Source organism: Nyctereutes procyonoides, unplaced genomic scaffold (genome assembly GCF_905146905.1).
Source record: "Nyctereutes procyonoides isolate TBG_1078 unplaced genomic scaffold, NYPRO_anot_genome, whole genome shotgun sequence".
Lineage (NCBI taxonomy): Eukaryota > Metazoa > Chordata > Mammalia > Carnivora > Canidae > Nyctereutes > Nyctereutes procyonoides.
Genome location: NW_026575139.1, coordinates 672,168 through 736,382, shown reverse-complemented (window position 1 = coordinate 736,382; position 64,215 = coordinate 672,168). Strand labels below are relative to the sequence as shown.

The 64,215-nt window shown below is 67.3% G+C and overlaps 1 protein-coding gene across 2 annotated transcripts; it reads left to right on the top strand.

Annotated features, from left to right (window-relative positions):
- The first annotated feature begins 14,461 nt into the window (after positions 1 to 14,461).
- KIF26A (kinesin family member 26A) lies at positions 14,462 to 54,441 on the top strand. Of its 2 annotated transcripts, none has more exons than XM_055303966.1 (16): positions 14,462 to 14,600; positions 16,727 to 16,972; positions 28,086 to 28,517; positions 35,426 to 35,616; positions 41,842 to 42,031; positions 45,851 to 46,063; positions 46,552 to 46,645; positions 46,894 to 47,156; positions 47,290 to 47,449; positions 47,544 to 47,706; positions 48,047 to 48,209; positions 48,840 to 51,696; positions 52,116 to 52,321; positions 52,455 to 52,475; positions 52,845 to 52,995; positions 53,220 to 54,441. In XM_055303966.1, exons 1-16 carry the CDS (start codon positions 14,463 to 14,465, stop codon positions 53,399 to 53,401), a joined length of 5,670 nt encoding a protein of 1,889 aa, XP_055159941.1. In that variant the 5' UTR covers position 14,462; the 3' UTR covers positions 53,402 to 54,441. The 2 variants fall into 2 exon arrangements, with proteins under 2 accessions (XP_055159941.1, XP_055159942.1); XM_055303967.1 differs by lacking the exon at positions 14,462 to 14,600 and adding an exon at positions 16,267 to 16,464.
- The last annotated feature ends 9,774 nt before the right edge of the window (positions 54,442 to 64,215 follow it).

The following is a 64,215-nucleotide window of genomic DNA, read 5'->3' as shown; positions in this document are numbered from 1 at the left end:
TGAGCCCCCGGGGGCCTCGGAGGTGGGGCCCTCACCTCTCCAGGTGACTAAGTGGGCAGGCCCGGCGCACGCGGGAGGGGGCGAGGCGGGGGCGGGGCGCGGGGGCTCCGGGCACCCTCGTACCCTCGGAGGAGAGCGCAGCGGGGGCTGAGAGCCAGACACCGGCCAGGCGCGTCGTGTCGCTCCCCGCGGCCCTCGCCTAGTTTCACTTTCTCTTTGTTCCCCTCCCACGGGGATCTCTTTGAAGTGAGAGGGGCGGGGGGCGTGTCCGAGCCCGCGGCCGGCGCCCCCTCCCCCCCTGCGCGGGGCGGCCCCGGGCTGGGGGGGGGCGGCCCCGGGGGGGGGGGGCGGCGGCTCGGGGGGGGGGGCGGCGGCTCCGGGCTGGGGGGGACTCCGGGGGGGGCGGCCCCTGGCTGGGGGGGCGGCTCCGGGCTGGGGGGGACTCCGGGGGGGGCGGTCCCAGGTTGGGGGGGCGGCCCCGGGCTGGGGGGGCGGCCCCGGGGGGCGGGGGCGGCGGCTCCGGGGGGGCGGCGGCTCCGGGCCGCACCTGTCTGTCGGCCGCCCGCGGGGCCAGCTCGGCGGCGTCACCGCCCCCCCCCCCCAGCCCCGCGGCGAGGCCGGGTCGCGGGCCCCACGGAGCGCGCGCGGTGGCCGGGCCTGGAGCGCGGGGCGGGGACGCCAGGTGCGCGGGGCGGGCGCCGGGGGCGGGGCCGCGGGCCGGTGAGTCAGGGCCGCCCCCGCGCGGGCGCGCCGAGCAGGTCCCGGGGCCGCGGACGCCCCGCCGCGCGACCCGCCGGCCCGGGAGCCGCCCCGCCCGGAAAAACCGGTCGGGCCGGCGCGGCGCGGTCGCATTCCGGCGGCGGGGGAGGGCGCCCGCCTGGCTTAAAAGGCGCCGCGGCCGCTGGGACGCAGCCGCTGGGCCACGCGGGGCGCGGGCGGAGGGGACGCGCGGCGGGACGCCCGGGCTCGCGGGGCTCGGCGGGCGGGCGGGTGCGGCGGGGCCGGCGGCGGCGCTCGGGCGCTCGGGCGCTCGGGGCGCGCCCGCGGACTTCCCGGCGCGCTGGGTCCAGTGGTTCTTAACAGTTCAACAGTTCTGTAGCGCAATTGTGAAATGTTTAGGACCACTAGACCCGGCGGGCCCGGCGGCGGCGGCGGCCACACGCCCACGCGCCCCTGCGAGCAGCGAGCCGGCCCGAGCGCGGGGTCCCGGGGCGGGCGCGGGGCGGCCCCCCTTCCCCCCCCCCCCCCCCCCCCGAGTGCGCCGGATCCCACCGCGACCTGCCGGCGGCCCGCGCTTCCCGGGCTTCCCGGGCTTCCCCGGCGGCGGCGGGGCGGTGAGCGGGGTGAGCCGGGCGGGGGCGCGGGGGCGCGGGGCACGCGGTTGAGAGGCGACGCCCCAGGCGGTGGGGGCGCCCCAGCCCCGGCGGGAGGGCACGTCGGGCGCAGCCGGGGGAGCGCTGGGAAGGGCTCCGCGCCCACCTCCCGCTGGGAGACGAGGCTGACCCCCCGGAGGGACTCCCGCAGCCTCTGGGGGAGCAGCGGCGGGTGGGGCGCCCCTCAATCCCTGCCTCCTCCGCCCAGTGTTTAGAGGAAATACAGGGCAGCCTGGACGGCAGGTCACACGGGTCTGGGTTCGAGGTCCGCCGGGCCCTGCCGCGCCGGGTGCCCTTGGGCCAGTCACCTGCTGTCCCTGAGCCCCACCTGCTCATGGGTGGGCGGGAGGGGTTGCCCCTGCCCCTGCCCCTGCCCCTGCCCCCGGGGTGGAGGTGAGGCCCAGCCTGCAGGACCCCTGGCTGCCGGGAGGAGGACGATGTGTTCCCGGGAGGAGGGTCCCCCCTCCAGCCAGCACCTTCTGCCTTCGCCCAGCCAACTGCTCGCCACCGCTCCGTGGGAGCGCCCAGGAGCCCCGCGCGGCGCCGGGCTGGGGCCACCCTGCTCTCAGGAGTCCAGAGGCTCTTGGCAGTGATGCCGCCCCCTGACCGCACAGCCGGTTGGCCGCGATTTAATTCGACCGCGCTCTCCGCCATCCGCTCTGCCCAAGTGAGACCAGGGGGTGAGGGTGGGGGGTGGGGGGCTCTTCTGGGGTGTCTCCTGTTCTGTAGCTCAGAGTCGTGTTGTACAGTGTGGGTACAGGACTGATGAAAATAAACGTGTGTTCAAAGCTTCACCGCGTCCCCGGGCTGTCTGTCCGTCCTTTCCTCCCCAGACCTCACCGTGGCCCCTCCCTCTTCCTTCCAATCCCAGAGGAAGGGATCGTGGGTGGGGGCGGCCAGGTCCCCACCCTGGGCCTGGCCCTGTGGTCTCCCAGCAAGCCCCGCTGCCCGCATCAGCCCCTCTGATGGGGGGGGGGGAAGACCCCTGTAGGGCCCTTGAACCCTCTCCCACCTCCCTGAGCCAGGCCTCTGGGCCACACACCGTGTTCTCTGCCCTGAGCTGCGGCCTCCTGGAGCCAGGTGGAGGAGAGGAGGCCGCTCGCAGCGTCACCCTGTCCTGGCACCCCGGCCAGCTGCCACCCCGGGCCGGTGGGAGGCTCTGGCTGTGGGCAGGGGCAAGGTTGGAGGGCTGAGGGGTTGGGGTGATGGAGGACCCTCCTCTGCTCCCCAATCCTGACACACACGGAGAGTCCCCGGGTCTGTGGCTTCCAATCCCAGCTCTGCCGCCCACCAGCAGGTGACCTTGGCCAGTGCCCCTGCCTCTCAGAGCGCTCATCCCTTCCTCCTTCTAAGAGGGGTGTTGGGACCCACCTCAGAGGACTTGCTGGAAAGCCCAGGAGCCACTGCGGCCAGAGCATGATGTGGAACAGAGTGAGGGTTCACCCCAGAGATGGCATTACCTCATGGGCGGGTTGGTTTGGGAGTCCCACAGGTGGCAGTGGGCCGGGGGCTCGCAATCGGCCCCCTCGATCCCTGGGACCTCCAAGGCGACAGGCAGCTCCTACTTTGGGTCCCAGGAGTCATTCTCTTTAGTGACAGAAGCCCCTGGGCTGTCAACAGGAGGCTCTGCGCAGAGGGAGGTGACAGGAGAGGCATCTGGCCTCCGGGGGACACTCACCCCCCCTTCCTCCCTGCCCTGTCCCCCCAGAACCCGGCCTGCGGTGCTGAGCCTGCTCTAGCTGTGCAGACGGAGGGCCTCCCCGGACATGGTCGCAGGAATCATCCTGGCTTGCCGGGGACTTTCTGGTTGTAGCGCCCAAAGTCTCATGGCCTAGGAGACCCCCCTCCGTCTGGGCAACCTGACACAGTTGGTGGCTCTGCCTGGGACCGGCTCGGCAGACACAGCCCCCGGCTCCTGGGACGACTGACGGCCCGTCTTCCACAGAGAAATAAACTTGTGTCTCGTTAAAGCCGCGGTTATTTCCGTCTCTATCAAAGTAGCTAAACCAGTATTCCGAGTCAGGGGTGTTCAAGCTTCGCCATGTGGCTGAATCACTGGGCGGGGGTGGGGGGTGCTAGTGAAGAGCCCCCAGGCCTGGGCTCAGCCCGTAGGATGGGCCAGGAGTCGGCCTCCCTACCGCGTTCCCTGCGGATTCTGAGAGGCCTGAGGCTGAGCACAGCCGCCCTAAGTAGGAGATCCCCTAAGTAGGAGATCGTCCGTCACGAGGAACGGGCGGAGGAAGGGGAGACAGACCGGGAACCTGCGGCTCTTGGGGCTGTCCCGGGCCACGGCAGCCCTGGGGAGCAGGAGCCCCCAAACAGAACCTGCCTGTGAGCCCTGACCCCCCGCAACCCGCTGGGGGCCTACGCCAGGCAGGGAAGGGGGGGCCAGATGATGGCTTCTTGCCTCCGCCACACCCTCAGGGACTCAGCGAGCCCCTGGGGACACAGCTGCCCACGCCGCCAGGACTCTGGGGCCACAGCCTCGGGCCCCTGAGCTTCCCCTGTGGGGATGGAGGGCACACGGCCAGTCCCTGGGGGGGGCATCCTTCTCCTCATTTCCCCCCATTTATAGAGGTATGATTGACGTCTGCCTCCTGCGTTTACTACCTGATGACTTCGGTCGTGTGCATGACCCACCAAACCATCACCCCGTGGAGGCGGTGGAGGCGGTGGGCACATCGGCCGCTCGTCAGGGCCAGGATTCATCTGGCTCCCTGTGGCCCCCTCCTCCCTTCCCCACTCCCCTGTCCCCGGAGTTTGCCTTGTTGGGGGGATTTTCAGCTGCAAGTTCAATGTCTTTAATAGAAATCCCACCATTCAGGTCATCTGTTCCTGCTCAGGCGAGTTCCACCGTCCGTCTCCCCAGGAAGAGGGGAGAGCCGGGCTCCTCTCTTGTTTACTAAAACTGTCAGATTATGAACGTAAGCATGATACCCTGTTATCATCCTTTTAATACCTGTAGGGTCTCTGGCATTACCTCCTCTCCCATTCCTAATATTGTGCCTTGTGTTTTCTCACTCCTTGTCCTGATCAGCTTGGCTAGAGGTTTGTTTGTTCATTTATTTATTTTACTGATCTTCTGGAAAAACCAGGTGTTGCCTTGATTGATTTTCTGTATTATTGTTTTGTGTTTTATTTAATTGATTTCCACTCTGATCTCTGTTTTTTTCCTCTCTCCTCACTTTGGGTTTATTTGCTCTGCTTTTCTAGCTTTTTTTTTTCTTTTAAAGATTTAATTTATTTATTCATGAGAGACAGAGACAGAGAGGCAGAGACACAGGCAGAGGGAGAAGCAGGCTCCATGCAGGGAGCCTGATGTGGGACTTGATCCTAGTACTCCAGACCAAGGCCCTGAGCCAAAGGCTGACCCCAACCCCTGAGCCAGCCCCCAGGCATCCCTGCTTTTCTAGCTTCTTAAGGTGGTGTGCGTTAGGTCACTCGAGCTGTGTCTGTCATTTATAGTATTTTGTTTCCTCTGTGTTTCATCTTGGATAGTTTCTGTTTCTACCTAGATGCTCGCTGCTTCTGCAGCGGACAATTTGCAATGAACTCCACGAGTGTAATTTCCATCCCGGCCACCAGATTTTCCGTCTATGGAGGTTTGATTGGGTCTGTTTCAGGGTTTCATGGCTCTACCGAATGTATTCGAGCGTTCCTGGGTCTTCCCGAACATACTGGAATATAAATACAAAATAGTTTTAGTGTTCCCGTTGCTGCCTTTGTCATTTCTGGATCTGTTTCTATTGCTTGGTTTTTCTCCCCATTGTGTGGTTTTCTGCTTCTTTGTATGCCTGGTAATCTTGGATCGGTTGGCACACGTTGCGAGTTTTACATCGTTGGGCACTGTATACTTCTGTATCCTGTAAGTATTTGTGAGCTTTGCTCTGGGACACAGCTAAGTTGATTGTGTTTGATCCCCTTGAAGATCTCATAAACGTTCTGAGGACTGGTTCCACCTTTCTTCTTGGGAAAAGTTTTCCCCAACAAGGAGTATCTGTACTCTGTGTCCTGTGAATGGTGAGGCTAATTCCTTCTGGTGGATGGGAACACACACCATTTCTGGCATGTATTTTTTAAAAGAAATTCTGGGAAAATATGCATCACGTAAAACTCACCATTTTAACCGTTTTTAAGTGTCCTGTTCAGTGGTGCTAAGTACAGTCACAGTGTTGTGCCACCAGCAGCACCACCTGTCTCCAGAACTTTTTTCATCTTCCCAACCTGAAGCTCTGCCCCGATAGACACAAACCCCTCTTCCCCCTCCCCGGTCCCTTCCCCTTCTACTTCCTATCTCTATCCATGTGATGCCCCTCAGTACCTCATACAGATGGAACCATACAATATCTGTCTTTTTGCAACTCGCTCACTTCATTGAGTCCAATGTCCTTAAGGTTCATGCATGTTGTAATAGGTGTCAGAATTTTCTGCTTTTTTAAAAAATGACGATGATGATGATGATGATGTCTGAAAAATGTTGCATTGTACTGGCGGACCACAGTTCGTTTGTCTCTTCACCCAACGATGCACACTGGGGCTGCTTCCACCTTTTGGCTGCTGTGAGCGACACTGCTGAGGACATGGGTGTGCATGTGTCTGTCCCAGGAAGGTCCCCAGAGCCACGCTCTCTTCGCTCTCTTCGTGACTCAGCTTCTGCAGACCCGCAGCCACAGCCACACCTTTGTCTGGCAGTGCCTGCGCCCTTCGGGACGCACCCTCTCCACGCTGGGCCCCTCGGCTCTCCGCAGGCCGCAGGCTGGGGCGACTGCAGGGCTCGCCTCATTTGTTGCCTGGCTCCTGCCTGGTATCCCGTGGCCATGAACTGATGTTTCGTATATTTGGTGCATTTAAAAAAAAAAACAAAACATTTTATTTATTTATTCATGAGAGGCATAGAGAGAGAGAGAGACAGAGACACAGGCAGAGGGAGAAGCAGGCTCCACGCAGGGAGCCCGATGTGGGACTCGATCTAGGGTCTCCAGGATCCCACCTAGGGCTGAAGGCGGCGCTAAACCGCTGAGCCACCGGGGCTGCCCTATTTGGTGCATTTTTAAGTTGTTTCTGGTGGGATTGTGAATCTGGTCCCTGTCACTCTGCCTTGGCCCAAAGTGAAATCTTCCCCTTCTCCTTGTGACCCCAAGGAAGGTCGCTGAAGCATCCAGCTGCGGAAGTATCCTCCTGCTGCATTCCTTTCCTGGGGACGGCTCTGGCTGTCCCCGCCGGCCATCTGCGCATGGCCTCATTTGTGGTTAGGCCTTTGCTGGGCTCTTCAGGGCCACCGTCTGACACCGGACTGTCCTGGGGGCTCAGATGTACCCTCAGCTCAAGGTGGGGCGTGGGGCTGTCCGTCACAGCTCACCCACGTCCAGGTGTAGCACTTCACATTGCACACAACTTCCCTGACAGCCTGGGGGCGGCGTGAGTGCTGCCCCGAGGGCCCGTCCCCAGGAGTGGCTACTTGGTGGGTCTCAGCGGCAGAGCCAGCGCAGTCCTTCAGGGGGACCCTCTGGGTACCTTCTCTCCTGCCCTGAGACTCGCGGACCAGCCTTCCTGTAACTGCAGGCAGAAAGTCACTCGAATGCCCCTCAGGCCAGAACGGGGGTCTTGGGAAGACACCCTGATGCTCGGGCCAAGGACACAGCCATGGCCCAGGCAATGCTTGGTTGTACATTTTGCTAAGTCAGCCTTATTTAGTGTTTATGCCTTGTTTTTTAATTATTTTTCAAAGATTATATGTATTTATTCATGAGAGACAGAGGCAGAGGCAGAGGCAGAGGCAGAGGCAGAGGGAGAGGCAGGCTCCCTGCAGGGGGCCCGATGCCGGACTCGATGCTGGACCCCAGGATCACGCCCTGGGCCGAAGGCAGACACTAAACTGCTGAGCCACCCGGGCGTCCCTCCTTCTTGGTTTATACTGCATCCGTGTAAGGTTTTAATTTTCTTTAGGAGTCACTGCGGCTCAGACCGTGAGAGGTGACGTATAGCATGCAGTTGCTTTCCTTGTAATTCCCATTGGGAATTTTCTCTGTGATTATTCAGAAGCATATTTTTCCTTTTATCTACATTTCTAAATTAAACAAATCATTTTTTGAAAAATTAAATTTAAACACGTGTATAATTTTACAAAGTCAGATAGTAATTATAAAGCTCGTTGAGAAACACCGGCGCCTCCTGCCCTGTTTTCCCGCTCCAAGTGAGCATCCTCTGCGCACTGTGATCATACAGCGATGTTTCCTGGTTCAGCTTTTGAATTTTTTTTTTTAATAATTACCTCATTTAAAAAATTTGCAGTTTTCTTATGTAATTGTGAGGAACTCCGTGCTCTTTGATGTTCAAACCTTTGAAGTTTAAGTCTTTCCTAATGTGTTCAAATATATGAAATCATTTCTTTTCTTCTTTCCTCCCCCCTGCCTCCTCCCTGCTCTGTCCTGAGGGCGTCCCCATGGAGTGCTGAGCACCCACTCCCCTCTGCACCCCTGGGGAGTCCAGCCAAGCCGTGTCCTCCATTCACCACCACCCCAGATGCCCTGCATGTCCTTCTGGGTTGGGGTACCGTTTCCTTCCTTGGTTCAGGTCCTTATCTCGGGGGAACCTATCTGCAGGAACTTTGAGAAAGGGAAGAAGTCAAAGGTCAGATGCTTGTCTTTATGGCCTTTCTGTGCTCATAGCAGGGCCGAGTGCAGAGTTCCCTGTAGGGAGTCATTTCCCTCAGAGATTTGCAGACTTTGCTCGGTCTCCCAGCTTCCCGGGGTTTCTGCTGCAAGCTGGACACCGGCTTCCGGCCTGGCCTGGCCGAGGCTTGAATCCTGCCCCCCACCCCCACCCCAATGTGAATGAAGGTGAACTGTGCCGGGCCGTGACCCCTGGTGCTCCGTCGTGGCCTGGCGCTGTATTATTTCCTCACTGCGAGAGTGTCGCTCTCGTGTCCTGGAACTCCTAGTATCCAGACACTGGACTTGCTGCCCTAATCCTGCCCCCCCTGTGTCCCTCCTCCCCGTTGCCTTCCTCTGCCCTCCGTGAGATCTCGACTTTGGTTTCCAACCCTTTTCTTGAGTTTTATTGCTGTTCCCATATTTTTATTTCCCCAGTGCTTTCCTCCTGCTCCTCTGGATTGCGTCTGTACTCAGTTCTCCTCCGCCCCTGAGCAGCCCCCCAGCCCCCACCCCCAGTCTAGCCCAGTGGTGCTGCAGCCCAGGGCCTGGAGGGAGGGAGTGGCTCCCTCAGCGCCCCCTCCTTGTTTACCTAGCTCCCACTGTTCTCACCAATGCTGTGCACACTTACGTAAGGCCTATTGCACGTGCACCTGTGCACGCCCAGAGCTTATGTTCATGAGGCCACCTTCACGCCCAGCCTGGTCCCCGGGGGTTTGGAGTTGTGAGGGACCCTGTCCCGACCCTGAAGGGGTGTTGGGGATGAGCTCCCTGGGGGGCGGTTCTGGCACAGCGGCAGGCTTGCACTGAGGAGTTCTCCACATTTTCCAGGCCCCCCCCCATGTGTCCCTCTGGCCCAGTCACTGCCTGTTCCCGGAGGGAGAGGGGAGGAGGTCAGCCATGTGGGGCAGGTGCCCTGAGGCCTGCGGGACGGAGGAGGGGGGTTGGGGGGGGTGGGGACACAGGAGGGCCTCTTGGTGCACCCTGCACCCTCAGGGGTCTAGAGCGAACCCCTGCCCCTCTCAGGCCTCAGTTTCCCTATCTGCATGAGTATCTACTGTTGGTTCCTGGTGCTGTTTTGAAATTACAAAACCGGTGATCCAAATACTTTTGCTTCCACCGAGACTGTGGCCAACATGCGCCACCTGTTGGCTGTAGGTGGCAGTGCCCGTTCAAGAGGTGCCTGCGTGAACACTGGGCACTGGCTCCCCAGGGTCCTGCCTCTTCTGTGACCCCCAAGGAGCCAGGGAGTCGGGGGTCTGCTTCTGCTCCCTGTCAGCCTTACCGACTGGCTGCCTGTCTTCCCTAAACCTTCACCGACACCTGGGAATGCCTGGCCTGAGCAGGGCTCTGGGCGCCCAGACAGGAATCTGATTTCTGCACAGCCAGGTGCAGCGGGGGTACCGGGGAGCTTTCCTGGCACAGGGGGCATCTGAGTGTGACCTGGAGGTGGAGTTGGCCAGCTCTGAGGGGGAAGTCCAGGGGAAGGGGGCAGACCTGCAGGACTGGACTCCTGCAGGCACGAGAGTAGGAGGAAGAGGTGAGCTGAGCCCAGAGAGGACGAGATCCAGGCTGGCTGAGGGACTGCCACTTGTGGCTCAGATTTCTACCAGGGCAGGGAGCCCTGGCAGGCTGGGCAGAAGGGCCTGAGTGCTCCGCTGTCACAGTGAAGGCACTGGTTGAGGGGCTTTGGGGGCCCTTTGGTGTTACGTGCATTTCATTGTAGGATCGGGGAAGGCTCAGGCCAGTAATGCTTCCATTTGGACCTGAATGTGTCAAGGCTGTCAACCTGGCTGACCTGGGGGGTGGGCCGGGGGAGCCTGGTCGAGTTACCACAGAAGCAGGGGCTGGCACTGCAGCCTTGCTGTGGGTGGGGTGGGGGGAGGAGTCAGCTAGGGGCAGCCAGGAGGCCAGGGCCGGGATGGGGCTGGGGGCCAGGAGGGCTGGGCCAGGGTGAGGGATGGAGAGACAGGAGCCCCTCTGCAATGGGAATTCATACGGGAACTGGCAATAAAAACCCTGCCCGGGATTCACTCATGCCTTTATTTCTTCAACAAATATCAGGGGGTCTCTACTCTGTGCCAGGGGCCAGGGAGGCAGTGATATTCTAATGACGGACAACGGGCCAAACAGGAAACGTGTACAGTGGTTCACGATAGGACATAAGGAGCAAAATGAAAGCACCGGAGGTCTGGGAAATGTCGGGAGGGGCTGGAGTTGTAGGAACCCTGCGTGGGGAAGGTTTTGCTGAGGTGACCTACTGGAAGATGCCTGGAGAGGGAGAGAGAGAGCCCTGTGGGTGTCTGGGGATCAGCACCCCCTGCAGTCACCCCAGGGTCAGGGGGCCTGTGTTCGGGAACAGCGAGGAAGCCTGTGGGTCTGGGGTGGACGGAGAGGGTCGGTGAGGCCTTGCAGGGCACCGGGGCTCCCCGGGCTCACTGGGAAAGAGATGGGAAGTGGGGGTTTTGGCCTCACCTGTCTTCTTTTTTTAAAATTTTTTTAAATTTTTATTTTTCTCACCCGTTTTTTTTTAATAAAGATTTTATTTATTTATTCATGATAGACAGAGAGAGAGAGAGAGGCAGACACAGGCAGAGGGAGAAGCAGGGTCCATGCCGGGAGCCTGACGCGGGACTTGATCCCGGGACCCCAGGATCGTGCCCTGGGCCAAAGGCAGGCGCCAAACTGCTGAGCCACCCAGGGATCCCTCTCACCAGTCTTCTTAAAAGCACCTGGGGCTGCTGTGTGGAGAGCCGACCCCAGGGAGCGGCAGGGGGTGCAGAGCCGTGGAAAGTGGGTTTTGACTCTGGACCTGGTGCCAGGGTAACGGGGACAGGAGGTCCTGGTGGAGAGCACATGGGGGTGGTGAGAGCAAGCAGGAGTCGAGGCTGACTCTAGGCTGACGGAGCTGAGTGAACGGATGAGCAGAGGAATGATGGGGAACCTGACACCCCGCCACCCAGCCCCCTCCTGGAGCCCCTCCCCACCGCGGGGACCGATGGGCCGAGGCGGAGGGAGGGCCCGGGAGCAGCCCTGCCGGGCCGCGGGCGCTGGCCGAGGTGCTGAAGCCAGGCGCCTGCCGCGGAGGGAGCGCGGGCGCCCCGGGGTGCCAGGCAGCGGTGGGCACCCAGCAGCAGGGCAGCGGGGGTGTCACAGTGAGCGTCCCCGTTCTGCGGGGAGCCGGCCGGTCTCCCTCTCTTAGACAGGCCCTGATCCCTCAGCCCACTGGGGGGCTGACCGCCTTGGGCTCCTGCTCCGTCCCCAGGCTGGGAGCTCCCGGGCGAGGGCCCCGGCCATCCTGCACCTCCCCAGCGGCACTCCTGAGGCCCTGGGGGCAGCGGGGGAGAAGATGCAGCAGGACACAGGGGTTCTTGATTGTAGGGACAGCGCCTGGATGCACGCTGGCAAGTTCCTTTGCCGCTCCGTGCCTATTTCCTTGCTTTAAGACGGGGATCATGAGAATGTTGTCATTGGGTAAGAGTGTGGTCCACAGTTGATGCTAGTGTCTGCTCACCCCGCAGAGAGGACTGCCTTCCCGCCGGCACTCAGGCGCCCCTGAAGGGGGGCACGGCTGGGCTGTCATCCCCGCTGCTGTCCTGAGGTATCCTTCCCCCATCGCAGCCCACCCTCTGCAGGGGTCCCGAGGGGAGCCTGGTGAGCTGACCAGGCCTGCAGAAGCATGGGAGGGTCCCAAGGCCCCTTTGAGATGAGGGGGAAGGTTCTTTCTCTCCCTATTTTTAAAAAAGAATTTATTTGTTTATTTGAGAGAGAGACAGCATGAAGGGGGGGTGGAGGGGCAGAGGGAGGGGGAGAAGCAGGCTTCCCGCTGAGCAGGGCGCCTGATATGGGGCTCCATCCCAGGACTCCGGGATCATGACCTGAGCCAAAGGCAGATGCTTCACCCACGAGCCACCCGGGCGCCCCTCTCTCCCCACTCTTGGAGGGGATGAGTGTCTGTCCCCGCCGAGGTGGTTCTAGCCCATGCGCCTCCGGTCATCTGACCTCAGGCACTGACACATCCGTATGTCTTTATTAGATACTAACAGCCGGGGCTAAAATCCCACAGGGGTTAGTACCACGCTGAGGGATATAAAGTGGAAGTGAAGGCCCCCCCCCCCCCGGTGATGACTCTTACCTGTGTCCTGTGTCTCTCCCACCAAGGGTCCAAGCCTTTATGGGCAGAAATCTCTAGAGAGGCAAACCTGACCATGCCCTACCCTGCCTCTGGGGCTTCTTCCCAACAGCTCCCGGGGGTTGACCTGTGTCCACAGTCACAGACGATCAAATGCTAGAATTCGTTGTCCATTTTCCTACCGATCCCGTTTTCCAGCACCACGGAGACTGCTGCCCCGTGCAGTCTTCCAGAGGGCGCCGTGGGGGCGTCAGGGGGCCAGGGGGCTTCCCAGCCCTCTGACTGCTGGACGAAAGGACTGGCCCTTCTCGTAAAGGCTGGCGTGGGGCTGAGCTGGAGGCCACCCCCAGGGTGCTGGGCCCAGGAGGGGCTGGTTTGTGTGTAAAGCGGGGGCAGGAGGGCTCCCACCGTCCCCGGCAACCTTGGACAGATGGTGCTATGCTGGGCTCAGGCCTCCCACACCTGACGCAGGAGCCTGACCACTCCAGCCCGCTGTCCTCCTGCCTCCCTGAAATATTGCCACGTGGGGTCTGATTGGAAGCTGAGTCCAGCAATTAATCCCGTCAGAACTCCGCTCAATTGCAGGGGGTTTCTGTTTTGCTCCCTTGGCCTAGATTTCCCTGGGGACAGCTCTGACCGGCACCGCGTGCCTGGTAAATTAAACGTTAAAGAAATCTCCACGATGACTTTAATCAATCCACTGAGATGGCGGGCAGCCTCCTCCCAGAGGAGCGGGGTCCACTGGAGGGAGCCCCCCTCTAGGCTCAGGGTTTTGGAAGGGGGGTAGGACAGTTCTCCCCAGTGCCTGCCTGTGGGGGAGGGGAAAGGTGGGGGTCGTGGGGGGTCTGCTGGAGCCCACAGGAGGGGCTGGTGGGGGCGGGGGCAGTGGGGGGGCACTCGGGCTGCTCTTACAGCTCAGGTTGGCCACGGGGGCAGGAAGGGGGCAGGCAGCTCCACCCAGGGTCTCTCTCCTGACCGGAAGTGTGGGTGGGGCCAGGGTGCTGGCAATCGGTGGCCCACAGATAAGGTGTTTGCCATATGTCTGTTGGGTGCAGTTGGGGGGAACAAGGTCCTTCAGGTGCCATCTGTGGGACTCAGGGGAGGAACCTGGGGAGCGGGAGGGTCTCCTGGCTCACAAGAGGCCTGGGGGGTGGGAAGACTCTGTGGTCCTTCCATGGGGCAGAGGGGATGGCCCGGCTGGTCCAGTGGTAGCGCCCCAGCCACAGGGTGTGTGGTGCCATCTGCACAGCAGGGCTTCTGCGAGGGCTCCGACCTGCAGGTCTCCGCCCGCTCTCCAATCTCCTTTCCAGGTCCTCCAGGTAAGGCCCTCCCCGCAGCACCTTCCCTGACACCTTAACTCTCAAAGACCTTCTCCAGGGGCCCAAGTTATTTAGGGAACCTTGCCCCCCCCACACACACACACCCTGCAGATGTCCCTCTGACCTTCTGCGACCCCAGGGGCCACGCACAATCTGGCTTCCAATTGCTACCTGGGCAGGTCTACCCCTGACCCTTCGGAAACTCCGACCATAATTTGTTCTCGCCGGAAATCCTCCAGCCTGGGGGCACTTACTGGAGCGGCTGGGGCAGGGGGGTCGAGTCAGGGGCAGAGACGCTACCGGTGGCGGCAGAATCGGGGCTCTGGGGGGCTGCGCTGGGGGATCCACAGGCCAAGTCGGGGCATGGGATGGGGGTTTCCGAGCAGCCGCCTTGGGGGCCTTCTGGATCACGGGGAGCGCAGGCCCCCTGGGCTCCTTACGCGTCTTCGGGGCCTGGGACCCCCCCCCGGAGTCCCGCACCCCGGGACGGATTGGGGAGGGGAGGGCTGAGATGTGTCCCCTGTCCGCAGAGGTTCCGGGGAGCCCTGCTCAGCGCTGTCGCCCCCCGCCCTGGGCTCCCGGGCCAGGGCATCTGCCAGGGGCCCCCAAGGCAGGGAGTGCGGCCTCAGGCCGGGACCTGGCGGCCCCATCCCCGTCCTCCGCCCCGCGCCCCTCCTCCTGGGTCCGCACGCCCGGGTGTCTGGCTCGCCCGCCCGGCGGAGGGGGCGCTGTCGGCGCGCGCGGGGCGGGCGGGGCCGGAGCGCGGGGGCGCGCGGCGCGAGCGCAGGGCGGCGGAGGACGGGCCCGGCGGTGCGCGGGGCGCGGGGCGCGGGGCGCGGGGCGCGGTGCGGGGCGCGGCGGCGGCGGGGGCGGGGGCGGGGGCGCGCGGCCAGTGAGCGCGCGCGGGAGGCGGCGGCGGCGGCGGCGGCGGCGGCGGCGGCGGCGGCGGCGGGAGGAGCTCCGGGCCGCTCCCCGCGCTCTGCTCTCCATGGCGCTGCCCGGGCCGCCCGAGCCGCCCCGCGGCGCGCCCCGCAAGGCGCCCAGCCTGCTGGAGATGGGGGCGCTCTGCCTGGATTCGGAGATCATCCTGGGCTTCACCAGCCACCTCCTGCGGCGGCGAGCCAAGGTGAGGGCCGCGCGACGGGACGTGGCGGTGCGGGGACGCAGTGCCGGGACCCGCGGCCGCACTTTCGCGCCGGTGCCGTCCCCATCCCTCTGCCCCAGGTGTGTCCGAGGACCCCGGGCGCGGGGGCAGCAGCGCGGGGGCAGCAGCGCGGGGGCAGCAGCGCCCGGGGCCCCGGAGCGACTCCAGGGTGTGCGGGGTGCGCGGCGGGCGGGCGGGCCTCCCGGGACGCCGGGGCGGGGCTGCGAGGGTGCGGACCGCCGGGGTTGCGGGCGTGGCCGGCCGGGGGCGACCGTGGGGCGCGTGCGTGGCACCGAGCCGTCCTCCCGGGCGCGGGGCGTGCGCGCGAGGGTCCCACGCGAGTTTGGGCGGGCGCCGTGCTGCCCTCCGTCGGCGGGGGAGCCGGAGCCCCGGCGCCCGGGTGGGCTGCGGACTGCGGGGCGGCAGTGGGAGCCCCGGCCCACTTCACCCCCCGCCGCGTGGCGGGCCGGGCCGGCTGGGAGAGCCGGGCGGGGAGGCGCTGCGATTCGCCGGAGAGGGGCCGCGTGCGTGGGCCAAAGGGCGGCGGGCAAACCCTAATAAAGGAGGGGCCGCGTGACGGCTCGGGCAGGCGGGGCGCAGCCCGCGGTCCGCGGTGGCCCGTGCGCGCCGCAGCCGCAGCCGCGGCCGGGGGCTCCGCCTGGGCTCCTTCCCCGCCCGGGACTCGCGGCGCCGGGTCCCGCTCCCGCCTCGGGGCGGCCGGCAGGGGGCGCTCGCGTCACGGCGAGCCCGCGGCCGCGCCCTCGGAGCCCGACCCCGCGATTCGCGCCGACCCGGGTCGGGACCCCGAGCGGCCTGCGTGTCGGCGGCTGCTGCGAGGCCGGGGCTGCAGCGGGAGCAGCCGATCGCCGAGGCGGGGGCGACCTCTCAGCCGGAGACAAACGGGCAATCAATTCCGGAGCTGCGTCCCCGTCTGCCAGGCTCCTGACAGCAGGTCCGGCGCACCCCCGGGGCCCGGCGCGCCGCGACCTCTCGCTGCCCGGGCCGGCGCGGACACCCACTCTCCCGCACACGCGCGGCCGCAGACACGCGCCGGGACACACGCTCCGGCGCAGGCGCTGCAGTTCCGAGGCGCACCCCGCGGCGACGCTCACCTGCGCGCGACCCTGAGACCCTGAGACCCAGAGGGTGCCGGCGACCTGGATTTGCAGGAAAAAGCAACGGGGGGGGGGGGGGGGTCCGGGCCGGGGTTCAGCCCTACCTCGTCCCGACTAGCGGCGCGACCTCGGGCGAGACCTTCCCCTCTGCGGCCTCAGTTTGCTCGCCTGTAAAGTGAGGAGTGGGTCGGTGCGCCCAGGGGACACGCGGACCCCACTGTCCCGGGAGGGGAGCAGGAAGGCGCATGCGCGCGACTGTGCGGGGCGTCTCGCCTTGGCCCCCCGCGCCCCTCCCTCGGGCCGGGACTCGCCGAACAGGTTGGGGTCCTTGGAGTGGGAGGGGCCACGCGGCGAGGAGGGCCCCCCGGGCGCCGCCGAGCGGGGGGCGGGGCGGGGCGGGAAGGCCCGTAGCCCCGCCCCCGCCCGTAGCCCCGCCCCGCCCGTAGCCCCGCCCCGCCCGTAGCCCCGCCCCGCCCTAGCCCCGCCCCGCCCCGCCCTCGCCTCCCTGCACGCCCGCCGCCGCCGCCGCCGCCGCCGCCGCGCTCTGCTCCGCTCCACTCGCCCGCGCCTCCAACTTCGCAGCGGCCGGCGGGACCATGGGGGCGCCCCCGGGCCGCATCACGTAGCTGCGGCGACCCCGAGAGCCCTCGCGGCCCGAAGCGCCCGGCCGGCCCTCCCGCGCCCAGGCCATGGGCGGCCGCGGCTCCCCGCTGTGCACGGCGCCACCCGCGGTACGCGCGGCCAGGCCCGGGGGGCGGCGGCGGGAGCCCCGAGACGGCCCGGGACGCTGAGGATGCTCCGGGGTGCGGGCCGCGCTGCAGCGCGGGCGGGGCGGGGGCGCCGGGCCTCCTGCGGGCGGGAGCGGAGGGCGGGCGGCAGGTTCGCGCCCCGCGCCCCCAACTTGGCCGGGTGCCCCCTCTGCGGCCGGGACGCGCCGGGCTCTGCCGCCCGCGGGCCCAGGCTCACGTCGCCTTCTGCCCCCACCCCCCGCAGGTGGCCGAGGGCGGCCCGGCCCGCGAGCCGCTGCAGGTGCTGGAGGTGTCCCCCCGCAAGAGGCTGCCCGGCGGGCCCGAGCAGGACCCGTGCGGCAGCCGCCCCGCGCCCGAGGGCGCCGGTGCGGGCGCGGAGCAGGGCCACTCGGCGGGCGGAGGCGGCTGGTGCCGCCACTGCCACACGAAGCTCGCCGAGCTCAAGCGACAGGCGTGGAAGCTGGTCAGCGGGCCCGGGACACCCCTCCGGGTAAGTGAGCCTTCCCGGGACCCACTTCCCCCGGCCTGGGACTGAGCCCCTGGGGTCCCGGAGGGGGCGTTGCTTGGCTCTTCCTTTCCCTCCGTGGGCCTCGGTTTCTCCTCCTGTAGCGCGCGTGTGAGTTGGAGCAGCTCATCCCCAGGCTCCGCGGTGGGGCTCGAGGGGGTTGGGCAGGCGGGTCTCCCCGGAGCCACAGATGTCCCGCAGCTGGAACCACAGCCTGTGTTTGGGAGGGGAAGGGCGAGAGGGAGACGGCGGGGACCCCACCCAGGGCGGGACAGCTCCTGCCCTGCCAGCAGCAAGAGGTTACTGGGTGCGGTGTCGCCCTTGGGGCACCTGGGCCCCCAGCCAGGTGTCTGGAAACTGCACACCTGGGGCGGGAGGTCTTGGAGGACCTGCCGGTGGGCCTGCCACCGTGAGGGGGGCCCTGCCTACCCCCGCCCTGGGACAGGACTAAGAATTGTGTGCGGGACACAGCCTGGGGCTTTGCCTCCTTAGGCAGTGACACCCATTTGGGAACCGGGGGGGGGGGGCAGCTGGGCCCGGGCAGCCTAGGTGTTTGCCCTCGGAGGGGGCTTTGCCAGATTCTCCAGCCAATGGGCTTGCCCTGGTCTTGGAAGGAGCTGGGACCATTGTTCTAGGAACAATGAGCCCTGGAAGTTTGCAAAGCCTGGGAAGGTGGGGGTCTCCAGAGGAAGCCCTTCCCGCCAGACCTTCAGTCTTTTTGAAAGCGGTCTTGGGAAGTCCGCATAATCCCCATTGAATCTAAATATAGTTCTCTAAGGAGGCTTAGCAGGCCGGGATGGGGGCGAGAGCCTGGGTTCCAGGGGTCCCTTGGTGTTCCTGTCTTGGGCGGGGCTGGGAAGGGAGGGGAGTCTGGTTTCTGTCCTGGTGACACTCTGTGGCGACGAGAGGGGACCTGTGGCCTGCCCTGGGCTGGAGCTGGACCCTCCCGATGTGCTGCTCGGAGCGGGGTGCAGCCTTTCCAAGCTCTGTGCCTCAGGTGGCCTGAATCTGGTTGGGTCCCGTCAGAGGGTGGTTTGGGACCCACTTCCTGGGGGCCTGTCAGAGCCTCCGGGCCAGGTTACTACCCCATTAGGGGAAACAGCCCGGAGGGAGGAGGGGCCTCGGTGGCCCAGCTGGGTTTTGCCTGGTGGTGCTGAGCCTGTGGCCAGCTGGTTGCAGGTGGGGGGGATCCCGGTGGAGAGAGCCCCTCATGGGGGCGGGGGCCTGGCCCAGGGGTCTCCCGCTGCCCACGCTGATGCGGAAGCGTCCTGACCACCCAGAGTGCTCACCTCCTCCCCTGCCTCAGCCTGCTCCGAGTTTGGCAGTACCCCTCGGTGCCAGGTGGGGGCTCATCCCCTTTCCCGGCCTCCCCTGCTCCCCAGCGGCACGCTCACCCTGCAGACCAGGGTCCCGTGCTTTGTTCCTGGTCTGCGGCCCCTCCCCCGCTCCGTTTCCTCCTTTGTCAGATGGGTGTAGCCTCCTGGGGCTATTCTGGGAGTGGGATCCAACCTGTAGGATGCTGTGCCCAGGGCAGGGAAGGCCCTATTATGCATTGTTTTTCCCATGAGGATGGAAGCAGGTCTTGGGGGGTTCCGGGCCCTGGGGCTGAGCCACCCAAGCCAGGGGGACATGGGGGCTTGGGCCTGAGACCCTGGGACCTTGGTGGGTGTCATGGTCCTGGGCAGCCCGGGCTCTCCCCGGCACCCTGGCTGGATCTCAGCCTGCAGCCTCTCCCCCTGCCCCAGAACTTCCTTCAGGGACGGTTGGGGAGGTGGCGTCTGGGACGCGTGTGTGGGGACCGGCTCTGCCCTTGGTTAGGAGGTGGTGGGCGGGGTGGGGGCCTGTGTGGCTGGCTTTGGGCGAGCCCAGACCTCCTCAGAGTCTGGCCCATGTCCAGCAGTCCTGGGCTCTGTTCTGAGGCCAGCAAGGCGCTGGAGGGTAGAGTTGGTGTTCTAGGATTTTCCCTAGGGGGCCCTTTCTCGTCTTGCATCCTGCACAGATGAGCTTCATAAGGACAGCGCTTCACAGCTTACAGAGAACTTCCCTGCGTCTCACTTGATCTCACACTTGCATCCAGGGAGGCTCCGACTGGGGTGCGGGGCTTGCTGGGCTCCCATGGCTGGGGGTGGGGTTGGAGCTGGACCCCAGCCTGGCTCATGGAGGACCTCACCTCAGGGTCCCCACTTGATCTCAGGTTTGGGGGTGGGGCTTGAGAGGGCAGAGAGACAGGTGACCGTAGGCTGTCCTGGGCCACCCATCCTGTGCCCCTGGCATCCCTGCCAGGGCTCCACCCTGCTGGCTTCTTGTCCACCCTCCTTACTGGGCAGGTTTGTTGAGATCTGGAACCATCTTTGTACCCATTTCACAGGCAGGTAGAGCAGCGCCAGCACGAGGCAGCTGAACACCTCAGCCCTTGCTGCTTTGCTGGGATGTGGGCTCCAGGGTCATTGTGTGCCGGAGCCTCGGTGCCTATGGGGGTCCAGTGGGGCAGTGGGCGCCCTGCCGGGCCATCAGGTGGCCTGCCTCTCCCTTGCTGCCTTGTCCTCTCTTCAATCTGTGCCTGCCTCAGTTTCTCCACTGGGGAAGTGAGGGGGGGGAACGTGGTCCCCACTGAGGGATGTCATCTATGTGGAGTGGATAGAACTGTGCCCTGAGGCCGCTAGGGGCCTCGGGGAGGGAACATGCTCTGCTGCCCAGGTGTAGGCTGGGAGACTGTCCTCTCTGAACCAAGATGGGCAGTGGGCCGGGGTGTGAAGGAGACACCCAGATGGGGGCCTTCAGGCTGAGCACCCCTCACTGCCCCCGCACCCCCCAGCATCTCCTCTCTGCTCTCTCCAGGGTCCCCGGGCTTCCGTCCAGGTGACCCCTCCAGGATCCTCATTGCCTGAGCCACCGCCTCTGGACTGTCCAGCAGCCTCCCAGGGCCCTTCCCCCTGTGGGCTGTGCTCCCCCCTAGGCCCCCAGTGACCCCAGATCATCCCACCCATTCCCTGCCCTGAGGCCCTCATGCCCCTGCCTGGTGCCTCCACCTCTGAGAAGTCTCCTGGGGGCTCGCATCCCTCCCTCCAAGGGACCAAAGGCCTTGCTCTGCTGCCACACCCGAGTGCCCCCCAGCCTCTCACTGGTCACTCCGTCCTCCTTCTCCCAAGTGAGGACCTGAGACCCCGGCCTCAGCCAATCTGTGTCCTCACCTCCATGGTGAACTGGTCACCAGGTTCCCGCAGACTCCTTTCAGCGTCCCCTCCAGTCCAGGCCCCGATGCCTGTGCCCCACCAGCCTCCCACACTCAGGGCACCCAGAGGGGAGTTGTCCAACCATGGACCCCTTGGGGGGGGGGTCTCTGGCCTGACCAAGGTTCACCGAAAGGTGCCTTCTGGTGCACGGGGCTGCCTCTGCCTTCATCCCGCAGTGGCTTGTCACAAGCACGCCCTTTGCAGAGGCCCAGCCCTCGTCCCGCCCATGCTCAGGAGTCACCAGTGTCCCCAGTACCGGTGGCCACGCTGCCAGCCGTGGCAGGGAGACTCCAGGGCCCCCCGTCTCTGGGCAGCTCCTGCTGCTGCCCCTGACCCCGTCACACCCCGTGGCCCCCGTGTGGACTCTGTGCCCGCTGTGCTGCCCCTAGGCCGGGAGCTCTATCAGGACAGGCATGGGGTCCAGGTCACCCAGAAATGTTTGTGGAATGACTGAGTGACCAGGCTTTCCCTCCCACACCCCTCTGTGTCCGGCCCCAGGGCTGCTGGGCTGGACTCCAGCTCCCCCCCAGCCTCGCCATCCTCCAGGATGGCGATCCTCACCCTCCTTGGTGCAGGGGGACCCCGGATCCTGCTCGGGGACCCGTTCCAGCTGCCAGTCCGATGCGCCATGCCGAGGCGGTGCCTCCTCCGGAGACCCCGTGACATTCGCCGTGTCAGTACTGGTGCTGAATTGATTTGCGCCCCTGATGGGGGAGAGGGATCAATTCTCATTTAGCCCTTGCAAATCTCTTGCTCGCCCCGGCGGGGGGTCTCCTCCTCCTCGTGGCCCCCTGTGAGCTCCAGAACCACCGCTGATGGTCCCTGACCCCTGCTGCAGCCCCCAGGCATTTGCTCACGTTTTACACCACGCTGGCCAGCGAGCCCGAAGGCTGCGGGCATTCATCTGTCACTGCCCCCACCAGGAAGCCTCCCGGGCCCCGCATGCTCTGTGTCCTCGGCACCCCGCTCTGAGGGCACTGCCACGCGATACTGGCGTCCTGGGTGCACTGTCGCGACTGCCTGTGCCCCTGGGAGGGCAGGGGCTGGGCCCAGCTGGCGAGGGACCTCTGCTGCCTGTGAGTCCCCGAAGCCCCGTTCCCCACACTGTTTGCAGCCTGGCCCTGAGCTCGACTGGTTTCGGGGGCCACCCCTGTGCCAGGACCACGGTGCCTGCCTTGGGGCTCCGCGGGGCAGTGTTCCTCCACTGAGCCAGGTGCTGGCAGCTCCAGAGGCAGCCAGGGAGGTGTGAGAGGGGCGGGCGCTCCCTGGGGCTGGTGGCTGGGCAGGCTCCCAGCTGGCAGGGGCCCGGATGACTCAGCGGGGACGGGAAGAGTCTGCGGGGCTCGGAGGCTCCCCGGCCACTGCGGGGGGACGGCCAAGCCCGGGCAGGGAGGCTGAGGGAGGAGGCCGGGGAGGGCCTCGCCTCGCCATCCAGCCTCTGTGGGACCTCAGCGCCTCCCTCCTCTCTAGACAGAGGTGGTCTAGCCAGTGTCCTCTGGTGTCCCTTGGTCCAGTGAGGAATGACCGGGGTGCCTGTCTATGTCCTGCAGGTCCACGCAGGGCCTCAGGGAGTGAGAGTGGGCAGCCAGGGGTGTGGGTGGGAGCCAGCGCCCTCGGAGCACCAGCACGAGCAGGACTGAAGCTTTGGGAGCTGGCGGGCTGAGGGCCCTGTAGGCTGCCCCGGGTGCCCCCCCGGGGAGGGCCTGCTTGGGGGGAGTCCGGCTGCGGGCAGTGGCGGGGCTGAGCTAGGGATGTGAGCGGACAGGTGCAGAGCCGGGGGGCTGAGTCCCTTGCTCCCCCGGGTTGAAAGGAGGCCGTTTTCACTTTTCGTGTCACGTTTTGTGGCTGGGGGACCCCCATGGGGTGGGGTGGGCTCCTGGCACTCCGTGGGAGGGCTCCTTGGCCTCATCTACTCTGCTCTCCGTCCCCCTGGAGCGTCCCAGGCTTCGGCTCTGGGGTGGGTGGGCTCGGCTGGGCTCCTGCGGCCACAGATTGATGGTCCCGCGTGGCCCAGGGCCGTGGCTCTGTGTTCACCTCCGCCCCTGTGTGACGGATGCTGACCCACACCACAGCCTGCCCCAGGTGGAGCGTGTCACCCGCTGGCCCTGCCCCGTATCCTGCACCTGCCTCGGGCATGGCTATAGGGTCGGCCGGTCCCTAAAGGTCCCCGTCCACCCTTCACAGCCGCGCAGCTCCACGGACCTGGCCTATCTAAACCTCAAGGAATTGTCTGGAAGCCATTTGGGTGTGGCTTGCTCGGTGGTTGCCCTTGATGCAGCCACAGGCCCTCCTCATCTCGTCCCTGGGGACCCCTCTCCTGGTCCCCCCCTTCTTGAACCCTCCACACTTTGAGTCCTTGGTGCTCAAGCCTTGTGGTCTGATCCGAGTGTCTTAGCCCCAGACTCAGGGCAGCGGGTGAGTCCTGTGGTCCCTGGCAGGGTGGGCGTCGGTGGCGATGGGCCCGCGGCCCTGGCACCCTGGGGGCACTTGCAGCCAGCGCAGCGGGCCAGCGGGAGGCCTGCGGGTGCTCGTCTCCAGATGGTGTCCGCCTTCGCTGCTGCGGGATCAGCGGGGAGGGTGGGCTGGGTGTGTGCCGTGGGGGTGGGACCCCTCCTCTCTCAGAGCGCCCCGGCAGCCCTGTGGGGAGAGGAGCCTCAGGGTGGACACCCAGGGTACCTGGCCCATGGGGTTGTGCTGCGGGAGGGGGAGCAGGGGAGACGGGAGGGCTGATACCGGCAACCAGGCTTCAGGCCCGTGAGCAAAACATACTGAACTATCCACCACCCTGCGGGGCGAGGGAGGGAATAGCAGGCACCTGCCTAAGGCCACCCCCCCCCCCCCCCGCCCTCCCCGGCCCTTTCCTGCTGTAACTGAAGTGCTGGGGGCCTGGGAGAGAGGGCTCTGGAAAGGGGCATCTAGGAGGGCCTCCTGGAGGAGGTGGTGTTTGATCTCGGTTAGAATTAGACCCACGGAGACGGGGCAAGGGTCTCTGAGGGGAGGGAACCTTAAGGGGTCCAAGATGGGGACAGCTGGAGCATGCTTGGGGACTGTCACGGGGTGCCAGGTAGAGCGAGGAGGGGAAACCAGGGTGAGGTCAAGGGTCAGGCGGTCTGGAGGAGGGGAGTTACGCTCCAGCCTGGGAGCAGAGGTTGGGGGCTGGGGTGTCCTGTGAGGTCAACAGCTGCAGCCTCATGGGAGGGACCTGGTGGCTGGGGACCCCTCTGGGCTGGGGCCATGTGTGTTTAAGGTCCCCCAGCAGGGGGACGCGGGTTACTCCAGGGGCTCCACTGCGCTTCTGTACCCTACCTCTTCCCGCAAGCCCACCTGGGTCAGTGTCCGGCCTCCTGGGGGTTTGGAGCCCTCCCGAGTGGCACTGGGGAGCCTGGCCACGGCCCTGCTTGCAGGATGCAGTGTGGACCCCTCCTTGGTGGTGAGAACCTGCTCAGATGAGGAAAATGAGGTCTGTGCGGCGGCGGCCCACACCCACGGGGCTGTACTGAGCTGTGCGGGGGGCTCCAGGCTCCCCCCAAAGTGTGTGGCGCGCCTCCTCTGCGGGGCGAGTGCTCCCAGCATGCTGGCCTCTCTGTCCCCTGCCCCCAGCCGAGGCCATCCTGCTGGCCTGGCCTTCAGCCGCCAGGATCCCCAGCACCCTTGTGTGGCATCGCGGCGTCGGAGGACAGGGGAGGCTATTGAAGGGAGGGGGTCTCAATGAACCAGTGTGTGCCCTGACCGCCCAGCTGGCTGGTGCCTGGCACAGGACCTTGGGGACCAGTCCGTGCTGGGTGGGCTGGGCGGCACCCCCGGCTCTCCCCACCCCTGCCTCTGGCCGAGGAGGGGGGCAGGTGTCAGCTAGGGGCCCTCAGAGCTGCGGACCGGGGGGGCCGGAGTGGTCTCCAGGGTTGGGCAGGCAGGTGGGGGGGGTCGGGTCCAGGGGTCTCCGGGTGGACGTGGGTGGGCAGGGCCCCTGGCTGGCACTGGGCTCCTTGGTGAGGTGCCTGGCAGGTGGGAGGGGCCGGGGTGTGGCCGGCTGGCAAACCGAACCCCACCGGCCCCCAGCCCGGGTCCGGCAGGCTGCACGCGGCATCGGAACGTCCCTGCCGACAGAGCCGCGGGAGCAGTGGTCCCCCCCCACCCCCCGGACCTGCCGTCGGCTCCGGAAGGCGCAGCTGCACAGGGTCAGGGCCCCGGGCGATGTGTTCGTGGAGGGAGGGGAGGATGAGGCAGAGGGCCAGGCCCTGGCCCGTGCTGGGGAGGGGCCCACCGGGCCTCGGGGCGCTCCTCTGGGGGGCCTCTGGGCCTGCTCGCCCCCCCGGAGGCTCTGCCCGTGGGCCCCCTTTCTAGACACGGGGTGATGGGGGCTCACAGACTGAGGTCTGGGGGTTTGTGCCGAGCGGGGAGCGGAGCGGAGCGCCTGCCTCCGCCCTGGTCCGCTCCGGTCCTGCCCCGCGGTGGGCTCGGCCGGCCAGGCTTCGAGAAGCCTCTCCTGGCGGGGCGATGGGGCGGCCCATCCCTAGAGGAGTCACTCTGGGCCTCGGATGAAGGAGGAAATGGAAGGATTACTTAAAGCAACTCGGAAGCCCCAGAAAGCAGATGAGAAATGGCGAGTCGTTATTTTTAAGTGGGGGGAGGCTCCCTAAAACCCCGGCGGCGTGATGGGTAGGTGGTGTGCGGCGCTAAATTGAATCAAATTAAGAAAAACATTTTCCAAATGCAAGTAAAATATCTGTTTAATTAGACTGTAGAGAGGAAATGAAAAGTAATATTTTGCAGCGGGTAATCACCGTCTTCCTGAAGGTGCGGGGCTCCCGGGGGTGCCTGAGGGGTGGCGTGGCGGCGGGGCCTTTCGGGGCTCCGAACTCCTGATACTGCGCCAACGACAGCTGGGGCTTGGGCCCGTGGCCCCTGGGCGCGGCCGGGAGAGGAGGCCTGGGAAGGACCCCCCAGCCTTGCCCACCCCCACGTGCGGCGGTCTGGGGGCTGCTGGCTTGTGATGTGAGGGCCACCGTGGTCCTGGAGGGGGAGCAGGGCGGGGCTGCAGGGGCGCCCAGGGCCCGCGGGTGCTGTGGAAGATGCCAGCTCCTGGGCCGAGCCCCCCTCCCCCAGGGGGTCCCTGGGGGTGGGACGCCGGTGGGGCTAAAGCTTGCTGCCTGCCGAGCCGGGCCAGCAGACGGGTGGGAGGTCTTGGGTCCCTCCTGCGTGGGGCGCGTGGTGCCGCGTGGCTGGGCGTGCAAGTGCCTGTGCCGCTCGGGGCTCCCGCTCTGGCCCGGCAGCCCCCGCCCCCGTGCTCACCCGGGCCACTGCTGCTGGGCGTCAGAGGGGCTCTGGGCCGGGTGGGCCCTCAGCCCCGCGGGGTCTCCGTGTGGTCACCCAGGGCAGGTCTGTCCTCTGTGTGTCTCGTGTGTGTGACGTGACACAGAGGTTGGAGGACGCCCCTGCCCCTCCCTGGGCTGCCAGGAGGCCCCCGCGGCCCTGGGGTGTCAGCTGGGGCCTGGTGCAGGCACTGGGAGCTTCCCCCAAGAGGTGCGCTTGGCTGCCAGTGCGGGAGGGGCCCAGGTGTGTGTGGGCGGGTGTCCTGGGGGCTCAGGAGGCCGGGGTTGGGGTTGGTGCACCCGGCCCCCCACTGAGCAGCCCTCCTGCTTTGCTTCTCTTCCTCCCGGGGCTTTGATGCCCAGCCTGGGGCGTTGGTGGGGCTGGGGCCTCCCTGCCAGCTGCCATCGAATTCCTGATGACACAGCTGGGAGGGGGGTTTGCTGGCTTCCTGCCGCCTCGCCCCCAGCCCCCCCCCCCCCCCCCCCCCCCCCCCGTGCCCTGGCCAGCGTGGTGGGGGGCTGGTGTGCGCCCAGGCCTCTAAGCTGTCGGCCCCTGCTCCAGCTCGGCCTTTCCTTCCTGCCTCCTCTGTGCGGCCGTGCAGGGGGTGCCACGGGGCTCCCCCGGGGGCCCCACGTCCCCAGGCCAGGCAGAGGCAGTGGAACAATGGGCAGCTGGGCCAAGGGGTGGGGAGCGGGGAGGGGGGGCTGGGCCGCCTTTCAAGTCGGCTAATGGCTGCAGCAGCCCGCACTTCCTTCCCTCCCGCTCGGCCACCGAGCAGCCTCCCGCTGAGTGGAAAATCCAGAGTCATCAGAGCTGGGACCTGGAAAACAGGCTGGGAGTGACAAGTGACAGAGCCAGGCCTGCGGCTGGGGACCGGGTGTCTGGATTCCATCGGTGGCCCCGCGTGCCAGCCCGGGCGGGGGCTCCCGCAGAGTTTCCACGGGCCTCCCCCCGCCCCCCGGCCCTGCAGGGCTCGCCCGGCCCTGCCCCGGCTTCCTGCCGTCGCTAATTGGGACCAGACATGCTGGCACTTCAGAGGCTCCGGAGCCCTCCAGCCCTCGGCCGGAGAACACCCAGGCCTTCCGGAGGGACCCACAAGTCGGGCAGCTGGTGCCACTTGCCTGGGCCGGGGCCACCCTTTCGTTGGACCCGGGGTACGTGAGGGCAGCAGGGCCTGTGGCTGAGGCGGAGCGGGGCCTACCAGCGGTGCGCCCTCCCAGCGAGGCCACCCTGCCACGGCGGGCGCCCCCTCGGACCGTCCCCCGCAGGCCGCAGTTCCGGCTCGGGGAGCCTGGCTGGGGTGCGTGAGATGCGCCCGCTGGGAGGGTGGCCTCGGCTTCCTCTTCGGAGGAATGGGTGTGTTTGGGGAGCCGTGGTCCCTTTGTGGCGGAGAGGCAGCCGGTGGGAGTCGGGTCCTGCCTGGGGTCCGTGGGGGCGGTGTGGCCACCCAGAGAGTAGGGGGCTGCCGGGGGCTGCCTGGGGCCTCCCCGGGGGAGGGCAGGGAGGCCGAGAGGCCGGGCCTGGATCAGGCCTGATCCCCGCAGGGCTGCCCCAGGGAGGCGCCAGGGCAGAGCCTGGTGGGGCCATCGAGGGACGGGGCGAGGGCCCTGGGACTAGGACTCTTGATAACTTCTCTCCAGTGAGGTTCCTTCCAAGGATTGACTCCCTCCTCTTCTCCTCCTCCCAGAGGTGTCACCTCTTCCAGGAAGCCCTCGCTGGCCTCCAGGTTGGGTGACGGCCTCTTCTGGGCTCCCCCGGCTCCTGTTCTTAGCCCTTTGCGGACACTAGGCTCCCAATGAGGGAGACCCATGTGTCCCCCTCACCCAGTGTACCGCGGGGACGCCGGGGCTGCGGGGGACCGAGTCCGAGCCTGCGGTCCAGCGCGGTCCAGCGGGGTGGGCATCGAGCCTCCTGCCTCCTTGCCCACTGGCGCTCGTCCTCCATCCTCCGTGGGCCCGGGACTGCCTGGCTCGCCCCTCCCCGTGTCCCTGCACAGCATGACTTCTGCGGCACTTACCGCGGGGCCACATTTCATTTTTCTGCAGATTCGGACCAGGGCTGGAGGGTTCACAAAGGCGGGGAGAGGGTGTCCCTCCTTCTCACCCACCTCGACTGGGGCCGAGCCCGGGGAGCCCTCGTGGCTCTGGATGGGTGTTGCTTTTGTGGAGGGGTGGGTGGGTGGAGTGGGGTGGGGGCCCCCGGGGCTGGGCGCACACGGCCAGGGAAGGGCCCTGGGCCGGGCTGGAGGATGCGGCGACCCTGCTTCCGGGCCGCCTGGCCTTGGCCGCGGGTGGCCTGGCGGTCGGGGAGCGCGCAGACGCCCCGTTAGCCGGGAGCGAGCGCCGTAGCGGCGGAGGTGGCGGGCGGTTGTCAGGGGCACCGTGGGCCTCCCCGCTAAGCGCCGATAATCATTTTCCTGCTGGGCTCACGCAGACGGAACCGTTTGGGGCTTATTAATCAGTTATGGATTCTGCGGCGGCCACAGCACGAGCTGGCCTGGCACCGTGCGGGGCGAGTGCCCGGGCCCTGACCACCTCTGTCCCGTGTCCTCCCAGGACCCTTGCCTCTCCGCCCTGCTGCTCGACAAGCTGCCGGCGCCGGGAACCCTGCCTGCGTGCCGCCCGGAGGCCGAGCGCCGCTGTGACGTCTGTGCCACACGCCTGAACCAGCTCACGCGGGAGGCCCTGCGGCTGCTCCAGGCACCTGCCAGCCGCGAGGACCCCGACGCGCCTCGAGGGGGCCCCGGCACCGTGACCGGCCCGCGGGATGCACCCGTGCCTGCCGGCCCGCCAGGGAGGCAGCCGGGCCGAGTGGGGCCCGACAAGAGGAAGGGGGCGGCCTGGCCCGCTGGGCGCAGTGTCCAGGTGTCGGTGGCGCCCGCTGGCCTGGGCGGGGCCCTGAGCACCGTCACCATCCAGGCCCAGCAGTGCCTGGAGGGCATGTGGAGCGTCTCCAGGGTCAACAGCTTCCTGCCGCCGTCGTGCCTGGTGAGTCCCCCGGGCAGGGTGGGCTGCTGGGCTCCCGCTTGGGGCTCCCCGTCCGCCCCTCTCCGTGGCCCATGTCATGCAGGCTCAGTGGCTCCCCTAGCTCAAGGGGCCATGAGTGCGGTGGTGGGAGGCCGGGTCGGTCCGCTGGCAGAGTCCCAGTGGGTAGGGCCTGGCCACGTCCCTGGGGGCGTCCCCTCATACATCACCCGCATGCGTGGTTGGCAATGGTGTTGGCCACTCTTGCTTCTGAGACCATGTGGGGTTCCATGGGCTCACAGGAGGGCTCCCGGGACGCCGTCAGACCCTCCTTCTCAGGGTTAGTGACAGAGGGAACATCTCCTTGTGAGGAGGGGTCCCAGTGCCCCTCCCCTCCAGGCTCCCCTGCCAGGCCAGGCTGCCCCCAAGGGCTGTGGCCCAGCTGATGGAGCCTGGAGTGCGGGGTGAGGCCCACAGGCAGAGGAGGTCTGTGTCCACTCCCATGGTGTCTCAGGAGCTGCCCCTTTCCAGCTGGCTGCAGATTGAGGGGGGAGGCCGCCCCCCCTCAAAGTCTCCTCTCTCAGGTGCACCAGATTGTGGCCCCCACCGGGGGGCATGGCCTCCATGGGACCAGCTCTGGGCACCGGGGGGCACTGTGGGTGCCACGGACTTGGGTCAGTGTCGTCAGGCAGGGCTCTGGGCCTGTTCACCCCCATGGTTGAGATGAAGCCAGTCTTGGAGGGAGCTGAGGCTGGCTGCTTCCCCGCTGTCCACGGAGCTTGGCTGGTGGTGGTCTCTCCCAGGTGTCTGCTGTACCCCCAGTTTCCCATCGAGCAGAAAGGATACTAGGATAGGAGATGGAATGGGGGGTTGTTGGCTTAGGGGTCTCCTAGGACAAGGAGGGAGTTTGGGTTTGGGTTTGGGTAGTGCATGAGGTTAACTGCTGGAGGCTGTCCTGGGAAGGTCTTTCCCCAGAAAGCACGTGGCTACTCTGCCCAAGCCTCAGGGGATACCTTCTCCTAGGGGTCTTGTGCCCTCAGGTGTGTCCACCTATTTAGCCCAGGAGAGGGGTTCATCAGGCAAACAAGTAGGAAGGACCTTCCAAGCCGAGGGAACCCTCTGTGTGGAGGCCCAGATGTGTGAAGCATGAGGCCTCCCTGGAGGTGTGAAGCACGAGGCCTCCCTGGAGGTGTGAAGCACGAGGCCTTCCTGGAGGTGTGAAGCACTGAGGCCTCCCTGGAGGTGTGAAACATGAGGCCTTCCTGGAGGTGTGAAGCACTGAGGCCTCCCTGGAGGTGTGAAGCACTGAGGCCTCCCTGGAGGTGTGAAGCAAGAGGCCTCCCTGGAGGTGTGAAGCACTGAGGCCTCCCTGGAGGTGTGAAGCACTGAGGCCTCCCTGGAGGTGTGAAGCATTTCAGCCTTCCTGGAGGTATGAAGCATGAGGCCTCCCTGGACGTGTGAAGCTTCTAGGTTTCCTCCCTGGAGGTGTGAAGCTTCTAGGCCTCCTCCCTGGAGGTGTGAAGCTTCTAGGCCTCCTCCCTGGAGGTGTGAAGCATCCCAACATCCCTGGATGTATGAAGCACAGAGGGTTCCCTGGAGGTGTGAAGCCTTCTCAGGAGATGGGGCTGTGGGGAGAGCAGGGGAGGCAGTAGAGGGGTCAGGCCTGGCCAGGTGAGTCCTGACGCTGCTGCGTTGGTGCGTGTGGCTATATGGAGAAGCCCTCGCTGCCCCCTGCATCGCCCACCCCCATGGAGCCGGGGGCAGAGATCCGTGGGTGACAACGAAAGCTGGTTCTGCTTGGTCCAGTTACTACCCAGCCAGCTGCACAAGCTTCCCCGGGGAGCGTCTCTGAAATAGAGCAACGGGTAGACCTTCCCCAGGGACTCTGTGCCCTGTAGGGCCCTGGGCAATGGAGGTACAAGGAAGGTCCCCGGCCATGGGTCCCAAAGGATGAAGCACGGAGGCCTCCCTGAAGGTGTGAAGCACTGAGGCCTCTCTGGAGGCCTTTCGGGGGGCACTTTCGGTCCCAAAGCAGGATGGGCCTCTGCCCCCTCCACCCCCGGGCCCGTTGGCCCCTCTGAGCCCAGTGAGACCGTACTGGTTGATAGCGCTACCTCCCACATGGCCTTTGAGGAGATCCTGCCCTTGCTGGGAGCCGGACCCTGTGACCCATTGCTGGGGCGACCGGTCCTCCAGAGGGTACTCTGTCCTTGGGGCCCCCTGGCCCTTGGCAGCTTGGGCATTGGGTGCACAGAGGCTCGGGCAAGAGCTTCGGGCCTCGAACTAGCCTCCTGTTAGTGAGAAGCTACCTCCTGGGTGTGGTCTTGCTGCTTCTCAGTCCTCCTTTATTAAGTCTTGGGGTGAAGGCACGAAGAGGGCGGCCAGCCCCCACCACGCATGCCCCATGTCTCCGGGGCGGAGAGCTGGGCTGCCCGGGAGGAATGTGGTGGGGAGGCAGCTCAGGAGAGCTGGGTGGCTTCCTGGAGGAAGTGGCCTTGAGCTGGGCCCAGACGGAAGCGTCAGAGATGGCAGGCCCAGCACCAGGGGTGGTGGGACAGTGGGAGGGGGGCACCGGCAGTAGCCAGGGGGCTCCTTGCCCAGGGAGGGAGCCCAGTGCGTGCCTTGCCGGGGCCTCAGTGCCAGGCAGAGAGGAGGGCCCTTCACCGAGAGTGCCCAGAGGTAGAGGAGGGGCAGGAGCGACCGCGGAGCGAGCGGGGTCGGTGCAGCTGGCGTTGGCAGGCTTTCTGCCTCCGTGGGCCCGGGGGGCGGGGGGTCGCTGGCCTCTTGCCGGGCAGCCCCGCCAGCAGCCAGCACGTTGTAAAACGTGGGCATTTAAGGCTCCCTCTCTGTTTTATGTGCACATTGATTGCGTGCGGGGTGGGTGGGAATGGATTTATAATTAGACAACGGTCCTGGCGATCAATGGGGAGATTATTAGAAGCATAAATAGAACTTTAGGATTCAGATGAGGTAATTTCCCCGGAACCAGGGCATCGATCCCTAGAAGCGGCTCTGGAATGTTAAACTATCGGGAGGAAATGCTTCTGGGGGGACATGCTGCGAGTGGCCAGGACAGCCCGTCAGCCGCCCCGGGGCCTGGCTGTTGGCAGCAGCCGGGAGGGCTGGGCCTGTTGCCTTCTGTTCCGGTGCATGGAGAGCAAGAGGATGGTGGCAGGGATGGTCATTGGGGGAGGGGGGACCCCAGGCTCTGAGGCCCGGAACGTTCTGGGTGCTGTTGCCGGGAGCCTGCCCCGTGGTCCTGCCGGGGTCAAGTCATGGCCTGGCCGTCGGGAGAGCCCTGTATCCAGGTGGAGCAGCCCGCAGCCCGCCACGGCTGTAATCAAGACTGAAGCAGCCCCCTGCCCTTGTCTGGGAGCACGGAGCTCTGCCCTTTCTGGCTCTTTCCACCGCCTGGGAGTCCAGCGATGCTACCTGGTGTGGGACCCACCTGGCGGCAGACAGTCTGGCGGACAGCTGCTTTCCAGACCGTCAGGTGGAGGATGGAGGTGCCTGTGGGGCCAGGCCCTGGCCTGTCGCTACCCTGGCTGCCCTGAGATGCTGGGTGATGGCCGTGGGGTCAGGCCGTGGACTGCAGCATGTCTCCCCCACGCTGACAGAGCTCAGGGGTCAGTGGTGCTGCTGCCAGGCCAGCGGGGTCTGTGCAAACCTTCCTGCATCCTGCACACACCTTAGAGCCTGGGGCTCGTAGTCCAGGGAGGAGAACCCAGCGCCGAGGGCTCCAGGCTGGCCCGTGGGTGGGAGGATGGAGGGCTTCCTGGAGGAGGTGCCGCACACCTCTTGATGCGCACAACAGCAGGTGAGGTCGCTTGGGTGGAGGCCTGGGAGCAGGTTGTGTGGCACCAACTTGTCAGTGTTGCTGACCTCTGGGCCAGCCTGCTTGCCTCCTCGTCCCTGTGGTCCCCCGTGGGGTCTCTGGTAGATGCCCACCCATCCTCAGGGATTGGCCGCGGTGGCAGGGGGTGGAGGGTTCTGGCCTGCCTCTCGGACCCGGCCCATTGCTGGTGCCCTCCTTCTGGGCCTCAGTTTGCCCCCCGGCCCCATGGAATGGACATTGGGCCACAAGACTGCTTCTGTGACGGGAGCTTCGAGGGGCAGGTGGGTGCCCGCCCAGGCTCTGTGCCCAGCACACTCCCAGCAAGCAGTGCCACCCGTGCCCGCGCCGGGCAAGCTGTGTGCATGCTCCCGTTCTGGCTGCCCCTGCCCCGGGCCACCCCCACCCTGTGGCTGGAAGTAGCTCCCGGGGAGGTATTCATCCCGAGGGCCTGGCCGACCCTGTCCTTCACGAGCCAGAAGGTTCTGGGCCTTGGCGTTCGGGCCCAGAGGCTTCCTTAGGAGGGTTCCTGTGGCGTTTCCCAAACCGTGCTCCTCGGAACCCGGTGCCCCGCGGTGTGCCCGCCCTGGAGCCCCTCGGTGCCGGCCGGTGCTGGGCTCTGAGCTTCAGCGCCAGGGGCCCCCGGGACAGCGCGGTGCCCCTCGCCCTCCTCTCTCCATGCTTCTCTCTCGTTGCTGCTCTGGTGCCTCCATCTCCTTTTGTTTGCCCCCCCACCGCCACCCCCTGCCCCGTCCAGCTTCTTTGGGCGGGCCGGGGTTCTGCTTTGGCGGGAGTTGGCGGTGGCGGTCCGGGTGGCCGTCTGGGTGGCCGGAGCCGTGTCTCGGCAGCTCATGGGACGGTGGAGCCAAGGTGCGTGTGGGACTCCTGAGACAGGTCAGTGCGGCGGCCCGTGCCCTCGCCAGCTGGTGCCGGAACGTTCTAGCCCGAGGCGGACAGGCTGCCTGCGACGCTGGGCTGCCCGGGCTCGGCGGGAGCAGACGGCGCGGCGGCTCGGCCCCCTCGGTGACCCCGGCGCCCTGCTGGCCAGGACACCTTGCTGAGCAGCCACGGGGCCCGGGCCCCACGGCAGAGCCGCCAGGGGCGGGCACTGGGTGGGCATGGGGTGGGCATGGGGCGGGCACGGGGCTGGCATGGGGCGGGCGGCCCCGCGGTCCGCGTCGCTGGGACCAGCTTACTTGGGGCCCTTGGCCGCCGTGCTCTGCTCCAGCGAGGCGCACCTGTCCCGGGGGCTCGTGCGTCCAGCGGTGCAGAAGGAATTCACGTTGGAGGCCGGGGACGATCGTGTATCACGTGTGTGTGGGACGGGAGTGTGGGGACAGGCGTGGCCGGGCCGTCGGGGTCCTTAGGGCCGGCGCTCTGTGTGATTTACACATTTGCCTTGAGCTTCCGCAGCCACCTGGAGAGGAAGCAGCTTCTCGTTGCCTGGGTCGAGGCCTGGCTGACCCTCCTTCTGGAATGTTCCCCGTGAGCTGGGGCCCCCTCTGTCCTGGCAGCCCCATTTCCCTCAGGCATAGGGGCCGCCTCCCAGCCAAGGGCTTGGTCTGGCTTGTGTCTGCGCCCCTGCCAGGCTGTGCGCTCCTGGACGACAGCTCCGTGGGGCACCTACTATGTGCCAGGCGGGCTGTTAGCCCAAGGATGTGCAGGGGACCAGTGTGTGCGGTAGGGCCCCCAGGGTCTCCCTGATTCCTGACACGGGTCAGGTCCCCGTGAAAGCTGGTGGCCTGAGAAGCCCTGATGCTGAGCGTGGCCCTGTTACTCTGGGGGTGGGGTGCAGGAGCTCTGGACAGAGTGAGAGGGGCCGAGGCGAAGTCAGAGGGCTGGGGAGGCCAAGGCCCCTGGGGCAGGTGCAGGGAGTGGCCTGGCTGGGCTGGGTTCTGACGGATGCATAGGAGTTCCTGCCCTGTAGGCAGACAAGGCAGGTGCAGGGTGTGCTGGGTGAGGGCCTGAGCTGTTTCAGGTTCACCCTTCTCTGTTGCTGACCTGTCCTCAAAGCCTTGGGGAGTGGCCAGGGCCCCAGGGGCGGGGGTGGCGTGTGGTTTCCATCCAGCTAAAAGTTCGGGGCTCTCTGCAACCCTTCCTTTGCAGACCTGGTTTTACTGTGTCCCAGGAGGGGTTTGGAAGCCGGTGCCGGCCTCGGGCTGGGCAGGGCGAGACCCTCCGCCGTGGTGGGGAATGCTGCCCTCAGGTGGCAGGACCTGCTTCAGAACGTGCCTCCTGGGGCGCGTGGGGGCTTATTCTGCTGTCCCGGCCTTGTCACTTGGGAGACCCTGAGGACGTTGGACCCTCCAGGATGTGACTGTTGCCCGGGCTCCTCACCCTCAGGGTCGCCAGGCAGGCCCGTGTCCTGTCAGCATGAGGACCCCGGGCCTCCCAGGTCAGGCCCAGTGGATGCACTTCCTGGGGCCCAGGCGAGGTGCCCGGGGAGCCCGGGGGGATCCTCGGCGTGGGTGGGGCTGGGGGGCCCAGGCTGAGGCAGGCCGCTTCCCTCCACTGCCAGGGGCCGCGCGCACCCCCTCTGGGGCCGGGTCTGGCCTGGGGTCCAGCGCCTGACAAGCCACATAAATGTGATATACGGTGGTCGGAGCTCAAGTTTGCTGGCGCCGTCTCAGGGATCATTCAATTACGTTTGTGCTTCATTACGAGGCTGTCTCCCCTTCTAGAATTTATTTTAGCTAATTAGTTGGAAATGCCAGACTAGTATTTCAGATGCCGGGGACGTCATACATTATCATACACGGGGCAATTAGCACCTGTGACAAATATTTATTGTGGCTTCTCCTCTGATCATGCCTCCAGGCGCTCCAGGTGGGTGACCCGGGGCTGAGCGGGGTGGGGACCCCCGGCCATCTGTCTTGACCACTGTGCTCACGACATTTCTGGAACTTGCTACAGGAGCGGCTGGAAAGTCTGGTCCCCCCGGAGGGGGGGCGTCTGTGTCCTCCTCCCCGCGTGGGCCGCACTGCGATGGCAGGGTCCCCCGCGTGTGGGCCCCCCGGGAGCGTGCTGGGCACGCTGGGGTGTGCCGGGCAGCCTTTGCAGCACGGGTCTGGGTCTCACGTGGGCTCCCTCCTCCCCCCAGGCTGAAGCGGCAGTGGCTGCCGTGGCGGTGGCGGACACGGTCCGGGACGGCCCCCCCACCTTGACCTCGGACGGCGTGTCAAAGGCGTGGGGCCGCGGTGGGGTCTGCACGACAGCGCTGGTCACCCCGGCCCCGGGCACCCCGGCGGGCGGCTCCACGGGCCCGTCCGCTGCAGCCTCCTTCTTCATTAGGTACGTCCTTCTGGGGCCTCGGCGGGGCCGCGGGCGCGCACCGTGGGCGGGGGACCTCGCTCCCAGCTCCCGTGGCCTGCGGACGGGGAGTGGCGGGGTTCCGTGGGACCTCTGGCCCCGGGGTTCCAAGCCAGTCCCTGCCCCTTCGGAGCCGCGTAACCACAGGTGAGTCGTACGCTCCGTCTGTGCCTCCGGGCAGTGTACTGAGGGTGCTGCGAGGCGCAGCGAGTCCCCGTCTGTGAAGCACCCAGCGCTGCAGGCCCAGCCAGGAGGTGCAGCCCCGGGGGCCCTGGGGCCTGCGCTGGGGCTGCGGACAGCAGGTGGCCTCAGGCTGCAGTGGGAGGCCGGGGGGGCCGGGCGCGGGGCTTCAGGGAGGGTCCTGGAGTGATGGAGGACGTTGGGATGGACTAGGGAGGGTGTCCTGGGGGGCAGACCCCACCCACGTCCCTCCCCTCCCCGCGTGGGGCGGCACTGACTGCCACTAGAGGCGGCTCCACGGTCAGCCGGGCGCCCAGGGGTCCTGTCCCGGCCTGAGTGCCTGCGCGGGGATGTGCCTGGAGCCCCCGGGTTTGCTCCCTCCAGGTCGTCGGGTGCCAGGCCCCAGGTCCTGGGGACGTGGGCTGCGGTAGCGCAGGCCTGGCAGGTGCGGGGTCGGGAGGGGTGTGGGAGCCCGGGGCTCTCCCCGCCCCCGCCCCTGGGGAGCCGTCCCTTGCGGGGCCCTGGGGGGCTGCCGAGGGGAGGCGGCGCTTTGATCCCGCGGGAGGCCTCTGGATTACCCGGTGTAATGGTGGTAATGAACGGTAATGGCAGGCCCAGCCGCGGGTCACTGTCCCATTAGCAGCCCTGGCGGGCACCGATAAGCTCGGCCATGAATCACGCGGGAGCCTTATCGGCGCGGGCTGGGGGCCTGACTGCTGAGTGGGGGCGCGGTGGCGGGCAGGTGGGGGCCCTGCGCAGCGGCCCTGGAGTCCCCGTGCGGGCCACGGGAGGGGCAGGCCGGGCGGGGGCAGGTCCCTGCCTGGTCCGCCTCCGTGGGAGGCCTCGTGTCATGGCCCAGCCCGCCCGGCCCCCCACGCTGGCAGGAGGGTCCCGGCCCCAGAGAAGGTCCCCTCCGGGGGCCACGCTGCCTCATTAGTAACCCTGTGGCCTGTGGCCTGCAGAGCAGGTGCCGGCTGCCTTTTGTCTCCACCGAGCAGGGCTGCTGCTGACCTTGGGAAGTTACCATAGAAACAAGTGCTGGGGACAGCGGGAGGCAAGTTTTCCGACGGGAGGGGGGGAGGCGGCGTGCGCTGCCTGCTGCCATTACTTCCAGCCCGTTGGCCGTTGGCCGTTCGCCACGCTGGATCCCAGCAGCTTCCTCAAGGCTCCTGGGCCCGTGCGAGGGGGCGGCGTCTGGTGGGGAACGTCGTTCCGAGCTCGTGCTTGACCCGGGTCGGGTCGGAGACCGGCTGCTCTGGGGCTGCAGGGCCCTCGGCCACTGGGAGGGATGGGAGCGCGCTCTTGTTGAGAGTGGGGTGCGGTGGGGGGCTGTGGCTCAGAGACAGGAGGGCCCCTGAGAGACGAGGAGCTGCTGGATCCCGCCCGGGGGGCCTCGGGCATGTGCCGCCCGAGGTGAGGTTCCCAGGGGACACGAACATGCCAGTCATGGTCGTCGGGGTCAGGGATCTGGCTGCGGCGACCTTGGTCCCTCTTGGCAGCCCTGCACCGCTGGGGCAGATCTGGGGGCTCTTGGGGCCTGCGGCTGGCAGTTCCCTGCGGGGTGGATGCAGGGTGAATGGGGCGTGCCCGGGACCACCAGCCTCTTCCCCGCCCAGTTAGGAAACCCTGGTTGGCCTTGCCCAACACCCACACGTGTCTGAAAAGCCCGGGGACCCTGGCATAGGTCAGGGCTTTGCCATCAAGGCCACCTGCCTGTGAGACCACCTTCTGGTTTGGCAGAGGCACTTTCTCTTTGTAAAAAGACAAACTATTCCCTGAGGGGCGTTGGAGGGGCCCATCCCCCAGCCACTCACTTACTCATCCCTTTACTCGCCTGCGCACCCACTCCTCCCTGCACCTGCTCACCCGTCACCCGAGCACCCGCTCACCCACTCCTCCTTGTGCCCATTCACTTACTCATTCACTCACCCGCTCACTCATTCATCCATCTACTCATTCATCCTCTCACCTGTGCACCCCCCCACCTGCACACCCGCTCCTCTATGCACCCGCCCACCCCCTCACCCAAGCACCCATTCTCCCACGCACCCCCTCACCCGTGCTCCTGCTTACCCGTGCGCCTGCTCCTCTATGCACCCGCTCACCCCCTCACCCAAGCACCAACTCACTCACTTCTCCTTGTGCCCATTCACTTACTCATTCACTCACCCGCTCACTCATTCATCCATCTACTCATTCATTCTCTCACCTGTGCACCCCCCAGCTGCGCACCCCCTCACCTGAGCACCTGCTCACCCCCTCACCCAAGCACCCACTCTCCCACGCACCCCCTCACCCATGCACCTGCTTATCTGTGCACCTGCTCCTCTCTGCACCTGCTCACCCGTCACCTGAGCACCCGCTCACCCACTCCTCCTTGTGCCCATTCACTTATTCATTCACTCACCCACTCACTCATCCGTCTACTCATTCCTTCTCTCACCTGTGCACCCCCCACCTGCACACCCCCTCACCTGAGCACCCACTCACCCATGCACCTACTTACCCGTGCATCTGCTCCTCTGTGCACCTGCTCACACCCTCACCGGAGCACCTGTGCACCCCCTCCCTTATGCATCTGCATGCCCCTGCACCTGCTGACCTGCGCACCCGCTGACCTCGGCGCCTGCTGACCCACGCGGCCATGCACTCACTCACACACCCGTGCTTAGCCATGTCAGGGCGTCCTGAGCTTCTCATGTTGCCTTGGGCTTGGCAAACATGTGCCCTACTGAGACCACCTGGTGGAGGGACACAGCCTCCTGAACTCGTCTCAGGACAGGGACTGGCTCCTGTAGTAGCAAGAGGCAGAGGCTCCGTGGAAGCCCGGCTTGGGCAGTTTTCCTGGGAGAGGATCTTCTGAGGGGGGTAGTTGCTGCTTGTCCAGCCTTCTCTTCAGAGCCAGGCCACTCACTCCCCTGCCTGTCCCGGCTTCCACCACTCCTCACCCCTGCAGGTCCCACCCTGGGCCCCCACCCCAGCAGTGTGGTGGGCATTCCTGGGCCTGATTGTGGCGCCTGTGCATTCTCCTGGCCTCTGTGAGGCCCAGCACCACCTCCCCTTGCTCTCTGCACCTTCACTGGTCAGAAACCAGGTCAGGCCCCCCAGATCCCCCACCTTGCTCCCACTCAGGCCGTAGGGACTGGGGTGTAGCCACTGGGTTGTCCCAGTTAACAGGAGCCTACGTTTCATCAAAGGAGACAGTGTCCATGCTGGGCTCTTGTTAATGCAGAGACATGCCTTTGAGTCATGCCTGGTGGGGTGAGCCTGTAAGAGCAGGACCTGGAGGGCCAGGCGGGCCAGGGCACAGCTCCTGGGCTCCCAGCCACTCGGGGCGGCTGACCACGGGGCTGGGGAGGGAGGAGGGGGTGCCCTGAGTTAGGTCCAACCACAGGGTGGAGACGCCTGGCCAATAATATCGCAGACTCCCAGGGCTGGCGGGACCTCAGAAAGTGCCAGGCCCAGCCTCTGTCCAGGCGTGACTGCAACATGTCCGATGGGGAAGGACACCTCCCCATGCTCCACTGCTAGGCCCCTGAGGGTGACGCAGGCGCGCCGAGGTCTGAGCTACAGACGCCTGGCTCTTGAGAGGGTCACGGAGGGTGCAGAGCCATCTGTGCTCTTGTGTGTGAGCCACCGAGTGAAGCACGGCCCTCCGGTCGTGGCCTCTGAAGATTGGGGTTCCGACCTGACGTTGCTCTGGCCTCCCCAGCACCTTACCCATCAGCCACGGGCCTTCTCAGCCTCTCCTTCCCCTGGAGGCTTAGGGGTGTGGGTTCAGGATGCCTTTGCACCCCACAGCCCGGGCTGACCCTGCTCGACCTAGGGAGGAGGGGCTGTCAGGGGTGTGCAGGCGTGCCTTGGCCATGGCCGTCTGCTGACCTGTCCCATCAGCTTGAGGGCCTGGCTGACGCCGTCCAGCGCTTGCCGGTGCTGCCCTTCCCGCAATCCTGGGAACCTGTCTACAGGTGAGGAACTGGATCCCTGGGGCCTCCTTGACCTTCGTAGGCTCAGCTGAGGTCCCCAGCCCCTCCCTGGCCGCCCGGCCTCCCAGCCCTGGGGGCAGCGCCAAGCAGGTGGGGCGGGGCTGCCTGCTGGGAGCCCCTCGAGTTAGGGACCGAGCTCCTCCCCACGGGGTGGTTGGCAGGAAGCCACGGCGTAGCCCAGGGTGGTTGGGGTCCAGGACAGGCGTCAGAGGCCGGGCGGCGGGCAGGGCAGGGGGGCCCAGGCCCCCACGGCTCCCTGCCCGGGGTTCCCTGGTCCTCGCCCCTCGCAGCCCTGACTGTCCCCAGGGCCGGTCACACTGCCGTTGGGGTTGTGGCCGTGCCCTGCTTTCTTACGGTCGCTCTGGCTCCCACTCCTCCTCCTGTGCCAGGCCATGCCGGCTGCCTGCTTTCTGCCCTGCTCGGCTGGCAGATGGGGCCGGGGGTCTTGGGTCTTTTCCTTGCAGGGGGTTTTGAGGTTTACAAACATGTGGGCTCGGGCAGGCATCGGGCTAATGTTGGCTTGTGCCCGGCTCCGGCCCCCTTGTACCCCCAGTCGCTTGGGCTCCTCCCGGGCAGCCCGTGGGCTCCGCTCCCCGGACCCCCGCCCCGCCCCGCCCGGGCGCACACCGGCGCCACCGGCCCCCGCTCTGTTAAGCTCCGCCACGCATCGTAGATTACTTTTATTTCCCGCCTTGACACCTCGCTAGGAGGAAAGCCGTCCCCGGGGTCTCTTAAAAGACAACTCCTATTAGAGATGAGTGCGGTTAAGCACAACGCTGGCGGTAGACCAGCCGCGGGCCAGGCTGCCCCGTGCGGGCAGGCCCTTCTGTGGGCGACCTTCGGGGCGGGGCTCTGGGGGGAGCGCGGGCACCGCAGGGTGCAGGGCACGGCCGCAAATGGGCGTCGGCGGGCGCTTCAGGCCGGGCTCAGACCACATCCCGGGGTACCCCTCTCACCGTCCCCCCCCCCCCCCCCGTGAAGGGGGTGACCGAGGCCAGGCCATCTGGGCAGATGCAGACCGAGGCCCAGCGCGTGCTCCTTCACATCTGTGCCACCCAGTGTCACCTTGCTGGAGGCGTGGGGTGGGTGCTGTGCAGCCCCGGTGGCCCCCAGGCGCGGGGTGGGGGTTCTGGGGGCTGGGGCTGCGGGAAAATGTGCAGGACGGCCATGGGGGCCGCTGTGGGGAGACCCTGGCGGGAGGGTCAGCGTGAGCCAAGGCCTGGGAGCGTGGTGGGCCCTCGGCGTGCAGTGTGCACGTGTGTGCGCGTGTGCAGGTGCCCCGGGAGTCCGGAACAGCGGTTCTCCAACGTGCCTCGGAAGCGTCTCCAGGGTTGGGACCACAGAGTCTGGGCAGACGGTGGGTCTGTATGTTCTGGGGACGCCAAGCCGTTGGCAGGACCACATCTCACAGGGCCCCAGTGCCAGGCCGAGGACAGTGGTGAAGGCGGGAGGGAGGTCGGGGGGTTGCTGGAGGCGCCTCCCTGGGCCGAGTGGCCTTGGAGGCTGGGGCGGCAGGGGCAGCGTGTCCGGTGGGATCGGAGGCCGTGGTGAGGGCGTGGGGGTGAGGGCGGCGGGAGGCTCTGGGGGCCCCAGTGGTCACGGCAACACCAGGCTTTATTGAGCTTCTCCTGTATGCTGGCAGCGGCCTGGGTGCCCTGCACGCCTCAGCTGGTCGGGGCTGCACGCAAGGCCTGTGCGGGTCATGCCACCCCATGTTAGCGGTGGGGATACCGGGGCACAGAGACTGAGTCAGCATGCCCGGGTCACACAGCCTGTGAGTGGCCGACCCCAGCACGCCCCAGCCTGCCCCCCACCCCGAGGCAGCTGCTGGGTTGGGGACCCAGGGCAGATGGAGGTTGGTGAGAAGAGGGCGCACTGAGGCTGGGCAAGGGGAGGGGTGTCTGTGGCCTGGCCTGGCGAGGATGGAACACGGGACACGGGACATGGGACCCAACAACCCCAGTCCTGGGGCCCCTCCTGGGCCGGGCAGGCGGCAAGGACAGCGCCGAGTGCCCCCCGCCCCCTCTCCTCCCTTCCCCAGGGCTGCCCAGAAGCTCAGCCTGGCCTCCAAGCGCAAGAAACCTCATCCGCCGCCGGCCCCTGCCGCCCGCAGTGCCTCCCCCTACCCCACGGACTTCAGCGGGGTCCTGCAGCTGTGGCCACCTCCCACGCCCCCCTGCCTGCTCAGGGCCGCCTCCAAGGTCAAGGACAACCCCGGCAGTGTTGGAAAGGTAGGCCCACCCCTGCTTTGGCGGTGACCCTGGGGGCTGGGGGGGGATGACGCCGGGGGGTCTGAGGAGTTGCTGGGAGGGGGTGCAGGAGATGGAAGGATCGTCGTCCTTCTCCCGGGTTGGACAAGGTGGGGGACAGACAAGGAGACAAGGAGACAAGGAGGTCCAGGCACACCTTGGTGGCTCAGAGACTGTTTTGGGGCTTTGGGAATGGGTGGGGGTCCCCAAGGCACAAGCTGGTCTCAGTGGGGGCACCCACTCAGCCGGGGCTTCCTGGGACTGTGGGTTGGGGTCTGCCCCCAGGGACCCCACAGACGTTGGCACGCCACCCCGAGGTGGGGCTCCAGGACGGGGATGGGACCCCTCCAGGCTAACGTGTGGTCGACTGGTTCAGGTGGAGAAACTGAGGTGCAGAGTGGGGAAGGGCCTCGCCTGGTCTCGCCGCAGGCCGGCAGGCCCCCGGCTCTTGTGGCCCTTTGCCGAGACTGGGTTTCTGTTGGGGCCCATGTGGTTTGCTCTTAGCTGCACCCTGGCCCTACTCGGGGTCCTGCGTGCGTGGGATCGGTGTGAGCACGTCAGTGAGGCGGACGGTTTGTGCCCACGGAGGTGGGGAGGCCGAGCAGTCACTCAGCTCTGGGGTGAGGACAGGACCTGACCCCGAGTGTCTTCCCCACTGTCTGCCCGCACTGCTGCCCGCTGGCGCTCCCAGGTCCTCCCTGAGGGTGGTTGGGTGGACCCCCCACCGCCCTCCTGGGCTCTCGGCCCAGCCTTGCCAGCGCCCAGAGACACCCCCTGCAGAGGTGGTTAGCTGGGCTCCATGCTCACCCGGGCACGGTCCCCCCACCCCACCTGGGGGCATGCCTCAGGGGGCTTCGGGTCCAGTGACAGGGTCTGCGGGGGGTCTGAGGTGCTCACAGGGTACCGTGCCCCAGGCCTGAGCCAAGCTCAAGATCCTGCCTCGGGGTCCCTGGGAGCCTGCTCGAGTCGGGGGAGCTCAGCCCCCGGCCTGTGGGTGTGCAAGCGCCAGGGCCATGGCGGGACACTGAGCTGGGCAGGCAGAGAGCCCCGGGGCCTGGCCCTGCCCTTGGCCTGCTCACTTGGCCCGTCTGCACCGCCTGGGCTCCTCTGTCTGCCAGCGGGGTGCGTGGGGGTGGGCCTCGTGTCTCAGGCACAGAGCCAAGTATTCTGGGGTGGGGGGCTCCTCCCTTTTCTCTGTGGTAGACTCCTCCCTGTCCCCCCCTCATCCCCGTCCCTCCCCCCTCTCCCCGGGGAGCCCTGGCCACCAGTCAGTCCACCCACTGCCCACCTCCCGTGCCTCCTCCTGGCTCCCTGGGTGTGATTTGCTCGAACGTCACAGAAATGCCTCCTGAAAGGCATCTCACGTTGTCACAGAGAAGTTAGATCACACTCGATTCCTGACACTAATGCGCTACTTAAGATAATTCATCATCGCTCGCGGTATTAAGAGACGCAGAAGCGCCTTCCTGGGTGCCGAGCGCCCCTCCCCTCGCGCTGGGCCACCTCGCAGGAGGGGAAGCCCTTTTTTATGCAAAACGTGTTTTTTCCCTACCTGGCAGCCATTCAGCGGGGCTTTGTGGTAGCTGAACATTTAGGGGAGAGACTCTGCTGCCCCGGCCTGGTGCAAAGACCCTGTCATTTCGGGGCTGCGATGACAGGATCCTTGCAGGCAATGGCCTGTGCCTTCCGCGAGGACGGGGGCGACGGCGGGCTGTGGGCCGCTCTGTCCCCGCCCCGCGGGCCGTGGGTCCCTGGGTGCCCATTACTGTGGCCGGCTCCCACCCCGGGGGCACCTCCTGCCCCGCAAGAGCCCAGGCCCAGGGCCCCCCCCCAGGAATCCCCTCCAATCTGCACAACCCAGGTGACTCCTGCAGTGGCCAGGAGTTCACGCTGAAAAGGAAAGGAAAAAATTGCCAGAAATTACTGGGAAGTGCACATTTTCGTCTGCCTGGCAGCGGCATCTGGAAACGAAATAGTTTGTGTCGTGGGGGAATAAAAGAATCGATTCTCGCCTGGCGGAGCCCGGGTTCGGGGTGTGCGGAGGAGAAGTGCTTCTTCCCGCTTCTCCCCTGAGAACGCACCCTCCTTCCTGGAGCCGGTTTGCATGTCAATTTGCCGCGTGCCCGAGGGGAGAGGGTGGGCCTCGCGCGCGCCACCCACGGTAAACCAATTTTGCCGGCGTTATGTATCTGTCACTTACAATTAAATCCGTGAAAAATATCGGCTCTGAAATGAGTCTGGTAATTTGATTTACGCTGTGGTGGAGAAATCGAAGATCTCATCGGGGAGTGGAAGGTGGCGTCCTTCGGCAGAAAGTGGAGTCCGGGGCCCTCCCCGGAGGGACCCTGGTTCCCCGGGGGCTCATCCCGGTCGGGAGGCGCCCCTGCGGCCGCGCACGAGCTGCGGTTTGGGGTGCTGGTTCTCCCCGAAGGCTCTGGGGTGTCTGCGGTGACGCTTGCTCTGGGCTCCTGTGCCTAGGTCCCGGGTCCCCTCCCCTCTGGGCCTCTGTTCCCTAGGGGTGCCTGTCTCCTGTGGAACCCAGCCCGGGGGCGGGGGTGGAGGATGGGGGCACGCTTTTGTGTCTGTTTCTGTGTTTTAGGGTCACATGGAGCAGAGGCTGCTTGGTGACCTGCCAGCTAAGGCCGGGTCCTGCCCCCCGCCCCGCCCCAGCCCCTTTTGGGCAGAATCGAGCTTTCCCTGGGGGGCATCCACGTCCTGCTGGCCCAGGATCCTGCCCGTACCTGGGGTTTGAGTGGGGCTTCCCAGCACGGGGCCCCCAGCTTCTCCCCCAGGCCATCCGCACCTCTGCCTCTGCTCCTCCTGCCCAGTTTGTGGTGGACGCAGGTGTGCTTAGGGCCCCTGAGCAGCCTGGGGGCTGGGAGCTGGCGGGGGGGGGGGGCTTGGAGGCCCAGAGGCCGCCGACCTGGGGGCCGGGGCTGCCCTGTGGGAGCTCCTGGGGTGAATGCCCTGCCCTGTGGGCCCGGCCCCAGGCCTGAGCCCGCTTTCCTTGGGGCTGCACTTGGCCGCTTCCCGAGCCAGGCTGAGGGGCGGCCGGGCTTCCAGGTAGCACCTTCCTTCCCGCAGCGGAGCACCCTGGGACCAGGCCCTGTTGGGGGGAGTGTGGGCCATGCACCTTCCCCCCCATGCGCTGGGTCTTTGGCCTGTTTTCCTTGCTCCGCGGCCTCCCCTTTGCCTCTGCCCTCATTTTGGGATTTGAGGAGACCCAGTCTCCGGCTGTATGACCTGGAGAGACATGGACCTGTCAGCATGTTTCCTCCTCCTTAAGCCCAGGGGGGCGTGGGCGGGGGGGGGGGTGGTTCCCAGGGAAGCTAGCAGAGCTGCGCACTGTGCAAGGGGTTGATTCTGGTCCCAAAGGCCACGTGCCTTGGGGTTGAGCTCACTTAGCTTCCGGCTCTGCCTCGGGGTCAGCGATGGGGTGTGGAGGAGCCGCAAATCAAGGGCAGGTGGGGTGCACCCGGGTGCCACCCCACACTGCGTCCCTGTGTGCACGGGGGCGCCCAGAGCCTGCTCCCCCTGCGTGCTCCCCCGTCCTGGCCCCTGCGCCTCCTCGCCTGCTGACTGCCCGCACCAGGCTAGCGTCCCCTCCGTGAGCCCTGCTTTCTGCCTGCGGGATCCGCTCCAGCCCGAGCTGGGGTGAAGCACCCACATTCCTGCGGAGGGGATCCCCGTGCCGGGGCCTGGCCCGCTGTCTCAACTCGCGCGAGCTCTCCTGCCCTGTAATTAGCGGCCGCTGGGCGGGCAGGCGGCTGCTCAGATGCCCGCTCCGCCCGCCTCCTCCAGGTGAAGGTCATGCTGCGGATCTGGCCGGCGCAGGGGGCCCAGCACTCGGCCGAGTCCACGTCCTTCCTGAAGGTGGACCCACGCAAGAAGCAGGTGACCCTGTTCGACCCGGCCGCCGGGCCCCCGGGCAGCTCGGGCCCCCGACGGCCAGCCTCTGCCGCGGCTCCTAAGATGTTTGCCTTCGACGCCGTCTTCCCGCAGGACTCGGAGCAGGTGAGGGGGTGCGGGCATCCCGGCGGGGGGGGCCAGGCCTGTGCTTGCTTCTGGTGCCCAGTGAGGAGCAGGAGGCAGGAGCGAGGCCAGGGGGGCCCAGGCCCAGCCTGTTGTGCTTTACGCTCCTCCTTGGCCCCGGCCCTGGGGGGTCAGGCCGTTTCCCGGGGAAGGGCCCGATTTTCGGTGAGCTCCAGGGAAGCTTTGTGGCGGGGCTTGTTGGCTGGGTGTCTGTGGGCACCTGGGGTGCCGTGCGCTCTGTGTCCCTGGTTGCCTCCACGTGGTGGCATGGGCCGTGTGGCTGGCGGGCCGGTGCCGTGTGTGTGGTGTGTGTCTGCACGCTGTCTGTGCGCGTGGAGATCTCTGGATCCTGGGTCCTGTGTGTGCCAGCGTGGCCACCTTGTGAGCGGGGGACACACGGGTGTGGGGGGAGGCCGGGTGTTGGCCCCTTGACCCTGGCGCCTGCCCGCTGCCTTGTGGCCCTCTCCCAGGCGGAGGTCTGCTCGGGGACAGTGGCTGACGTGCTCCAGTCGGTGGTCAGTGGGGCTGATGGCTGCATTTTGTCCTTTGGCCACACGAGCCTCGGTGAGCATCCCGCATCATCCCCTCTCTGCCATCTCTGGGCTCATTTCGCCATTGGGAAGGGGGGTACGGACATATCCCACGTGGGCAGCAGGTGGGCACAGGGCCGGGGAGGGGGCCAGTCCTGGGCGGCAGGGGCCCTCGACCTGCAGGAGGCCCCAGGCAGGGCCCAGGAGGCAGCCGGGTGTGGCTGGGCTCTAAGGGCGTGTCACACCCGAGCTGGGGCCCTGACACGCCCACGTGGCCCCCAGGCAAGTCCTACACCATGATCGGGAAGGACAGCTCGCCCCAGAGCCTGGGCGTTGTGCCCTGCGCCATTTCCTGGCTCTTCAGGCTCATTGACGAGCGCAAGGAGAGGACGGGCACCCGCTTCTCCGTCCGCGTGTCGGCTGCGGAGGTGTGTGGCCCCGACGACAGTCCGCGGGACCTGCTGGCTGAGGTGGCCTCCGGCAGCCCCCAGGACGCCCAGTCCCCGGGCATGTACCTGCGGGAGGACCCTGCGTGTGGGGCGCAGGTACGCCACCAGCACCGTGGCCACCGGGGCGGGGGTGGGGGCAGGGCCAGGGTCCTGGGGGCGGCGAGGGTGGCCTCCGGGAGGCAGGCCCGGCCACAGCTGGTGCTTCCCGCTCCGCCGGTCCCCACTGCAGAACCAGAGCGAGCTCCGGGCGCCCACGGCCGAGAAGGCAGCCCTGTACCTGGACGCCGCGCTGGCGGCCCGCAGTGCCACCCGCCCCGGCGGCAGCTCACACCTGCTCTTCACGCTGCACGTCTACCAGTACCGCGTGGAGAAGTGCGGCAGGGGCGGAAGTAGGTGTCGCTCGCGTGCCCCCCCCACCACGGTGCCCCGCAGGGTCCGGGTGCCCGGGGGCCGCACCGCCACCTTCCTGCCCTGTGCTTTCAGTGTCCGGAGGCCGCAGCCGCCTGCATCTCATCGACCTGGGAGGCTGTGAGGGGGCACCCAGCCGGGGCGGGGAGGCCCCCGGGGGACCCTCGTGCCTGCCTCTGTCGGCCTTGGGCAGTGTCATCTTGGCCTTGGTCAGTGGAGCCAAGCACGTGCCCCACAGGTGAGTGGTGGGCTCCTCGGTGGGCACTGGTGGGGGTGGCCCCTGGGAGCCAGCCGGGGCATGGCGGGCCTGTCCAGGGTGCCCAGACCCCTGAGCCCCTCGGTTATGTCCCCCTCACCTGCCGGGCCTCGCTGCCCGAGGGCTTGTGTGTGGCAGGAGGGGGGGTCCTGGCCCCGAGGGCTGCATGCCCGACCTGACTCTGGGCTCCAGGCATGGCCCTGTCCTGGGGGGCGGCCTGCCTCCTTCCCTCCCGCCGGCCCTGTAGCACCCCCCACGCCCAGCCTCCCACCCTGACATCCCCTCCCCAGGCCCTCAGCCTCTGAGCAACCCTCGCCCCCAGGGAGCACAGGCTCACCATGCTGCTGCGTGAGTCCCTGGCCGCCCCCAGCTGCCGGACCACCATGATTGCCCACGTCTCGGACGCGCCGGCTCGCCACGCCGAAACGCTCAGCACCGTGCAGCTGGCTGCCCGCATCCACCGCCTGCGCAGGAAGAAGGTCAAGGTTGGTCCTGTCTCCCGCCCGCCCCTCCCCCTGGGGACCCCCGGGGTCTCGTGTCCTCCGAGGCTCCTGCCTGGCATGGTGAGGGGGCCTGCGCCCATCCCTGGCTGGACTCCCTGTGTGCCCTGGGGTCGCAGGGCCGTCCCCTGTGGCTCTGCCCGGACAGGGCAGGGAGCTGCGCCCGAAATCGCCTGCACCTCAGGCAGAACTGGAACTGCTCCTAGGGCGGGGCCTGTGTGTGCCTGTCAGGGGTCAGCCTGGGGTCCCCCTGGCCCGGGCCCTTCCCGATTCTGGCCCCCTGGTGCCAGCCCTCAGCGGGAGCAGGAAAGTGAGGTTAGGGGGGCGCCCTGGGGTCAGACGGACCTGGGTCTGAGGCCTGGATTTGCAGTTACGTGCGGTGTGGCTCTGGGTGCGTGTTCTTGCTTCCCTGTGATTCGGCTTAATGCTGTTTCCTTGGATCTCCGGAGTCCGCCGGGCTGGATGCACGAGCCCTTTGGCGCTGCCGCCGCCTCGGTGGGGTGCGGTCGGTGGATGCCAGCATCGTGCCTCCTCCGGGTGCGGCGTGCGTTGCCGGGACGTGGGGGATGAGGAGGTGGGTAAGGCGGTCGCTCACTGGGCCCGCTCCGCCCCCAGTACGCGTCCAGCTCCTCAGGCGGGGACAGCTCCTGCGAGGAAGGCCGCGCCCGCCGCCCCCCACACCTGCGACCCTTCCACCCCCGCTCTCTGGCCCCGGACCCCGGCCGCCTGGCCCCCAGCTCGCCCGGAGACCCCGACTACTCCTCCAGCAGTGAGCAGTCCTGCGACACGGTCATCTACGTGGGGCCCGGCGGGGCAGCGCTCTCGGACCGCGAGCTCACTGACAACGAGGGCCCGCCTGACTTCGTGCCCATCATCCCCGCGCTGAGCCGCCGCCGGCCCTCCGAGGGCCCGAGGGACGCCGACCACTTCCGCTGCAGCACCTTCGCGGAGCTGCAGGAGCGGCTGGAGGGCATTGATGGCAGCGAGGGCCCCTCGGGCGCCCTGGGCGTCCCCAGCGGAGCCCAGGCCAGCCCGGCCTGCGGGGGCAGGAAGCCCTCCCCGCCTGACGCCGCCTCCCCCAGGAAGGCGGTGGGCTCCCCGCTGGCGGCCAGCACGCCCCGAGGCAGCCCTGCCCCAGACATCCAGCGGGGTGCCCCGGAGCCCTCAAAGGCCGGTGCTGACCAGAAGGAGGGCGGCAGCACGAGGCCCGAGCAGCTCGTGCCGGACAAGGCCGCAGGGGGCGGAGGCAGGAGGCCACTGCCCAGCCCGGCCCCTCCGCCTCCTCGGCAGCTGGAAGCCAGCAGAGCGCCCGAGGACCCCGGGGGAGGGAGCGCCGATGGCGTGGTACGGACGCCCCCCGTGGGCATGAGTGGGCAGGCGGGCTGCCCCCGCCCCTCGGCACAAGGCCGTCGTCTGGAGCGCGGCCTGCTGACCACCACGGTGACCCTGCAGCAGCCCGTGGAGCTGAACGGTGAGGATGAGCTGGTGTTCACAGTGGTCGAGGAGCTGTCCCTGGGCGGGCTTGCCGGCTCCGGCCGCCCCGCCAGCCTGGCCAGCTTCGGCAGCAACTGCTCCCTGCAGGCCCTGGCCTCGGGGTCGAGGCCGGTGAGCATCATCAGCAGCATCAATGACGAGTTCGATGCCTACACCACGCAGGCCCCTGGCGGGCCCTCAGAGGGAGCAGCCTGGGCCGGGAGCAGCCACGGCTCCTCCATCAGCTCCTGGCTCAGCGAGGTCAGCGTCTACACGGACGACCGCCACAGCCCCGCGCCTCAGCCTCCCTTCGGGGCCAGCCCCGACTCGCCAGCACGGCCCGACCCCCTGGGCCCCCCGGTCCTGGGCAGCTCCCCGGATGAGGGCAGCTGTCGGTTCCCGGAGCACAGTAGACCGGACAGCCCTGGCCTGGCCCGGAGTCCCCGGCCCGGGGAGGGGGCTGCGGCGGCCCCCGCCCGACCTGGCAGGGAGTCCCCGGCCGCGTCCCCGTGGGGGGCAGCCCCGGCGCAGACTATCCACTCTAGCCTTCCCCGGAAACCGAGGACTTCCTCTGCGGCCGGTCGTGCAGGCTGCTCCCGCCTGGCCCCGAGCCCGCCCGGCCCTGGAGGCCTGTTCGAGGACCCCTGGCTGCTGCGGGCCGATGAGCGAGGCCCCCTGCAGCTGGTCCCTGCCGGCAGGGCCCCCAGCCCGGCCCCGGTGCTGGCCTGTGCCCGGAGGGTGGCGGACGGCTGTGAGGTGGCAGGCAGGGCGGCCCACAGGCCAGAGGCTGCGGCTCCGATCCCGCCGCTGCGGAGGGGGGCCACCACGCTGGGGGTGACCACGCCCACCGCATCCTGCAGGGACGCCCTGGCCGACGCGGCCGCCTGCCTGGCCAACCCGAAGGCTGCCCCTGGCAGCAAGAAGAGCTTGGCTCCCAAGGGAGGCCTCTTCCCCAGGCCCAGCGGGGCGGCCCCCCCGGCCCCTCCCGTGCGCAAGTCCAGCCTGGAACACAAGAGCAGCCCCGCTCCCGCCGCGCCCCAGGCCGGGGGCCTGACCCGGGCCGCGGCTGCCGCCTTCCCCCGAGGGGAGGAGGAGGCCAGGCTGGGCGGCCGGGCTGAGCACTCCGTCCCCAGGGCCACGTCCAGCCTGAAGGCCCGGGCCGGCAAGGCAGAGGCGGCGTACCGTCCCGGCCCCCACGGCTCTCTGGAGCGCGGCGACGGCCTGGCGCACGGCAGCGGCAAGGCCAGGGACGCCCCCGGGAGGCCTGCGCGGGCCGTGCCCAGGTTGGGGGTACCGTCCGCCAGCCCCGTGCCCGGGCCCGCTCCCGCCTGCCGGGGCAGCCCGGCCAAAGGTGCGGGGGTCCCCAAGGCCCCGGCCGGCGGGGGCAAGGGCCGCAGCCTCGCGGCTGCTGGGTCGAGGGCCCCGGGCGCTCCAGTGAAGCCGCTGACCCCCGCGGTGGGCAGGACGCCCGGCGGCCCCACGGCGGCTCCCAGGGCGGCCCCGCGGGCAGCGCCCGGCGTGGGGGCCAAGGCCAGCCGCGGCACCATCATGGGCACGAAGCAGGCGCTCCGGGCCGCCCACAGCCGCGTCAACGAGCTGGCGGCCAGCGGGGCCCCCGGCAGAGGCGGCCCGTCCTGGGGCTCGGCGGACTCGGACAGCGGCAGTGACAGCGGCGTGAACGTGGGCGAGGAGCGGCCGCCCGCCGGCCCGGCGCTGCCGTCCCCCTACAGCAAGGTGACGGCCCCGCGGCGGCCCCAGCGCTGCAGCAGCGGCCACGGCAGCGACAACAGCAGCGTGCTGAGCGGGGAGCTGCCGCCCGCCATGGGCCGCACCGCCCTGTTCTACCACAGCGGCGGCAGCAGCGGCTACGAGAGCGTGCTCCGCGACAGCGAGGCCACCGGCAGCGCCTCCTCCGCCCCCGACTCCATGAGCGACAGCGGGGCCGCCTCCCCGGGCGCCCGCTCCCGCAGCCTGCGGTCCCCCAAGAAGAGGGCCACAGGTGGGTGTGGGTGTGGGTGTGGCTGTGGCGCGGTTTCCGCGCCCTCTGGCCCCGGCTGGCCCCGCTGGAGCGGGCTGGTGAGGCTGGCGTGCGCGGGTCACCCCGCTGGGGCGCAGGGAGCCAGGCGAGGCCTTGGCTTTGGGGCTCAGGCCCAGCTGCCCGGGAGCGCCCCCCGCTGCTGGCGTGGAGGGGACCTGGGGCTGGGCCAGCTCCCGGCTCTGGGCGGGGGGCACGGAGGGGCGTCCTGGGAGATGCAGGTGGGCCTGGCTCAGGACTCTGTCCCCGGGGCGTCAAGCAGGGCCTCAGGGTGACCGACGGGGTGTTGAGGCTGCCTGTGGGGGCGGGGGCTCCTGGACGGGCTCCTGTGCTCTCTCCGCCCTCAGCCCCCGCGCCCACCCAGCGCCCGCTCTCTGCTCCAGGTCTGCAGCGGAGACGGCTGATCCCCGCCCCCATGCCCGACGCCGCTGCCCTGGGCCGCAAGCCCAGCCTCCCCGGGCAGTGGGTGGACCTGCCCCCGCCCCTGGCCGGCTCCCTGAAGGAGCCTTTCGAGATCAAGGTGTATGAGATTGACGACGTGGAGCGCCTGCAGCGACACCGCCCGCCCCCCAGGGAGGACCCGGCCGAGGTCAGGGCCTCAGCCGGCGGGGTGCTGGGGCCCCCGGGAGGGGGGCTGGTGGTGACAGTCCTGGGATGGCAGCCGGGACCCCTGGGGGTGTGGCCCAGTGACCAGCTGACCTTCTCTTCCCCTCTTCCCTCAGCCCTCCCAGGATGTGGAGAAGGTAGGAACCAGCCCTCCCCAGCCCCGAGCCCGTGGCGGCCGCCGATGCCCACTGTGGGCAGAGTGGGTGGTCGGAGGGGTCCCCAGGTCAGCACCCAGGTCCCGGGGAGCTGCACCTGATGGAGGGCTTCCCATAGCTGGGCCCGGTCGTCCTGGGCCCGGGTTCCAGGCAGCAAGGTCACGCGTGCAAGCCTCACATGGGGTGGGGTGGGGGCCGGGTCTGGCCCTTGCCCACCCTTGAGGCCCCCGTTGTATATTTGCCCAGGCCTGGAGGCCGGAGGAGGACTTGGGACCAAAGCCCGGGGTGCCGGGAGACCCTGGGAGTAGGGGCCCTCCGTGCCTGAGCACCCGCCTGCCCCTTGCCCCCCAGGGTCTGGCGTGCGCCAGCGCCAAGCTGCGACTGGCCGAGCGCAGGCAGCAGCGGCTTCGGGAGGTGCAGGCCAAGCACGAGCACCTCTGCGGGGAGCTGGCGGAGACCCAGGGCCGGCTGATGGTGGAGCCCGGGCGCTGGCTGGAGCAGTGTGAGTCCCCCACCCGCCTCCCCGCGGGGAGCACCGAGGTTCCCCATCCGGGGGAGGCACAGGCTTGCAGGGCCCTGGACTCTGCCCTCTGCCCTGGGCGCCCCCAAGCCGGCCGCTGCCCTCTAGAGCTCCAGGTGCCCTCCTCACCGCGGCCAGACGGGGGCCCCGTGTCCTCGGCCCCGAGGGCGCCCCGGCCTGACCGGCTGCCCGCTGTCCTTCCCCAGTCGAGGTGGACCCGGAGCTGGAGCCCGAGTCAGCCGAGTACCTGGCGGCCCTGGAGCACGCCACGGCCGCCTTGGAGCAGTGCGTGAACTTGTGCAAGGCGCACGTCATGATGGTCACCTGCTTCGACATCAGCGTCGCCGCCCCCGCCGCCGCGCCGGGGCCGCAGGAGGTGGACGTCTGAGGCTGGGCGCTGGGCGCGGGAAGGGGACGTGGGATGGAGCGCGGATGTGGCGGGGGTCGGAGGGATGAGGATGCGGAGGGTCCGGCGCGGCCCCGGGGGTGGCTCGGAGACGGTGAGCGGCATGGGGGAGGGGCTGGCCAAGCGGAGAGGACGGAGGGAGGGAGGGAGTGTGCCGGAGACGACGGTCACCACCCAGACAGCAACGCAAGTGCCTTTAACCTTGAACTGGACTTCTCTCTTTTTTGCGTTTGGTGCTAAGGACTCAAGACACCAGCAGCCGGTGTGCCCGGGCCGCGGCCCGGGTGGCGGCGGTGGCCGTCTAGGTGCCGGCCGGGGCTCTTCCCGGCCAAGCAGCCTCATGTAGCAGGACAGCTCCGGGCCGGGCGGCCCGTGTGTCAGGACGCACGATGACTTCTCCTTCACGGCTGTTTCCTCCCGGCAGAGCCGGCCCTGGTGCTCGCCAGACCCCGGTCTGCGTGTCGCGCCGGGGGGTCCCCGGGGCAGGGAGGGCCCACCTCCCTGGGAGCACCCAGGGCCTGCTCTGTCCTGAGGACGCAGGGAGGGCAGCGCCCACGTGGCGCCTTCTTCTACGGCAGGAATTCTTACCAAAACCACAAGCAAAAAACAAAACCAACACACACACACACACACACACACGAAAGGGGCGGGGAGGGGAGTTAAGGGTTTTGTAAAGGTTCTGTTAGGTTCATATTTTTATATCATTTTGCCTATAAATGCAGTATTTGCAGTGGGAATTTGGAGACAAATGATCTATGTTTTTATGGTTTTCTACGGAAGGTATCCCTCAGGCCGGGCTCTTTCTGGGGGGCACCCGGGGCAGGGCGGGGGTCCTGGGGGCGCTGCTTGCCAACTGCAGACCAGGGGTGGGCCTGCCCGCGTGCGTGGTGTTCCCATCCCAGTGGGCTCTGTTTTCTGACCTTTGTGTATTTTCTAGGGGCGTCCAGACCTTTGTACAAATGTGTAGATAACCTCTTGCTACAGCTTTTATTTGTGAATAAAAGACACGTCGGTTGTTAAAACGGCTCCTGAGCTCACTGGGCGGCGCGCTGCCCTCCCAGGGTCCCGGGCGAGGGGGGACCCCTCTTCAGGACGGCAGGGGACTTGCCTTCCACCGGCAGCCCCTGCAGCAGCCCCGGGGCCTGGGATTCAAGCCCCGTTCCCTCCCTGACTGCCTTCCTGAGCTGCCCTAGCTCTTGGGGTCCCCAGGCTGGGGGTGGGGCCGGGCTGACGGGGAAACAGCACTTTCTAGTGGGCTCCCGGGCCCTTCCCAGGGGTTATGTTAGCTTGGGAAACTGAGGCAGGTGCTGGGGTGGCCCGGCCTGTCTTTCCAGGAGACAGGTGAGTGAGTAGATACAACGGACACAGCCACCCTCCCCACCCCGCACCTTCTTGCGGGGCCTCAGGCTGCTCCCCCTGATGCTCAGACTGTGGTCCTGGTCCTGAGCAGCCCGGGCTGCTGTCCCCCTCCGTCTGGGTGCCCCCTCCCGGCCGGCTGGGCCCTTCCTAGTGAGGTCTGGGGCTCCCCCTGCAGCACGGGGGCTGCTCCGTCCTGCACATCACACCTGGTGTGGTCTCTGCCCACACTCCCGGCCTCCGTGGGACCTCGAAGGGGGGGGGGATCTGAGTCATTGCTCCCCCACATTGGGCACAGGGCTGCACCTCGGCAGGGCCTCAGAGGATACTTGGTGGAGGAAGAATGAACGCATGAGAAAGTAAATGGAGTTTCTCTTCGAGGAGGAGGTCCTGCTGGGGCCGAGGCAGGTTCAAGAGCCGCCCTGGACCCTCCTGGATCCGAGCCCCCTGCTGCCGGGGGCACGTGGGCCCCTCCGTCCCCGGGGTGGGGGTCACACGTCAGCCAGAGGCACTGGAGGCCCAGACCAGCCCCAGGCTGTCCCTTTCTCTTCCGAGGCCGGGTTTGGTTCCCAGCAGGAGCCTGGCCCTACACCACCACCACAAGGCCTGCTTCTCCGCCACTGAATCTGGGGGCCCGTGAGGGGTCGAGGCGGGCGTGGTGGGACTCTGGGTGGGTTGGGGGTAGGGCCTGATAACAGGGGAGAGGGGCTCTGGTGAGAGGACAGCCCTGCTCCTTCTACCCGTCAGTCACTGGGGGAGCTCTTCCTGCCCTTGACCCCCTCTGACCCCTGCCCCGCCACCTGTCCTGGTTGGGGGTGTCTGTGGAGCAGGCCCCGGGGCCAGGGAGGGCTGACCCTCCGGACCAGCCAGGGGAGTCTGCTTCCCACAGTCCGGGGGAAGCACCGGGAGGGTGGTGCCTGCGTTTCTGGGTGGGAACCCCATCCTGGGGGCAGCTGGGAGCCAGGGGCGCCTTTCATCTGGGACATCAAAGCCTCGGCCCTGTCATTACCTGCTGGGAACCCAGCTGGGGAGCGCCCATTTTATGGATGGGAAAGCCGCCGCCGCCTGGGACCCAGCTCTGTGACAGCGGCCGGGGCGGCCCCGTGTGTGCCCGCTGTCGGGGATCTGTGGGTGCCCTGCATTCGGGAGGTTGGGGGAAACGGAGCCCCAAGTGGGCAGGGCTGCCTCCAGCTCCTGGTCCCATGTTCTTTCTTCTTGGAGGGGGTGCAGAGTTCGCAGGGTGGGGAGAGGGGTTCTCTGTGGGGGCCGGGGCCAGCCAACCCTGGAGGTGGGAGTGCTGGCCGGGGGAGCCCGAGGGCCTGCCTGGGCCATCTGGGGACAAGGACACGAGCCGGCCCAGGCACGGCATCTCTCACGGCCTCCAAGGCCGGCCTGGCGCCTCGCCAGCTTGCTCCCCTGGGTGAGGTGCCCGCCTGACTCACCCTGCGAGTCCAGGCCTGCTTGGCCCGCCCTGCCCTGGGCACGGGAGGCCGCCTAGGAAGGGGGGCCAGGCGGAGGTCAGGCGGGGCCGGATGACCGGGGTGGGGGGGCGCAGGGACCGGCGTGGCCAGGAACAGGCCAGAGCCAGGGCGAGGGGCGGGCGGCTGGGGCGGGAGCTGGGCGCCTGGCCTGCAGCCCCCAGGAGGTGCTTCTCCTGGGCCGGAGCCTGCCCCCTCCTTCCCGGCCTTAATCTGGGCAAAAGGGCCATGAGGACCTCCCCGCTCCCCCTGCCCCCGGGGGTTTCGGGAGCCCGGGGACAGCCGGGAGCTTCAGGAGTGGGCGCCTGGCTCTCTGAGCCTCCCCCTCTGACCACCTGCACACAGCAATGGCCCCGGGGAGGTGATGCTGGCCGCCGTGGTGATTGTGGGGGGGCGGTGGCGGCATCCCCAGGGTCATCGCAGTGGCAGCAGTGACATTGGGGATGGTGGTGGCAGGGATGGGCGAGCCTGGTCCCTTCGGAGCTCGGAGCAGCACACTTTCAGCCTGTCTCGGGCCCTGTGGTGCCTGTGGGGCCGTCCCGCTCCGGGCCCCTGTCCCCCTCCTGGCCCCCGGCCGCTGTGAAGCCAGCTGCGGGGCCTCACCCCCTCCTGACCTATGTCCCCCGGGGAATTGGGGGTGAGGTCACGCCAGCCGTCTCCGTGGGCTCCCGCCGGGCCCGAGCCCTGCGGCCTGGACAGGGTGGCTGAGGTGATGGGTCGTCCCCTCCCAGTGACCAACCAGTCCTCCCTGGCCGCCAGGGCACCGGGCGCTTTCCTGAGGTCTGGGGCAGAGAGCAGCCCGGCAGGGGTGCCTCAGTCTCCTCCTCAGACTTTGAGAGGGTGTTCGCGCTGGGCATCTGTCCACCCCTGGTCTCCCCCAGTGCTGCCCCCCGGCCCCCATGCCCAGGGGCACGTGGGCTATCTGGGGTGCACTGTCCCAGGGGAGTCTGAGCACCCCCAGGGGGCCTCCCTGCAGCCTTGGGTCGGGCAGGGCTTGTCTCGGGGCTGCCCACCCCCCCGCTGGCTCCGCTCCTGGGCCCCGGGCTGGGGGGACAGAGCAGCTCCCGCTCGTCCCCAACTGGGTGCCCGAGGGTCCTGGGGGCTGGCGCTTGGCCCTGGAGTCTGCTGCTGCAAACAGGAAGCTCGGAGGGTGACTTCTCCCTCCTGATAATGTGTTTACCAAGGCGGGATCCAGGCCCCATTTCCACACAGGAAGCCACGGAGGCTGGGAGGAGGCTGGGAGGGGGCCGGGAAGGAATTCCCTGGGCTGGCCAAGAAGCCGCTTCCTGAGGGCGGGTCTGCGGGGGGGGGTGTGCAGAGGAGCCTCGGAGCCCAGGACTCAGGCCCGGGGGCTCTGGGCGCCCTGTGACCCCACCCCGTGCTGTGGCTGGGGACACTGAGGCCCCATGAGACCTGGGCTGCGTCTAGCATGGCCTGGCTCAGGGGCAGGTGGGAGCGCAGGGCTGGGGGAAGGGCCTTCTGGGAGGGGTGGGGGCGGACCGTGTGGCCCCCACCGGGTGTCTGTACCTGGAGCAGGTGCTGGGGGCCCTCCCTCCCTGCTGCTGTCCTGCCCCAGAGGCACCGGGCTCCAGGCCAGCTCTAGCCTGCGGCACCCGCGCCCTCCCGACCCGGTCCCCCCACCCCAGACTGAAGACCCCAAATGCCTCTCAACCTTCTAAACAAATGTTGGCTTCTCAGCTGGGTTCCTGAATGTGCCCCTGCCTCTCTCCCTCCTTCTCCCCCTCCCTCCTGCCCCCTCATCCCCCTCTATCTCCCCTCCTCCCCCAGTCTCCCCTCCTCCCACTCCTCCCCCTCATTTGCCTCCACTCTCCCTTCTTCCCCTCCCTTCCCCCTCCATCTTCCCCCTCCCCTCCCCCTCCTCCTCCCCTCCTCCTCCTCCCTTCCCCTCCTCCTTCTTCTCCTCCACCTTGTGATATAGGCCCCCAGAGACAAGTACAGGACTTCACCTGCAGCCACCGCCCAGCCCCATTAAACCTTCGCCATATTCGCCTTAGAATCCCCTTTTAAAAATAATTGTATCTTAGATTTACAGGAGAACTCTGAGAACGGCCGGTGACGTCTCTAGAGCAGTCCCCTGTACCCCGGCTCAGCTCCCCGCGAGCACCTTGCAGAGCGCGGCCGAGCCGGCTGATGCGTGGTCAGCAGCTAAGGCCAACGGTCGTCCAGATTTCCCCGCACGCCCCCCTGGTCCAGGCTGCCCCCGAACAGCGCACTGCGGGGCACGGCCTCGATACCAGGGATCCCCCAAGAGGCCGGCCCTCCTCTCTCGATTCCCCCTCGGTGCGAGCTGTGTGGGTACTGACCTCCTACGTCGGGGTTTAAGCCAATACGACTTGACTTTGTTGCAGAATTATTCCAGCTTTGGCCACGGGAGCCCTTGCCGCTGGCCAGAGCCGGACTTGAGGTGCGGGGCGTGTGGAGAGGGGGTCGTACCGCCCGTCCTGCGGCGCCAGGGTCCCTGCCCGGCCTGGTCTCTCTGCTGACTCCTCACTGGTTCCCGGCTGCCATCGGAGCCTGCGGGCCTGGCTCCCCGACGTGACAGCGGGGGCAGGGAGCACCGGCGGCCCGGGCCCTCCCCGGGGCTCCCCGACTGTGGCGGGAGGCAGCGGGGCTGTGGGCAGGACGCCCCCTCGGCTCTGAGCAGCCTTGTGGAGCCCTGGGAGTCTGGAGCAGCGAGGGGGCCCTTGGGCGCTGCCTGAGGCCGGGAGCGGCCCTTCGGTGGCCACAGCTGGGTGGCCGGGCCCCGGGCGTCTCAGCGAGCCCAGGGTCTGCTCAGGGACCGTGGGGAGGCGTGTGTGCGGGGGCCGCTGGCCGGCTGGTGCAGACCGCGCCGTAGTGCCCCGAGTGACCTGCTGGGCCAGGGCCCCGGGGCTGGAGGACGCCCGGTGACGTCTCTAGAACCCGCAGGGCGGCTCCAGGTGAGGTCACCCCATACCTGCCTTCACGCTGTCATCACTTGGGAACTATGAGGTCAGCTGGGGCCCGCCACCGCCCCGGGCAGCCGGGCCCAGCTCCGTCAGCGGCCCTGCTCAGGGGAAACCGAGGTCTAGGTTAATAAAATGTCTTTCCTGTGCCCCGAGGAAGACCCGTGCCCCGCCGGGAGCAAGCCCCCAAGCTCGGGGCGTTGGAAGGGGGCCCCACACAGCCCAGCCGCGGGGACGGGGGTTCGGGGCGAGACTGTCACAGGCCGCCCCGGGGACGGGGCCCAGGAGGGCCACTGCACTCTGGGTCCTGGACAGGTGCCCCCGTCCCGTGCCTGCTTCCCCTCCTGTAGAAGGAGGCGGCCTGGCTGAGCCAGCCCCGGGTCTCCACGGTTTGGAATAAATCTCTCCTGTTTCTCCAGCGCCGGAGACACGGGGCCGTATTTCTTGCAGCCCTCGGTGGCCGTGCGGGGAAGCCGATCTGCCAGGCGGAGTGGGGACGTTCTAAATCCAGCGGCCTGCCCTGATTTGTGGGCCTGTCTGTGCTGGTGCGGGGCGCGCAGGCATCTTTATGAGACAGGATGGGCCTCGGCTGGGAACCCAGGACGTCGGGGTTGGGGGAGCTGGTCTGCAGCCCGAGCCGCCCCCGCCTTCTGGCCCCGTGCACACCCGTGTCCCCGAGGGATCTGCTGCCCTTGCTTCCCACAAAGGCTTCTGGCCTCGGGTTTCTGGATCCTTCCGGGGGTTTCCAGGGCTTGCTGGAGGCTGGCTTTTTCAGGGACGTGGTGCCTACATGTTCATATAGGTGAGCCTCTGGCCACCCCCACGGGTCCACTCCGAGGGACGCACCTCGCAGCAGAAGCCCCAGGATTTCCCAAGGGTGAATGTTCCGGGCTCCGTCTTGCACTGGGGGATGCTGAGAATGCCTGGCAGGCTCCAGCCAGGGTCTCCCCTCCCCAGGCTCTTTGGCCCTGGAACCCCCAGCCTGACGGAAGCCCCAAAACTGCGCATCCTGGTTCCCAGGCTCTGGGAGTCCTCAGAGCAGGGGAACAGAAGGTTCTGAGCCGGGTGGCCTGGGCAGGTGACCCCTTCTCTGAGTCCCAGGCATCAGGGAGCAAGTACCCCATTGTCCTGCCTTCCTGCTGGCTCGCTGTGCTCGTGCTTAGCAAGAAGAGAAGACAATCGTCCTCCCCCATCAGGGAGAGGGGCATTGGGAATCTGGGAGGCGGCGGCGGAGGGGGGCCTGGGGGGAGTGTCCCGGCACCAGGGGTTGGTGCCCCCGTCTGGGCTGGGAGAGCCAGCTGGGGCCGCCTGCAGCTGTCTCCACGGCTCCCGGCAGAGAGGGTCCCTGTGTGAGCAGCAGGCAGGGCCTTCCTGAGTCCATTATTTCCTTATAAACGCCTCAGTGGCCCTGAGGGCCACCCCCGAAGGCCCCCAGTGAGCCCTACGCAGGGGGTGGCTGAGGGCGTAGATGGGGACAGTTCCCTGGGTCTGGCTGCTGTGTGAGGGGAGCCAGGGGTTCCTGGGGTCAGTCCCAGGACAGACAGCCTGGGCTGGGAACCTGGCATGCTTGAGCCCTCGAGGGGGTGGCGGGGGGTCAAGGGCGGAGCGGGTGAAGACTCAGCCAGCTGGATGGCAGGGCCCAGGGGACCAGGCAGGGGCACGGGGTCAGGGCGAGGAGGGGAGGAGGGGGGTGCTGGCTGGCTGAGTAGGGGGGCACCGTTTACTTATTTCCCATCGTCCTGATCTGTGGGGAGACTGGGTCCCGGGGGGAAATGTGTGTCGGGCCATGTAATTTGTTAATAAGCCACAGAGGAAAATAGATCTCGGCGGGAAGCGTGCCTCCCCCAGGAGCCGGGTTTATGAATCGGTGCACATTCATGCACACACACGCACACTCACACGTGTGGACTGCGGCCCCAGTGCTCCGTGCTGGTCACGTCAAGGTTCTTAGAATCCTGGTTTGGGGGTGAGGATCCTCTTCCCCAGCCCCCCAGCCCCAGTTCTTTCTGGGAGGTCTTTCTGGCAAGTCTGCGGGGAGGCCCCCTGGCCATGGTTACCACAGGTTAGGGCTCCCAGAGCAAACCTGCACGCCGAGCCTCGGGGACGCAGGGGAGGGGACGGCTCTTCCCCACATCGCCTGACAGACGGTCTTTCTGGCCCTGCAGGACACTCGGGGCTGCCTGGGCAAAACGGCCAGACCATCGGGGCAGCAGGAGGCCCCTGAGCTCCTGGCGGCAGGAGGAAGGCTGGGGGCAGGGCTCTGTGCTGTGGTTGCCCTGGGTCGGTGCCCTTGGCTGATGCCCCCGGAAGCCCTCTTCTGTTACAGAGGCCCCTTCGCAAGCCTGCCTGCTGGGTTGGGGGGTGGGTGGGGGATCCTTAAGTGTCCTTTCAGAGTCCCCCAGATTGGCCGTCCAGGCTGATGGCATCCAAGCAGGTCCCATCAGGCCAGCCCAAGGAGCCCACCTTCACCCTAGGGTGGGGGTGGGCACGGTCCTGAGCAGGAGTGGGGTCTAGGCTCCTGGCAGCCAGAACTGAGGTGAGCCCTCCTTTTGAGAGGGGCTGGGGTCCCAGAGCTGGGGGCAGCCGGGTAGGGAGGCTGCAGGAGGTGGGTGCCATGGGAGGTGGCATGCAAGTGCCAGGACCCACCAGGGCGAGGGCTGCTAGCCGGTGGGCTGGGTGGATGCCGGTTTGGGGGCCCTCACCTTTTTAAAAAATTTTTTATTGATTTATTTTTTAAAGATTTTATTTATTTATTCATGAGAGACACAGAGAGAGGGAGAGAGAGAGAGAGGCAGAGACGCAGGCAGAGGGGGAAGCAGGCTCCATGCAGGGATCCCGACGCGGGACTCGATCCTGGGACCCCGGGGTCATGTCCTGGGCCGAAGGCAGGTGCTCGGCCACCGAGCCACCCAGGGCCCCCGCACTCACCTTTTAAAACATGATTATCCCCACATCCTTTCTCCTGGTTTGCTTGTTTCTCCGGGCAGACAGGTGCCTGACTCTGGAGAGGGCGGTGCGGCTGGTCTGGGGCATGGGCAGTCTTGGGGGGTCGGGCCGTCCCACGCCCTGGCTGACGCCCCCAGCCGGGTCAGCCCTCAGCTGGGCGAAGCTGGATCTGCCTTCTTTCAGGCCTAAGCTTTGGAGGAACCGCAGCCTTCTTGCCTGAGGCGCTCTGCTCACTCCTTCACCCTGCAGGCCTCCCGTGGGACTCGATCCTGGGACTCGGGGATCACGCCCTGGGTCGAAGGGGGACGCTCAACCGCTGAGCCACCGGGGCGTCCTGAGTCTTTTAGAAGCTTCCGCTGGCCACTCTTGTCCAGGAGCTGGCACCAGCCAGGCCATGCAAGGGACAGGTGGGCCTCAAGTGGCCCGTGGCCTCATCACCTGGAGACCTGGGCAGCCTCCCCAAAGGCCCCGTGGAGGCAGCAGCTGTGGGGCTCAGGGGAGGGGCGGGGAGGGAGGGGCAGGGAAGGTTCTGGGGGGAGGGGAATGCAGGTGGAAGAGGCAGGATGGAGGGGAGGGGGCAGGGCTGCGACGGGCACAGTCCCGGCGGCCCCCACTTGTGTTGATGCTCAGCTGTGGCCACCTTGAAAGTCTCGGTTCCCGGCCCTGGGGGAGTCAGGCCCCACCTGCTCCCGTCTGGGAGCTGGCTGCCCTGGGAGTCGGGCAGTGAACCCCAGCCCCTCCCGTCTGCCTCTTCTCCCCCTCCCCCAGCCCTGAGCCAGATCCTGGGGTCACAGACCAGATGCTGGGGGCTTCTGGAGGCGGGGAGGAGGTGCGGCCCCCCGCTTCAGAGGCATCATCAAAAACCGCCGTGTGACCCAGGCAGGCCCCCGGACTTCTCTGTTCATCACTCTCCTCCACGGTGAAACGGGGACCCTGACCCCGGATCTTTCAGCTTTGGAACTGGCTCTGAACCGGGGTCTCCCCCTCAGGGGCCCCGCCATCGGGGCCCCAGACTGAGAGAGCAGAAGAGGGCCGTGGGTGCAAGAGGCCCGGCAGGTGAGGGCCGAGATGGGGAGACGCCGTGGAAGCCTGCACCCCGGGGCAGGGGCCTGCGCCCAGGCTTCCCCACACCTCCTCTGGGGGTCCCCTTGGAGTTCGGAGGGTCGGTCCCCCCGGCGGGGCCACCACAGGAAGGCCCAGGGTGGCTCGCGATTCCGCAGGGTGGCCCACCTGAGCACGGCCGGGACTAGAGGGGGCCGCAGTGCTGAGCTCCTGGGCGGGGCCCGCCAGTCCCGGCTGGAGCAGCAGGAGGGCCTCTGGCGGCCCCACGCTTCTGGCCGGGCCCTCCCGGCTCCGGGTCTGTACGCGGGTCTCTGAGGCCCGTCCAGGGTCACAGGGACACGGGCAGGTGCTGACTGGTCGCGGGCCTGGCCCAGCCCGCCTGTCGGGGTGCAGGAGCTGCTGTGTGGCCGCAGGCGCGCTGCTGAACCTCTGTGCTAATCCGCAGAGGGGGACGCTCACTCCCACCTGCCCCGCGGGGCTTGGGACGGAATCTGAGGCAGGGGAGGGCGCACAGCAGCTCTGAACACGCGGGGGAGGCTCGCCATGGAGGTGGGAATGTGGGCTGGGGTCCCCCGGCGGTGCCCCCCTGGGTGAGTGTGGGGGGCGGTAAGGCCCCTGGAATCAGGCTTCTGCCCCCTTGGGGTGCGCAAGGTGGAGGGATCCAGGGCCCTGGAGGGGATGGCAGGGGTGCTCCGTCCTGCCTGGCCCGGGCTCTGTCCCTGCTCCCCTGACACCTGTGGGTCCCCAGGGATGGAGCCAGGAGGCTGGTGTCCTGTTCCTTCCATGATCCTTGGGGCCCTCGTGTCCCCAGAGCAGCTGGACACCTGGGGCTGGGCCAGCCAGAGGACCCGGGGCCGGGGCACATGGCTGCAGGAAGGGGTGCAGGTTGGGGGGCTGCGTGGGGACAGGGCTGGGGCAGCGAGCAGGTGCCAGCCACGGGTGGTGGGTCAGGGAGGCTGAGGGGCTGGGATTTGGGGGATGGGGTCCCCCCACGGGAGTGTGTAGGGGG

Bases quoted from the DNA above. Each gene is read 5' to 3' on its own strand.
- KIF26A (XM_055303966.1), top strand. From the start codon at position 14,463: ATGGCGCTGCCCGGGCCGCCCGAGCCGCCCCGCGGCGCGCCCCGCAAG. The intron at 42,032-45,850 runs GTAGGCCCACCC...CGCCTCCTCCAG, and splicing joins ACCCCGGCAGTGTTGGAAAG to GTGAAGGTCATGCTGCGGAT. The intron at 52,322-52,454 runs GTCAGGGCCTCA...CTCTTCCCTCAG, and splicing joins CCAGGGAGGACCCGGCCGAG to CCCTCCCAGGATGTGGAGAA.